Below are 57,295 nucleotides of genomic sequence, written 5' to 3'. Positions count from 1 at the left end.
ATGAATGTCATCTCTCTCAAAATATCTTTGTATATATATATATCTCTCCAAGGTTTCACTGTCCATGATTTTAAGTCATATATATGTATAAAGAGATATATATATAACATATATATAAAGATATATATATAACTTTATATATATATATCTCCAAGGTTTCACTGTCCATGATTTTAAGTTATATATATATATAAAACAGGTTTCACTGTCCATGTATAACTTAAAATCATGGACAGTGAAACCTTGGATAAAGGGGAATTATGATATAACTTAATCAGCTACAAATTTAACTATTTCAGTTATTATAATCCCAGATGGGCTCACAAATTTGCTTTGTTCATTCATACATTTATTCAATAAATATAATGGAATAATAGGTCGTTGTCTAGCTTCAGGAAATTGTGGCAATAAAGAAAATGAGGAGCTTACTTTCTAGTGGAAGAGAATGTATGCTCTAGTAATCCTGTTACTCTCTGTGGTAGGAATTAACAAATTTTCAATATTTATGTATTGAAATATATGTGTGTATATATGTATATATAAATATACATATATTTACAATCTCTAGCTGATAATAAGTGCTTGGCAAAACATAATTAAGTAAAGGATCTCCCTGGTGGTGCAAGGGGTTAAGCATAGCACTATGAAGCTATCGCAGCCTCTACAAGCATGAGTTCAATCCCCAGGCAGCCAGGGAGATACCCGCATGGCGCAGAAGACCTCTCCTGTCTCGCCTGCTGCTCCTCTGAGCAGTGTTTTCAGTCAATCTGCCTGTTCTACTCCCAACTTTGTCTCTAGTGAATCCTCTCACCCTCCACACCTCTGGCCTGTACTCCAGCTCTTGTATGCATAAATAAATAAATCTTAAAATAAAAAAAAAACATAGTTAAGTAAGGAATAGTGTGGGAAGTCATGACAGAGGGTTAGAGAATCAGCATGTTTTGGCTATAATTTATAAAATGTTCATAATTCAAAACCAAATGCTTTAGTCACAGACTTTTCAGTGTGTCTCCTTTAAAACTGGCAGCTATTTCTATTCTAGAGAAAAAGGGAAGGAAATGCAGAGCACCAGGATCCCCAAAAAATGTACAAATTGTGCTGAACACCCAGTTTCTGTTCTCATTAGATTATATTCTAATTTCCTGCTTTATTTGATCTATTAACTTCTTCTAGGTCATATTGAGTATGACCTACAAAATGTAATCTTGCTCCGGAGCAGCATTTTAGTTTACCCTTGCTTTGGGATTACCACTTCTTGAACCACACTGGTTTTCTTGGTTTTAAAAACTCACTAGAGAATATAGTGGGGACCAATATACTTAGATTTCTCTAGTTATTAGGCATTGAATTTTTAGCAAGGAAATGAGCAATGCTCATTTGACTTCTGTGTAACTAGATATGATTTACATACTAGATATAGTTTACCCTTCTTACTTCTCTTACTAGCCTGTGACCTGCCTTCCTCCTCCCACTCTACCCCCAACCTTTATCTTTATCCAGGCTAATTCCCCCTTTTCTTTGGGCTATAGCATAATTGTAGCCACTTTAAGAAAGAATTTACTTAAAACTTAAATTAAGTTCCTATTTATGCTCTTGTAAATCCTGTGCTCTCCTTGATAGCAATTACAACAATTTCAGCACTTATTTCTAATAGCTTGATTAAAGTTGTTTAATCCCTCAGTGAACTGTATGCTCTATGGCAGGGGCCATACTGGTCTTACTCCAGTGTATATCTTGTTGCATAGCAGTGTTGGACACACACACAGTGTTTTAATAATATTTAGTGAATTAATAAATGTCTTTAGTTTCAAATGACTAGCACAATGTCTCTGAGGGCTAGGTAGTATGGTAGGCACTAATTACAAAGCTCTATCTAGACCCTCCTTCATTTAGAAGCCATAATACCATCCGCTCCCTACTGTAAAGAGTATTGCTTGTAGAACCCCTCAGCTGTTAGCACTCTTTGGAGAATGCCTCAGCTAAAGAAATGGTCCGCCCCAAATCATGTCCCCTTCTTGGGGTGTTTTGCATCCAATGACTAATCAATGCTGGTACTTGAAGAACCAGTCATTCGTTCCAATTCAAGACACCTCTAAACTGCCATCTTGGCTCCAGAGCGTGGCCAAAGCCTTTGTTAGTGTGGCTTCACAGATAAACTTCTCCCACTGCTCTATCCTGCTTCTTCTACTTGCTTTCCACAGTGGTCAGTCCAAAAAGCATACAGGAACTTGTCATGCATGCTAATCTTCCATTCAGTCTGTTCATGGATAACCCAACCTGTGATGGCCACTGCAAAACATTTACTAAACTGAAGTGCATATTATGTCCTATCTCACTCCATAACCCCCTATAAAGGCAGAGAATAAATTTTTCCCCGTCCCTCTGGGGTCTTCCTGGGCTGGCTGATTGAACAATCAAATTAACATCAAATAGATTAGTAGTAGGGAAAAATAAATGCATCACTTATGTAGAGGGAAACCATATAAAAGTGAGTTTGAAGGTCAGTGAAGAGAATCAGGGGTATATACCCTGAGCTAAGGAATGTGATAGGGGCCTGGAGTTCCAGAAGAGAGGAGACGGACTCACATGATGAGGAGAGAGCAATTCAAATGAGAAAGACCAGATCCTCTGTAATTAGGTATTTGTCTTGTCACACAGAAAAATTTATCCAATAGAAAGGCTATTTCTGATAGATTATAATTCTAGGTAATACCTCTAGGTAGTCAAGGTTGTGGTAAAGTTTTTTTTTTAATATTCTGAGTAGTGAAGAAAATGGTAAATTTTATTTTTCTAGGCGGTTAAAACAATAACAAAACCATCTCCAGAGACTGAGCAATGGATGTGGTCAGAAAGGAAAGAGGACAGATCTCAAAATGATTATTAAGTTACTATACAACATTTAATGGCTGAAAAAGTAATGTAAGTTGTTTTTCCCCCTAGAATAAAATACAGCTGAGCCTTGAAAAACTTAGGTTTGAACTACAAAGCTCCACCTACACGCTGCTTTTTCTATATCAGAAATTACGCATCAGGGTTCAATCCCCTCTCCCACAACCAAACTCAGAATTCACTCTATTTCACCTACATGGAGGATGGACTATACCAATTATACCCTGATTTTCCACTATGACCACGCCCCCTCACCACCACCCAACTCCTCAACCTCTGCACTATGTAAGGGTTAACTGTAGTTATTGGTTAAGCAAATTAGGACTGGTTTCTGGTTCCTCGAATATAAATGCAGTGATTAGAGAAGGCATAGCATTTAAGGGTTCTTTTTGCTGTCGAGTCTCAGAGGCCCAGATGGCGACATCCAATGGGGTAAAATACTCATTGTTCTGGGTTGTAGGATTGTGCTGGGTTGTAGCCTAGGGTAAACTTTTTTTCCCCCTTAATTTATTTATTTTACACAAGAACTAGAGTACAGGCCAGAGGCACAGGAGGGTGAAAGAATTCATCAGAGACTGAGTAGGGAGCAGGACAGGTAGACAGACCAAAGACAATGCTGAGGAGAGCAGCGGGCGAGGCAAGAGAGATCTGCCGCGCCATGTGGGTATCTCACTGGCCGGCTGGGAATCGAACTCGCTGCGCCACTGGGGAGGCCCGTAGTGTAAACTGTTATAACCCCAGAACACTGCAGAAACAGAGTCGTAGAAGATGTTGCAATCCACAGAAAGTCCCAGGACGTGACCATAATCTCGTGCCGACAGAGGGGCCTGCCGACGGCGCTGAGCAACCACGCAGAGGCCCCCGGGCCCCGCCTTTCGGCCCCGCCCCTTCACTCTGACCACGCCTCCACACCTAGCCCCGCCTTCCAGCCCGTTCTCAGTACCCGGGCCTTAGAGCCGCGGGCCACGCCGCGGACCTCACCGTGGCCACGCCTCCCGGCTCTGGCCACGCCCCCCTCTACGCCCCGCCTCCAGGAGCCCTGCGGCCCGCCGGTCCGGGTCGCCTCTTCCTTGGCCACGCCCCTATCCCCGCCCACGCCCCGCCTCCGGTGCGTGGACGCGGAAGTGACGCGCGAGGCCCCGGCCGGCTGGGACGCCCGCCGCGGCTCAGGGCTTCACCCCGCGGAGGCGCGGACCGGCATGGCGCTCCTTCTTCTCGTCGTGGTGGCGCTGGCCGGGAGCGAGGCTGAGACGAGCGCCGTGGGCCCGGCGCCGTCCTCGGGTACTGTGGTTTGCGGCGACAGCCCGGCGGGGTGGGAACGGGAGGGGACGGGAAGGGACGGGGGCGCCGCCCCGGCCTGGAAGCCCCGCCTCGGCCGGGCCGCGCCGGCGTCCGCCCCGCGCTGCTCCCTGCTCCCGAGGCCCGGCGCTGGGGCCGGCGCGGGCGGCCGCCGGGAAGGCGCCGCGGGGTCTCCGCGGCTGCGCGGCTCAGTTCCTGCCCTTTTTCGCTGTTGGCAGAACGACAGGACGCCCCTCTTGAGTCTTTTATTCCTGAAATAAGGGAGCGTCCTGGACGGCGATAGTGCCTTGTGTCCGCAGCTCGCGGCTTCAGTGCCCTGATCTTAGGGTGGACCCCAAATCCTTGCGGTGGACGTTCCGTCGCCTGCTGAAAATTATTAAGTGGCAGTCACTTTGCCGTCTTCCATCCAAGTCTGGAATTGATGCCGTCAAGAGCCCATTTGTCCGGCTGGCCGAGTCTTCACGTAGCTTAGTTCACTTAGACATGTTATTTCCTCCTGTTTATTGAGATTTCCCAGGAAAGAAATGCTAAGATGCTTTTGGGTTTGTTTGTTTGTTTTTCCTTACGTTATTGTTAATTTTTGGACTTATTCGTTGAGATGCTTTTGTAAACTCTGGTGTAAAGGTGATTAGGAGCTCCAATGACATCAGCACCTTTTCTGCAAGAAGGGTAAAACCTAATTTATCCGAAACCCCGTCAGCCTTGAATGCCTCCTCATTGTCCACAGTTAACTGCCTGGAAAAGGTGAAAGGAGGCCCAACCTCCCCATCCTTTGGAGCTCACCTTGCTCTGAATATCTGGGAACCCTTGTTAGGGATGCTGCTTTCATAGCCAGGTTTGCCTTGGGACTTGTTCTTTAAAAGTCAAACAAAGATGTAGTTATTATTTGGGGACAGGTATGCCAGTGCCAGGTGTTGGGAATACAAAAGGGAAATTATTCAAGATTCTGCTTTCAAGGACCATGATTGTATAATTCACAGTTTTTGAGTGCTAGGCACTGACTGTTCAAAACACTTATCATATCTCATTTCACACCTAGCCCCATTAGGTTTGGGTTTATGATCTCCATTTTTGGGTGAGAAATTGAACCACAGTGAGATCTACTCAACTTGTAGAGAGGTACTACCACTAGCTGGGTTGCAGACTCCAAGTTTTGAGTAGCTCTCTGCAAACTGCTATTATCTCGGGCAAATTAGTTATCTGCCAGGGCTGTTGCATTCACTGTGTTAAGTTGCAGAGGCTTGTGGTCTAGCACAGGCTCTGGAAAGCAAGGTACTGAGTGCCAGGCTCTGATCAGAGGAGTCAGGAAAGACTTCACAGAGATGACGACCCCAGAGTTGGAACTGAGGGTGCAGAAAGAAGTATGCAGAGGACACAGTGTGAAAGAGCAGCTTTATTAGTATGAGATCAGCAGTTTTATTGTAGAATTATTTGTGTGAGGATACAAGGGGAGATAGTACAGTGGAGAGGAAGGAATCCATTAACAAAGTGCCTTGTCATGTTTAATAGCAAAAGATAGAGCTGCAGCTTTGGCTAACTTATGGTAAAAAGAGGAGTGGTTCAGAGAATTTGTTCCCAGATCCAGTCATGCTGCTTGCCATCGAAAGCCAAAACTCAAGAGACAAGGGTTGATGGGAATTAATCAGGTTTCTTCAGGACCTGGCCACTTGAGATGGCAGACTTTTGTGTCAAGTCCACCTTTTCAGATTGCCAACCCCTGAGTAAACCTGATTTCCTCCCACCAAATTATGTCTCAATTTCTGCTTTCAAATGGCAAACAACCAGACTCTGTCTCCATAACAAATCCAAGGAAGAATTTAAACAGAAAGGTCGAGATGCCAGGTGGGCCTCAGGAAGCCAAACCATGAATTCAAACTGCAAAAGACTTGCCATTGCCTATTACTAACTCTAGGTGTGAACAACTTTCCCTACCTGGCAGGAGTAAGTGGATGTTGACAATTTTTGGGTTTTGACATCTTGCAGCTTTCTCCAATCTAATAAAATTTCAGGGAAGACTCCTATTTGTCCAGCTTGGCTTGGCCAGAACATTGTTGCATGGGGTGGCAGCAGGGGAATCCCAGAAGAAATAATGTGCCTTCAAGTACAAGAACTGAGTCAACGAAAAAATATGTTTACTGTTCCTTGCTCAAGTTATTGGTCAGACGTTGGATAATTTCCAAAAGAGAAATGCAGTATTATCAGATAGGCTATTTAGAAAGATCGTTTATCTTGCAAAATAGTTTGGGGGTAGACTCAAAGGAGAGAGGTGACTTAGGAAGCTGTGGCTTAAGTTTGGGAAGAATCAGTGAGAAATGGCAGTTTTATTTAAATGGAAAGGAGAGGACCATTTGAAGAAAGCAGTTAGAGGGACTGGATTCTGAAAGAGAGGAAGAGGATGACCCGGCTTCCTGGCTTAGGCAGAGATTTAAGCCAAGTGCCAGGCCTTGTTCTGAGCCAGGGCCCTGCTAAGTGCGGCGCCCCGTTGAGAATGCACATTCTTTTTTTTTTTTTAAAGATTTATATTTTTATTTATACAAGAACCAGGGTACAGGCCAGAGGCGCGAGAGGGTGAGAGGATCCACCAGAGACAGAGTGGGGAACAGAACAGGCAGACTGATGAAATACACTGCTGAGGGGAGCAGCGGACAAGACAGGAGAGGTCTGCTGCGCCATGTGGGACCCTCACTGGCTGGCCAGGAACGAACCCGCACTGCAGAGGCTGCAGATAGCTTCACAGCGCGGTGCTCAACTGCCTGAGCCACCAGGGGAGGCCCAAGAGAATGCACATTCTTGAAGCTACCCTGGAAGTAGAGTTACCTGCATGCCTGCTCCCCGGAGAAACATCTACGGCTTTTTTTCTTCAAGTATTTTGTAAACATAGATGTCAGTGAACCCCCAACCCCATTTTCTTCAGTGCATTTCTCTACTTTGTGTTGTGTTCCCTATGCTTTTAAAATTAATTTAAAATGCAGACTCTACTCCCTTCTCCCCCTACGTTGAGTAAAAAAATAATCAAAAAATAAAATAAAAAGCAGAATCTCCCAAGTGGGTGGAAAATCTACAAGGACAATCTGCATCTGGCTTTTGGTTAACTTCCCTGTCTTGACAGCTTGCCAGGCCCTTAATACATACTCATTGTGTTAACTCTATTATTGCTGGGTTGGACTGTATGGGGTGTTCATTTTAGATGACAGCACCTGATAGAAACAGGGAAGCAAGCAAGACAATATAAAAGTTCAGCACATTGCTTGTCCTGTAGCAAATGTTTAGTATATGTTGATGATTATCATTCAACAGTGTCATTATTTTGACAGATATATTTTTAAATATTAAATTGTTTTAGTTATATATGAGAAATTGTTGCCTTTAAAAATAAATTTATCCAAATCACTATGAGAAATCTAAAAATGAACTCAGCCAACTCATTCTTTCACCTTTTTCTTCTTTCTTATAGGCTGAAAAGACCTCTTCAGTGTTTTCAATTCCTAGTCTAAAAGGGAATTAGTCTTGAGAAATGACTACTCTCAGGACCTAGAGGGGTCTAATTCAGTTAGCATTCATTGGCAAGCTAAGTAAACCTAACAAGATTAAATTGGAGAAACAGGAGCAAGAATAAACCCTACATTTAGGTCAGAAAACTGAGCAGAATTTTGTTGGATAATCACCAACTTGGTAGGGGTTTGAGTGAAATATCTGGAATATTTTAGCTTATTAGAAATTTCAGTATTGGCTACTATATGATAGGCCCAACCCTGAATAAAAAAAAGAGGAAGAAAAATATTTCTTTCATACTTGCATCACTCGGAGATGAGGAAGAAACGGAGAGATTAAATGATAAAAGAGGGAGTGAAAGATAAGACCAGAGTAGGTCCTGAAGACAGATAGGAAGGTGTTACAGGGCAGCCCCAGATATAAAACGGGTTGCCTGGCTGTGGGTCCTCACCAGCGCACTTTAAAGGGACTTATTAATACTCCACTGAAGGCACACACAAAAGGTTAATAAAAGGTTTAATTACAAGGGAAGGGGAAATGAGGAAATGTACAACTCAGGGAGAAAATAGGGAAATAAAGTCTTAAATGCGTCCTACCGGATCTGCCAACCTGGAAACCCAATGGCACTCTGAGAGGGGGCGGAGAGCCGAGAGCTGGCCGAGAGCCAAAAGGAAACCCCCCAAGGCCCACGTGTCTGGTTTTATACCAAACCTGGCTGCCTAACTCCACCCTCAGGTCCCAGCAACCTTCCCTTTGGTGGTGATGGGATTTGTCTTTCCCAATGTCCTGATGGCTTTGGTCTGGAGTGGCGGTGGAGTCCACAAAGCCTGTATGGAATTAGCTCAGGACAGCCTTTCCCCTAACAAAGGGAGAAGACTGCAGGGCTGCTGGGTGTCTGGACCCAGCTGAGGAGCAATGCTGTAGAAGGTAAAATAGACCTGAAATATTTTAAATGTCCTCATTAAGTTTTGAATCTTACCTTTTTATGAAGATGCAAGAAAGTAATAAAGGAAGTAGAAAATGGATTGTTTCCCATTAGTTTCACAATGTAATGGGTCTATATTTCCTTTCAGAGCCCCCAAATACTGAAATAGTTCATTAAAAACTTTTAGAAGCCCTTGAAACATCACATGTAAGAATTCCCGAAATGCCTTTATTCATCTGAAATCTGAAATCTAGGGAATACTTCAACTTGCTAGAAAAGTTGAAAGAGTTAGAAAGCATGAAAGAAAATAGCCATTTTATCAACACTATGAAACCATTTTGGAGATGAGTGTGATCATAAATTTTATTCTGAAAAATGGCCAGTTTTAATTTGATTTTTTTTCACTTATTCCCCCTGTATTTCTTTTTGTAGTGCAAAAACAAACCTCTGTGATAATACCCACAGCCCTGCAGCTTTAACCTGGGGAAGGTGTTAGATCTCTTCTCTGAGTTTATTCAGAAAAGGATCTGGATGCTTTGGAACATTTGTTTGTGAGTTGTAGTGTCAGATGATTTAGAAGAGCCCCCCAAACCAATTAATTACTAACCCCTGTAGCCTTACTTCTTTATGCATCTCAGTTTGTCCTTCCCAGAAGAAAGGTTGGTAAACCAGATAGTTAGAATGATGTCTGCAGGGTCTGGAGCTCTGTTCTGAGTGAACTGCATATCTTTTATATCCTTTCTATGCAATCAGTGAAGAAATCCTTGGCAGTCTCTCTTTCAGTAGAGGCCCAGATGCATTTTTGGCAGTTAAGGCACAGAGCACAGGTGGCAGCTGCTGCTCCTGTCCTTGTCCATGCAGAGGAAATCTGGAGACATCCAGAGAGTTTTCTCCCTCCATCAGTAATTACAGAGCAGTCCTGCCTGCTGTGTTTTTGTCTTTGGTGAATCCCCATTGTTCTTCCAGCAGCACTGCTTCATCACTAAGCTTTACCATCTTTTCTGCCCTCTCTTCAGTGGGTTTTCATACCCCGTCTCTTCTAGCTTATCACAAAAAAAAGTTGGTTTTATTTCCTGTATCAAATAGAGTGCTCCAAAGTAATGCTGCTTCTCTCCTGTGTTTGGTTTTGTTAAATCCTCAACTGCTAGTTTTCTAGAACTAGAATTCTGGGAAGCAGATCTGAACATAACGTTCACTCTAGGTGCAGATGTTATGCACCAAATAGCTAAAAACGACACGAGTGGACATGGTTAGATTTGCTAAGGGACTTAGATGATCGCTTTCAAAGCAATCAAAATAGGCAGGTGGTGGTAAGAGAAAGAAGTTTTTTTTTTATTCTTAATATTTTATTTTTATAAGGTTTTTTTTAAAATAAATTTTATTTTTATATTCCCCATACAATTGCAACCCCCTTATTTTGACCCCAATCCCTCCCCTCCCCGCCCACCACCTCCCATAGAGAGTCTCTGGTTCATAGTTTTTTGTTGATTTTGATTTTCACTTTCTTATAGTTATTTATTTTCCTGGTCCCTTATTTAAGTTTTCTAGATTCCTGCTATGAGTGAGACCATCCGGTATTCTTCTTTTTCTTTCTGGCTTATTTCGCTGAGCATGATCCCTTCCAGTGCCATCCATGTTGCTGCAAATTGCATGTGTTTATCTTTTTTGAATGCTGAGTAATATTCCATGGTGTATATGTACCACATCTTCTTGATCCAGTCATCTATTTTTGGGCATTTGGGTTGTTTCCAAAGCTTAGCTATTGTAAACAGTGCTGCTATAAACATAGGGGTTCAGGTGCTCTTTGGAATTGATGTTTCTGTGTCCTTTGGGTAAATACCTAGGAGTGGAATTGCTGGATCATATGGAAGCTCTATGTTTAGTAGGTCCAGATCTCCACACAGCTCTCCATAGTGGTTGGACCAGTTTGCACTCCCACCAAGAGTGCAGGAGAGTTCCTTTTTCTCCACATCCTCGCCAACATTTGTTGTTGATAGTTTTTTTAATATGTGCCATTCTCACTGGTGTAAGATGGTATTTCATTGTCGTTTTGATTTGCATTTCCCTGATGACAAGTGATGTTGAACATTTTTTCATATGTCTGTTGGCCATTTGCATTTCCGTAAGAGGAAGACATTTTAATGGGTTATAGCCAACAGAAATAACTTACAGATTAAAGGAGAATTTTAGTATTTAAGAACTTTAAATATTTAAATACATGTTTTAAATTTCTAGGCATTTTTGAGAGATGGAAAAATCTGTAAGATTGTTTTATCTCATGAGATAATCTAGTAGGAACTTTCCTTAAATTCCATAGATAATGGTGTTGTGATATTTCTACATATTTTTATTAATATAAGGTGAATTTATTAGGAATAGAAGTTTGCTGTAATCTTGAATGATTTTCATTTGAATGTATAACAGTTTAAACTTAAGGGTTCATAATTCTGAAACTTAACAAGGAGACTTCTCACGTCTATCATGTGATTTTTGACAAAGTGACAAAAACAGATGTCTAATAACCACACAGTTTTTCATCCGTGGCATTAAAACCACAGGTAACATCCTTTGGTGTAAATATTCAAGTTTCTCCTTTAATCTGGTAGAAATTTCTGTCTACTCTCAAGTTTCTCCTTTAATCTGGTAGAAATTTCTGTCTACTCTAATTCATTGAAACTTTTCTCCTGCTGCCTGTCTGTGTTGGATGCTATCATTTTAGTCCTTTTCTTATTCTGACCTTGTCAAGGTTGGAACAAGGAAACATTGTTTGATTCACATTAAAAATAATCTAAAGCTGCACAAATCTACTGTTTGTGGTTTTATAATAGTCAATATATGATTTTGTAACTTCTCAAATATAAATGCATTTTATATGATGTTCTAGCATATAGATTGACTTCTATATGCCTTTCCCACAAATATCAGAATTGTAGATTGAATATATACTGTTAAGTCATTTTGATTGGGAATAATTTTTTAAAGAAGGTTTAAAAGGAACTGAAGAGCTTGTCATTATTGCAAACTGTGGGAAGGAGAATCCTTGCTACCAAGTGGCAGAAAGTTTAGCAACACTGTTGTTTTGGGTAACAGGAGAGTAGGAAATGTGTCTGTTAGTTGCTTGACCTGGCTGAAGAGGTTTCCAAGCAGTGTTGAAAGGGGCATGCGGTTTCTTCTTGCTTCTTGCAGCATACTGCAAGACTCTTTTTGAAAAAACGGCAGGGGAAGGACTTTCAAACAAAAAGAAGCCAAAATTCTCTGTATCTGAAGAGGCAAAAGATACTAAAATTAAGAACTGGATTCTCAGAGAAGTTCGGATTCATTAGGAGTTCTTAGCATTAGTTATCTCTTACTTATCTGGTTGCAAAATTATGTTTACATGTGTGATTTTTTTTTTATACTAATGTTCAATGGAAGCCTGAGGGAAGGGTACATTTTACTTCCTCCTCAACCATAGAATATGAGCTATTTGAGACGAGATTACTTAAGGAAATTGAGGTGCAGACATGCCACAGAAACAGGAACCCTGCTAAGGCAGTCTGGGTATACCCAGCTTTGTATGGTCTTGGGAACTCTCAAAACCAAAATCAGGGCTAACTCAGGGCAAGACCAGTGCTTTCTGGCTCACCCACAAGCCTTCAGCAGTATTTCAGGAAGAATAAGTAGGAAACTTACAGATATGTGGTCACTGACTGCAGGAAGGGCATTTTAGTATTAAGGAGTATTTGGATCTGTGAGACACCTTCTCAACTTGATTATCTCACCCTTTTGACCTAAGTCTTGAGCCTTCTTTGGTAAATAATATGGCAGTCAGACATGTGGGCAGTAGTGAGAGCTATTCATTAAAGGGAAAACTATGAAATTTACTGGCTTATTAACAATTATTTTTTAAATTAGATTTTCTTCCTAAATAGAAAAAAATCCTAAAATTATTAATTTGTAAAGCAGTGTTTCTCAACTATCTCCTCACTTGACAGATAAAGAAATCTGAATTAACTGTTTAGTAGGGTAGCCAGGAAAGAACCCAGACCTCTTTATGTCCATCCCAGGACATATTTTTTCTTGTTTTAGACCCAATCTTCTTGGTAAAAACCCAAGTGATCATTATTATCATCTGGGAAACTTAAAAAATATCTAAATTTTTGACTCTCAAAATTTTTGAAAATAAGTTTTATTTGGAAGCCACTATACCTGACCACATTGCCATTCATTTATTTTAACTGCATAGGTATATCATTTTTAAAGGAATTTTCTAGGATTGAATAACCTTAAATTTTGAGTTTCATCAAGGGAAAGAAAGGAGGGAAAGGGAAAGGAAGTTTTCTAAGAGGTGATGAGCAGAGGAATAAAATGACTAAATAAGGTTTTGGTATTATCCAACTACAAGATATGGAAGTGACTTATTTTTATTCTCTCATATGATCACATTTTATCAACAAATATTTTCTGAAATGGTTTAAAAGAACAAAGGCAAGAAGAAATATTGTATATGTTTTGTTAAAAGCCATGTGTGCCCCAGAGAGCAAAATGTTGATGTCACTGGAAAGGTCCATGCCTTTCAATCATTAGGCTATAGACAGGGCGTTGAAAGTATGTAATGGTACTGGGTATAGAACGGAGAGTCTACATGGTATTTTAAAAGGATAATGACCATCTCTGGGTTACCAGTTGTCCTCTAGCCATCGAATGCAATCTGTGGCACCAAAGATAGAAAATAGAATGTAATGAAATAAATTGAGGATAATTATTACAAAAGACAATGCATTTATTTATAAAATTTCCTAAAATGTAGGAACCAGCTGTCTCATACTATATTTGATATCCTTATATCACAGTGTTGTTTCAGTGATTTAAAATGAATCAGAACTCTCCTATACATTTTAAAATAAAATTAATTTTTAGAAATCTCTCAAATTATGCCAGTGAGTTCTGCTCTTCTTCACAATGCATATTTGCCCAACATGGCTTCTTATAACAAGGTTTTCTAATGTTAGTGTTAGTGTCTTACTATTGTCCATTTTCTATTTTTAATCTCTTACAGTACCAGTACCAACCAATCTTAGAATTGAGGCCTTTAACTTGAATACTAGTGTTAATTGGGAGTATCCAATTATGTCTCAAACCCCTGTCTTTACTGTACAGGTAAAGACCTACAGGTGAGTGTTATTCTTTTATCTTTTTAGCCTGTTTTTGTCTAGGTCCTTGCACGTTTCATAATTCTGTTTCCTATGTCACCCTTCCTTCTCCTGTGCTAAAACTTCCTGAACTGGTTATAGTCTTCCAGAAGTGTTGGGATGTAAATCACTTCTTTTCTGAATACCTCCTACCTCTTAGTTCTTCTTGTCAGTATTGAGGTAGAAAAATACCACTACTTCTGATACTTTCTGAGATTTGACAAATAAAGCTTACAGTTTATTAAAGGAATGATGTCATCTTACTGTTAAGTAGAAACATAAAATTTCAAAATTTTTCGTTTGTTAGAGTGGACTCTGTAAGTAATATATTAATGGACTCAAGTTGTCCAAAAAGCAGAGTCTTCACAATTACATGTGGAATGTGATTTGTACAGATGTGATATTTTTAATTGGACCCTATCATACAGGAATTATAGTATTCCTAACCATAGAGTAAGGGCTTCCTACCTTGTCTTATCTCCTGTATCCTATTTTTTTTTAATGTTTAATGTATTTTATATAATTCTTACATTGTTTTTTCATTTTTGTACAATGTATGCATTTTCATTTTGGTTATATTCTTAGCTCTTTCTACCCTATCAGCTCCATGATGTGAATGAAAAGCAAGATGGTTCAATTTTACAGGTTAGCAGTAAAAATTACCATTGTGATTCTTCTTTCTCATTTTAGTAGTGCACAATGGATTGATACCTGCAATACTTCTCATCATTACTGTTATATTTCTTCCCATATTGATGATCCAGAAGTTCCGCTCTGGGCCAGAGTTAAAGCTAGGCTCGGACAAAATGAATCAGACTATGTAGAGTCAAAAGAATTTATTTTGTGCAGACAAGGTGAGTAAACATTAGATCTAAATATTAATTTTGAAAATACACATATCTTCTGTATATATTTGCTATTTTATTAGCAGTTGCTAAAAATTACAAGAATGCACAAGAAACGTTCAGAAAAATTTAGGGAGTCAATGCTTTCCTCTTAGCTCCCCCCAGAATAGGCTGACGAGGCAGCCACCACGCTGGGCCTTCTAAACTGTCACTGCATGCACACAAGCAGGCCTGCTTTCCAGAGGTGTCCCCTCCCTTCCCTCTCTTCTGTGACATTCCTTTCTGGGTTGCATTCACTGAGGGCTTGGGCAGCTGCTCTCGTTTTCCCTCTTTTCCTTAAATTCTCAAGACTCATGGGAATTTTAATACCCACATTTACACATTAAAAATTTTTAGAGTTCTGTGATCTCTTCAAACCCAGTGATTTTCAGCTCTTTGCTCTTTCTAGCATCTCATTCACCCATCACCGTAGAATCTTCAGAGGTGCTGCTTACTGTGTGGCTCTCACATCCTCACTGCTGAATGAAAGAAGCCCTAGTCTCTTCATTCCTCCCTAGGAGGAGGTCCTTCAGTACCTTGTCTTGTAAATTTACTTCCTTTTTTGGTTCCATTTCTTTTCTTTTTTTGGGGGGGGGGGGAAGATTTATTTATTTGTGCATACAAGAGCTGGGGTACAGGTCAGAGATATGGGGGGTGAGAGGATTCACCAGAGACAGAGTGGGGAACAGAACAGGCAGACTGGCTGAAATACACTGCCGAGGGGAGCAGCAGCCGAGACAGGAGAGGTCTGCTGCGCCACGTGGTTTCTCCCTGGCCAGCTGGGGATCGAACTCGGGCTGCAGAGGTTGCAGATTGCTTCATAGTGCTATGCTTAACCCCTTGCACCATCAAGGAGGCCCATTTTTTTTGGTTCCATTTCCACGCTTCCTTACTTCAGCTGCAGCACCTTGGTTCTGTACCAGGTTTTCAGATTATGCTTATTTGGTCTCTTCCACCAGCCCTTCCTCCACTTACCTTGAAATGCTTTTATTCCCCAAAGTCCCTGCCTTTGACATCTATGTAAAAAAGTATGCTAGGCCCTGAGGATACATTGGTGCGTGAAAATAAACCTGTCTGACATACAGTAGATGTGCAATAAATATGTGACAAATCAGTAAATGGTTCACCAACAAAGTCCCAAACATCAAAAATACCTAGTATTTGTTGCATGGATGAATATTTAATTCTGATTTTCACAAAAAATTGGACATTATTTAGCAAGACATTTATAAACCCTTCTTGCCAGGTGTCCATATGTGTTTCAAATAGAGTTTTGATGAAGGTTCAAAGATTTTAAATCACTAAACTGGCACTTCTGAAACATTCTTTTTTTCTATATAAATAGTATATGTAGGGCCTCCCCGGTGGCGCAGTGGTTGAGCGCTGGGTTGCGAAGCTGCCCGCGGCCTCTGCAGCGCTGGTTCGATCCCCAGCTGCTCCCCGGCCACCAGAGGAGGGTCCCACATGGCGCGCAGACCTCTCCTGCCGCCCGCTGCTCCCCTCAGCAGTGTACTTCGGTCCTTCTGCCTGCTCTGCTCCCTGCTCTGGCTCTGGTGAATCCTCTCACCCTCCCGCGCTTCTGACTACCCAGTGCTTGTATAAATAAATAAACAAATAAATAAATAAATAAAAATACATGCCTCTTTAAAAAAAAAAAAAAACATTCCTCTCAGTGGGATGTCTTCTTAATCTACTTATATATTATTTCACTGTGTAAAAGCTTTTTAATTTGAGGTAATCCCAATTGTTTATTTTTGTTTAGTTTCCCTTGTCATGTCAAATCTTCTAAAACGTCTTTATCATTGATTTCATAAATATTGTCAATATTTTCTTCTGTATGTTTTACCATTTCAGGTCTTCTAACTCTTTTATCCATTTAGAATTTATTTTTGTGCATGGAGTTAGAGAATGTCCAACTTTATTCTTTCACATGTTGCCATCCAGTTTTCTCAGCACCATTTTTCCAAGAGACTACTTTCGCCTTTTGTTGGGTTTTGACTGTTTTAACCTGAATTAAGTATTGATATATGTATGTGTGTGTGTGTGTGTGTATGGTTAGGGATTTATTTTTGGACTTTTGATTCTGTTCCAATTGATTCATGTGACTATTTACATGCCAGTACATACTGTTTCAACTGTTGTTGCTTTATAGTATAAAATCAGATATCATGATGCCTCCATTTCTCTTTTTAAGATTACTTTTGCTATTCAGGTCCAAACATTCCATATAAATCTGAATGTTTGTTCAAATTCTTTGAAGAATACTGTTGGTGTTTTGATGAAGATTGTGTTAGATTTATATATTGCTTTTGGTAGAAGAGTAATACTTCTACTCTGAATGAAATTATTTTTTTAATTGCTTTTTCTTTTTCATTGTACATAAAAATGCAATCATTTTGATTTTTTTAACTTGCCACTTTGCTATGTTTATTGTTTCTAATCATTTTTTAATGGAGTGTGTAGGATTTTCTAAATACAGTTTCTAAATATATTTGCAAATAATATCTTCATTTCTTCTTTTCCAGCCTGAATTGCTTATATTTCCTATTACCTGATTAGTCTAGCTAAAGTTTCTAATACTAAATGAAGTAGAAGTAGTAACAGGCTTGTCTTGTTCCTTATCTTAAAGGAAAGCTCTTTTTTTCTTCTCCGTTAAGTATTACATTGGCTATAGTTTTGTGATGTGTAGTTCTTCTTAAGATGAGGTAGATTCCATCTGTTCCCATCTTGCTTAAAATTTTTGTCATAAATAACGTGCCGACTGTTGGTGGGAATGCAAACTGGTCCAACCACTATGGAGAGCTGTGTGGAGATTTCTGGACCTACTAAACATAGAGCTTCCATATGATCCAGCAATTCCACTCCTAGGTATTTACCCAAAGGACACAGAAACATCAATTCCAAAGAACACCTGTACCCCTATGTTTATAGCAGCACTGTTTACAATACCTAAGCTTTGGAAACAGCCCAAATGCCCAAAAATAGATGACTGGATCAAGAAGATGTGGTACATATATACCATGGAATATTACTCAGCATTCAAAAAAGATAAACACATGCAATTTGCAGCAACATGGATGGCACTGGAAGGGATCATGTTCAGCGAAATAAGCCAAAAAGAAAAAGAAAAATACCGGATGGTCTCACTCATAGCAGGAATCTAGAAAACTTAAATAAGGGATCAGGAAAATGAATAACTATAAGAAAGTGAAAATCAAAATCAACAAAAAACTATGAACCAGAGACACTTTTTGGGGGGTGGGGGCCGGGAGGGGAGGGATTGGGGTCAGAATGGGGCATGTGCAGTTGTATGGGGGAATATAAAAATAAAATTTATTATTTAAAAAAAAAAAATGGAAAAAAAAAATAAATAACGTGCCGAATGTTATCTATGCTTTCTCTGCAATTGTTGATATCACATGATTTTTATCTTTACTTTTGTTGACTTAATGTGTTACATTGACTGATTTATGTATAGTAAACCATCCTTCTGTAGCATACATCCTGCTGGTCCTGATGTATAGTTCTTACAATGTATTGTTGTTAAATTCTGTTTGTTCATATTTTGCTGAAGATTTTGCATCAGTATTCATCATGGATATTGGTCTGTTGTTTTCTTGTGCTATCTTTATTTGGTTTTGATATTAGGATAATGTTGGCATTATAAAATGTATTAGGAAACATTCCCTTTTCTTGGATTTTTAGACACAAACTTGAGCAAGATAGGCAGAAATTCTTTTTTAAAGGTTTAACATAAAAGAAATGAATTGAACTGTTAAAGAAGAATTTAGATAAGATAAGAAATCTTGCCTGAGTTAACATTCATTATTAAGGACACAGAACATATGTTCTAGATATTTATGGAATGGTTTAAATCTAGTCTGCTTTAAAACAACAACAGAAATACTTATTGATTGTGGTAATTTTATGTAATGTACTGTAAAATTCCAGGGCCACTATCAATTCTACTTCTTTTTTGTCTCCCCAGGAAAAATTGGGCCACCTACATTAGCTTTAAGAGAGAAGGAAGACCAAATCATTGTTGACATACATCATCCTTTAAGTATGATAAGTGGAAACGTGTCAGAATTCATGTATGATGAAGAAACCTCTTGTTTCTCTTATATATACAATGTATTTGTGACGATGCATGGCAATGAGGTATGTTTCTGTTTTATCTTTCTCAAAATGGAAATTTTTTTTATCACTAGTGTAAGATTTTTTTATAGGTAGTATAATGAAAGTATAGGATGCACATGATATTCAGGCAAGAATCATGAGTATTGGATTCTTATAAGAAAAAATAAATATTTGAATGCTGATAAAGGAAATTGGTGTTGCAGTTAATCACTGACACTGGCCAGGTGAACACATTTAAGTGTTGTTGTTTTGTTGGGTTTTTTTTTTTTTTTGACTAGTTTAGCAGCATGACCCTAATCTAGAATTTTAACCAATACACAGCTATCTTCTATTATCCAAAAGTAGAACATTTAAATCTATTCAGTATGATTTGGTAGGTTATTTTTGGGTCTGGAAAAACTGTTTGTATTCATTTACATGAAAATATTTGAGTGTCACCAGTCCCAAAAAATAACCTACCAAAGCATACAAAATGGGAACATTTCTATTTTTGGAGAGCAAGGAAAACCTGTATATCTCCATTTTCCAATAGTAAGATAAGGGTAATTTTAATCTTTCTGTCCTCATTGGTAGTGATATAAAATAATGTGAGGCTGTCATTGGAACCACTGTTTTGAAAGTAAAAGCTAACAGTACTACTATAGGGAAATAATTACATTCCCACAGTGTTGTGCAGACCACACTTTAATTAGAACCATTCCATTTCATCCATCTCTGCCATTCCTTTATTTAACAATATTTGTCAAGTATGTAGTTTATGATTCTAGGAGCCAAGAGATACTAGTGCGTAGTATAGACAAAACTTCATTGGTAAGTACTGTAGAGAAAAACAAAGCAGGAAAGGGGGGAATGGACTGTGTGCTGGGATGCAGGCATTCAGTAGGGAGGGGACATCGGGCTTCACGGGGATGGTGTTACTGGAACCAAGAATGAAGGATGTTAGGATATATAGGGCGAGTGTTTGAGGTAGAAAACCTGGCAAAAGCACGCTGGGCATTTGAAGGGAACAGCTGAGTTCAGACAGGTCACAGAGGGCCACACCTCTTAGGGTATTGGAGGGTTTTGACTTTCATTCTGAGTGAAATATTATGCCTCTGAAAAAATTTAAGCAGAAGAGTCACATCCACTTTAGGTTTTAAAATATCACTTTGGTTGCTAGCAGAGTTGTGTTTCTGAATCTGACCATATTATCTCATTACTTAAAACCCTTTAACAAAGCCCCATCAACTTTAAAGTGATATTTAATTCTCTTTCATGGCCTGACTTGCAAGACTTCCATAGTTTGGTCTCTTGAATCTTTTCTAGCTGTCTGTCTCCCTGCCCTTCCAACTTTTTGCATTTGTGCTTTGGTGAACCACTTCCCTATGATTTACCATGATATTTCCCAAAAGTACCTTTTCTCCTTTGGCAAATTTCTGCCTATTTTTGAGTATTCAACTGGTGTTCATTTCCCCTTTGAATTCTTTTCTGTCATGATAGATTATTTCCTCTTTTTTGGTCTGATTATTTCCAGTTTCATATAGTAGGCCTCTTGTCATTACTCTCCTATTTCTTGTCTCTGTTTTACATTTTATCATGTTATTTGAGGTCAGCCATCACTGTCCTATCTTTATGTCTTTAGACCCTAGCACACACTTTGGCTGGTTGAATAAATGGTAAACAACAAGCGACTGCTTCAATCCTGTCTATCTATTACTGTGAAGAGATCCTACAGTCTTTGCATAATACTTGTATTATTCATCCTATGAAATGCTAATATCACATTAGCTAAGTTCCTAGCACTGTAGCAAAAGGCTAATGAACATTTGTGGGTTTAATAATTAACAGTAAGCATTTATGCTATTTGAGTTTTAAACTTTATAATCTCTATAAAGAACATTTTCATGGATCCATAACATCATGATATGTTGTAGTAACAAGTTGACTTATTACCTGATATCAGCTATTTTCAGACACGTTCACTGATTATCACATGTATGTTTTCTTCAAGTATTTGACCAGGATAGATATGGTGATTTTTTTTTTTTTAACAAATAAAAAGGGGCATTTTCATTTTTTTTTCCCATACAGACCATAGATAAAATTCTGAAGTATATTGACGATGATTGCTATGAAACCCAGTGCCAAATCCAGATTCCACTGCGCGCTCTGCGTCATAAATACTGTGCTTCAGCAATGTCCCCACTGAGTGCTAACTACTGTGTTTCAACAGAAGGAGTCTCAGACGTCTGGTCAGTTACAACTGAAATGTCCCCAGAATCTTGTATTGCCATTTGCAGTGCTAATGGTAACAGCGTTGAAAGTAAGTTCTTGCCATTTTTTCCTAAATTTAGGGAGTAACAACTAAAATAGGGTAATATGAAAAGAGACAGTTTGTCATTTCAATAAATTTCTACTTTTAAAAAAATATTTAGTGGTTCCATTCCTCAGAGAAGTTCAAGATTAAAAATGGCCATTTCCTTAAAAAAAAAAAAAAGGCCATTTCTTAAACATTAAAAGATACAAAACAATGAATTTATAAAGCTGCACAGTGACCCTTTGACCCATAGAAGAAAGAAAACAAACATGTAAAAAAGCTGTGTGCATAAATGTCCACATTTCAGGATTATACAGAATAGTAAAAGTCAAATGTAAGTTTAAAAGCTAAATAACAGGAATGTTCATTAATTAAACTTACGTGAAATGTAAATGGGACAAGGACTGGAAATTATTTCTCAAAAATAATTGTAGATTAGCAATTAATGAATTATGGGTCATTTTTATAACGTTGCAAATTATTTTTACTTCAGGGCCTCCCCTATGGCTTATGGGCTAAATCTCAATGCTGTCACCATGACAGCCAACATTCAAACCCTGGCCAGGGAGCAACCCACATGGCCCAGCAGACCTCTCCTCTCACGCCCGCTGCTCCCCTCAGCAGTGTATTTCAGTAGATCCACCTGCTCTGCTCCCCGCTCTGTCTCTGGTGAATCCTCTCACCAGAGGATTCTCTCACCACCTCTGGCCTACACCCCAGTTTTTCTACATAAAAATAAACAAAATCTTAAAAAAGAGAGAGATGTGTATTTGATCATCTTTTCTTTGAGTAGGGAGATAATAGAACTTTAAAACTGGCATTCCCCAGGGGTAGGTACCCTAACAAAAATTTGGACCTTTCTTTATAGTTATGAAATTTAAATACTCATTATAGATAATTTATAAAATAAAGCAAAAGAAGGCTAAATTATATATAGTGTGTCTAAGTACAAATACTCCAGATAGTTATTCTTTAGCATTTTCCCCCCATCCTATGTTTCTCTGTGTCTACATAGCCATGATAATATTTGTATAGCGTATGTAATTTTGTGTTCAGATTTAAGTGTATATTATATTGTCTGCATTTTATTTTACATACGTTCTCAATATTTTTCAGTATCTGCAGTGTTTTGTCATGTAGCTGTATTCTATTTGGTGAATTTTTTTACTTTTAAATTATTTTCAGATTTTCTCAACAGATGCTTTGATGACTGTGTTTGTGAATGTGTGTGAGAGTGTGTGTGTGTGTGTTCCAATTGCTAGGATATTTTTAGAATATATTTCCTAGGTTACAAAAAATACATGAAACTTATATGATACAAATATCTTTTTGAAGAATAAAAATCTAGGTTGAAGAATCAGACCAAACACCTAAAATTTAATACTAGTAGTAGCTTTTAGGCCATTACAGCGGGGTTTCAAATAGGTGACTTAAAACAATGCAGTGTGTCTTATGTCAATTTGCAATATGCTGTTTTGAAAAATAAAACCCCAGGTAATGTACAATAATTGAAAAAATGCCAGTGCTCCAGATTCTTTCTTTTTGAGTGCCTGAATTATAAATTGGGCTGATACTGTGGCCACTCGGTGGCACTGCTGCGATTGATAAGCAGCATTCCCTGCCTCCCTGTACCGTGATTTCTAACACAGTGCTGGGTTTAGTTATGTGATTATTTTATATTTGACTATTACAATAATTTAACTTGTTTCATATCCTGTAGCAGGTGTGAAGCAAACATTCATTTAGTTAGTAGTGTCAAGGGTGGAAAAGATTCCCATACCCACAGAGGAGCATAGTATGTCTGCTAGCCCACATTCCAGCTGGGTTGTCACCTTATTTCCTGGACCAAATAAAGTCTGGCAAGTCTGGAAGTCTTGGGAAGAGTCTTAACCACAGTTTCCTGGACTGGAAAAGAGGGAGGGAGAAGTTCTAACTAGCCCTGGGAAGAGTGATGGGAACAAGGTATACATAATGAAGAGGGACCCGCCCCACCCAAAAAGGAAAAATTCTTAAAAACCCCACTGTTATTGCTGCTCAGGGCAGCAATCCTGCTTTCCTGAGACTGCCCCCTCCCACAGTGTGCAGTCCTGTGGCTTCCCAACAAACACTTCATTCTGGTGCTTCGTGACATTCTTTTCTTGAGAGACACCAAAGACCTTCAGGTATCACAGTCCTCAACAGAAGCTTCCAGAATTACTCTTCCAAAGAAATAACTTTACAACAGAAGTAAAGATAATAGAATGCCTTGAAAGAGTACTATTAATTCGGAAGAAAGGACTATGGGAAAAGATACCGAAGACTGTGCACTGAAAATAAAAGGCAGCATTACCCCAAAATACACAAAATTCTTCTACCTTTTTAACAGAAAAAGGTGAAACTGGGAAAATTAGCCCCCTATATTGGGACTATAATTGTCAGGAAAAGGCCGTTTTAGCCACATCTTGTCATGGCAGTGTAGTTACAGAAAACTTAGAATTGCAAAACTGAAGAATCATACTGATGTCTAAATTTTTACTCATCTTGCCTAAATTCTGTGTTAGTGTTCTTTAAAACTGACCATGTTAATTACCCAGTGTGTAACTATGATAAAGAATAGTGCTAAAACTTCTTATTTACTTAATGGGTATAGCAATAGTTATTATCTTAATTCTGATTTGCATTTTTTTTTACCTTTGTAGATACTATTTGGATTCCAATTTGTGCTGTTATCCTCTTCTTTTTAATACTTATCCTGGTATGTGGATGTTATCGCCTTAAGAAGAGTCATTCATTAAGGAGAGAAAGCGTCAGTTTACCCAAATCCTTGGTAATGTATCTAAATATTTTTCTTTAGTTATACATGCTAAAATAGTTTGAACCTTTTTGATAGTCCCTTAAGTTTTATTGTTAAAGTAGAATGATGTTCAGCAGCGTGTCAGCTACCATAATCTCTTAATCTACCACCCATAAAAAAAAAAAAAACACAAATTTTTTTACTACCCGCTACTTTTTTATGCATGAAGCAAAACATACAAATCTATCAAGGAGCGCAGACAAGTCTGACGGGATAAAAAATAAGTATTCAATGGGTGTACAGTGTGATCAATTCAAAGATAGACGTTTACACACATGCTGGTGATGTCTATGTCTACCTTTGGGGGTTGGGAGTTAGTCATGTCTTTTCCAGAAGCACTGATGCCCGGGCACTCTGAAGGGACAGAAAGCAGTTTATCCAGATACTGAGGGACAGTATGTACTAAGGCCCAGTGACAGGAAAACATAACTTTTAAAGATTACAAATACAGAGACTCTTCATTCTGGTTGGCTGTAAAGGAGAGATGACCAATGATGAGACTAAGCTACAAGTTTGCCATTTTAGTGTCTGACATTTAAATGCCTTTCTATGATGAAAGGAACATTTAAAGGTAACAGATAACTATTTGATTCAAATATGATACGAATAATATCTGATATGCAAAGGGCACGTGTAAGTTTTTTATAAAAACACTATCGTGAAGTAGGTAACAGCTATCAACAGTAGACAATTCACACATGTAATATAATATCCTTACTTGTAATTAAGCATAAAGCAACTTTACAGTATGCCATTTCACATCTCTAAGAGAAGTAAAAAACCTGAACAAAAAATAGACCTGAATATCCAGCAATACCAGTAGTAGTAAAATTAGTATGTGCTAGTAAAAAGTAATGTGGCCCTGGTGGCATGACAGGCATGTCATGATATATACAGTGTAGCAGTGCCACAGACATATCACAACCTTTGGCTTTGTATTATTATTAAGAATGCTAAAAAAATTTCCATTAACAGGTGTATAGAAATACTCATTTTAACATGTCCTATAAATAGTAAAAATCAAAAATATCTTAACATCTATTGAGAAATTATTTAATCACAAGGATTAAAAACTACATGAGCCAATGAAAATTACAATTATGAAGACAAATATTGAAAATACTGTATAAAATAAATAGATGTACTCCCATCACAAATGTAATAACATAAGGACACATGGAAGGTAGTGCACAGAAAGCAATGAGGGTTGCTTAAATGGTGGGTGACTTTTTTAAAATTCTAAAAACTGGGCCTCCCTGGTGGTACAGGCAGTTGAGCACAGTGCTGTGAAGCTGTCTGCAGCCTCTGCAGTGCCTGTTCAATCCCCGCCAGACGCGGAGCAACCCAAATGGGACGGCAGATCTCTCCTGTCTCGCCCACTGCTCCCCTCAGCAGTGTATTTCAGTCATTCTGCCTGTTGTTTTCCCTGCTGTGTCTCTGGTGAATCTTCTCACCCTCCCGAGCATCTGGCCTGTCCCCTGGTATAAATATTTATTGTATAAATAAAATAAATCTTTTAAAAAAAAGTCAATTAAAAAAAATCCTAAAAACTTATTTTTAATCTTAACATAGTACATTGTCATTAAAAAGAAAGAAAAGGCAACCACCAGGTTCTATTATATGCTGTTATTTTAAATATGCTATTCGTGGTATATTTAGGTTACACCTTTCTTTTTTGAGGATAGTTTAATAATTTTTTTTTATCATTGATTTCTCTTCCCTTAGATGTCTGTGGTTAAAATGGCCTCTTCAGAAGCAAAACCTGAGTCGAAGTATATATCACCCATTACCTACCAGCCAGTTGACATAGAAAATGAGAAGGTGATCTCGGAAGAGCCGTTGTCTTCTCTGTCAGCAACTTCAGGTCATACGGAAGATAATCTCGGCAAAGTAGAAGACAGAGAGCTTTTTGATGTAAAAGAAGTGGTGGCGTCAGAAATACATGTGTCTGACACGGCGCCTGATAGCCCTCTGACCGCAGTGAAGAGAGAGAATTCTTCGCATTCAGGAAGCAATCAGTCTGAACTCTGTAGCGTCACTTTAAATTCTTACCACTCCAGAAATGGTTCTGATAGTGGCCTCGTGGAATCAGACAGCTTCTTATCTGACTCAGAATTTCCTCCAAATAATAAAAGTGAAATAAAGACAGAAGGACAAGAGTCCACGATGCTGAGAAACACTACCACTTCCTTTGGTTATGATAAACCGCACGTGCTGGTGGATCTGATTGTGGATGATGATGGTGGGAAAGAGTCCCTGATTGGTTATAGACTCACGGCAGATTCCAGAGAGTTCTCGTAAGATCAACCAAGATGCACCAACTTGGAAGCATCCTGAGCAGTTTTTCTGCCTTGATTTCATGAAATCTTGTGATTTCAGAAACTGTATCATTGATATTAGCCAAATGCAGTATCTTGGTTTAGTTAAAATTCAGAAGAGCCTGTTTGACACTGTCATATTTCATCGGCAAACTGCAGACTATTTGAAAAAACAAACCAAGCATTGTCGCACATGAGTCCTATGCAGATGGCTTAGCATTAAAGGTGAACACCCTCTCATAACCTGCTTCATGTGATAGGTGGTGATACCTTGGTCTCCCGTCTAACCACTTCAGGATTTTCTTCTTTTTCTGTGCCTTAGTTGTTGGGTTTTGTTTTTTCTTTTCGGAAGTTTACATATTAGTATTTTAAATGCTTTCAGGCAAAATCTGAAATCAAATTTAAACTAATAGAATTAATAGACTTTCTACCTGTATATTTTTATGGAACATTATGGTTAAGTTTTTTAAAATAAATCATTTTTTAAAACTCATCTTTGTGTTAAGTTTTTCAAGCATTTAGGTATACTAGAATATTTTTATACATTTGCTGTTTCTATGCATTTGTGAGGCAGTTATTTTCAGATTATTCATATTTAATCTTTAAAACATCTTTCCCTCTACATTCTGGGTACTTTCTACTAGTGTCTGTTAGCCACTTGCTACTACTACTACCAATTGGAAATGAATCAATCAAAAAAACAAGTGTTTAATTATTAAACTCTTTAAATTTGTGTCTCATTTCTTCTTTACAACACTCTGGAAGGAGGAATTGCTACCCCTACTTAAAATGAACAAACCATGATTCAGCAAGTTTAGTAACTTACCCAGTAAGTGATGAGTGAGGAGTCTCCCATGCTCTTTCCAGTAAATCTCAGCTGTCTGCTAGTGGCTATTAACATGTTTGGTGGTAGAACTATCTTAAGAGTGTAGAATGTTTTCTGGGATGTTTAAACTGTTAAATTATCTCCATAGAAATATTTTAAAGGTAGATAAAACTAAAAAGTGGAGGGATTAAGTAGGAAGGGGATGGTAAAGCCAAGGAGAGCTATCTGGTAATGGTCTATGCCAACAAGATTGCTGGGTTGTGTTGAGTTCATTAAAGATGAATGCTTAGGTTTGGAGGATACCTTGAGAGTCTCTGGAAAGCCCTATAAACTGGGTACCAAGGAGTATATAAAAACTAACATTGGGTCCTTCTTACATCACCAGGCACTAAGCTGAGGGCCTCCTTTGTTCTCCGTCATTACCTAAACCCCATATTACCTGTATTTTATAAGTGAAGGAACTGAGGCTTGGATAGAGTGACTTCCATCTTGTCACAGAGCTGGTCAGTGCAAAACCATTGTTTTCAAAATGAAAGTGGCCAGGAGATTGCCAGACCAGAACTCTAGGATGGAGAGGGCCTGATAGCACCATTGGGTGGAGGGTTAACTTGGCTCTCTGCTGCACTGGTAAGAGATTAAGAATGCCATGTTGCTCACAATGGATAGGATGAAGTGAGCCTGAGCAACAGGAGTCACTGACATTAATCCAACCTGAATTACCGATCGTGGCTAGAAAAGGGACTCTACAGTCAAAATCAAAAAGATGAATCAATTTCAAATGACAATGTGATCTGAGAAATGTCTTCTTTCAATCGGCATTTATTCAGCACCCACTAATAGCCAAGCACACATTTTTGGTTCCTCATCCTAAGTATGTTTAGGGTAGTGGTTAATTCAGAGTAGAATTTTGGAGGTAGACCTTTGAGTTAGAATCTCCAACTCTGCTAATCACCAAGTGATTTGGAGCAAGTTATTTCACTTGTCTGCCTCAGCTTACTATGAAGAAGGCATAATAGTACAGTTGACCTTTGAACAATGCAAGGGTAAGGGCACCAGGCCCCATGTAATTGAAAATCTATGTTTTGACTCCCCAAAACCTAATAGCCAGCTGTTGACCAGAAGCCTTCTGGGACAACATAAGCAGTCCATTAACATAGTTTGCATGCTATATGTATTATATGCTATTCAATAAAGTTAGAAGATGTTACAAACTTTTTTTTTTTTTTATAGAGGCATGCTTTATTTATTTGTTTGCTGGTTTGTTTGTTTTTTTGTTTATACATGCACTGGGTACAGTCAGAAGCGCGGGAGGGTGAGAGAATTCACCAGAGCCAGAGCGGGGAGCAGAGCAGGCAGAAGGACCGAAGTACACTGCTGAGGGGAGCAGCGGGCGGCAGGAGAAGTCTGCACGCCATGTGGGACCCTCCTCCGGTGGCCGGGGAGCAGCCGGGGATCGAACCGGCGCCGCAGAGGCCGCGGGCAGCTTCGCAACCCAGCGCTCAACCGCTGCGCCACCGGGGAGGCCCTGTTACAAACATTTTAAGGAGAAAAGTACATTTACACAACTACACTGTATCAGTACCCTACGTTCACAAGAAAGTCTACTTCTAAGTGAACCTACAAAGGTGAAGTCCATACAGTTCAAGGGTCACTATACTTAGAACACAGTGTGGCTATAAGATAATCTCACAGTGCCTTAGCGCAGCACTTAACCTAGGGCATGCATTTAAAAATTAGTACCATAAGTATGGGAAGGAAACTACAATTACATAATCAAATTCTTAATTACCCAGTGACAATTGTAACAGGAAAAGCACAGGGTGTAACCTGAGCATAAGACGGGAGCTAGCCGAGATCAAGTTAGCCTCTTGAGAAATTAGCACTTCAAGATAAATCAGGTGGTAGGTGCAATGAATTGGAAACTTACAAAACTAAGGGTCAATAAATAAAGGATCTTGAGCTGCAAAACTGCCTTAATGTATATGAAGATATTATTTTTGTTTCAGCTACTTCCTCTTCCATTTCAACCTGTTCTTCCATCCTCACAGTTCAGCAGTACCATGGCATAGAGTCAAGATTCATTCCAGTAAGTGTTGCCTCTTCTAGGCAGGCTTTTTTTTTTTTTTTAAGATTATTTATGCATACAAGAGCGGGGGTACAGGCCAGAGATGCAAGGGGTGAGAGGATTCACCAGAGACAGAGTGGAACAGAACAGGCAGACTGACTGAAATACACAGCTGAGGTGAGCAGTGGGCGAGACAGGGGAGGTCTTTCTCGCCATGTGTGTTGCTCCCTGGCTGGCCAGGGGATCGAACTCGTGCTGCAGTGGCTGCAGACAGCTTCATAGGTTGTGTCTTAACCCCTTGCACCACCAGGGAAGCCCCTAGACAGGCTTTTAAACAGACTTGTTTTACATTGACCCAGACAAGAAACGGTTGAAATAGAGGGCTTATAACTCACACATCCTCTGTTCCCAGCCCAGTGACCTCAATCTTGATATTTAATTATTACTCATTTTAGATTTTCTCTATTTAAAACAGAATGATAATGTATCTTTCTGTGATTCCAGAAAATTTGAAAACTTTTGCAGAATTGCAGAAATTCTTGCAAGCCAGAACTGAGTCAATAAAAATTATGGAATGAAGGTATATGGGATTATACTCAGATGATAAGAATCTAGACAGCTAGAAAACAAATAAAGCCAGTTTTTATTTTTAAGGTCCTGTTCTACATCCCTGTTACACCCTCCTAAATTCAGTGAATTGATTTTACCTCAACAATTCTACCTGTATCACACCATCTACAGAACTGCTCATTCCCGTCATTTCCATGGTTCTCAAGTAGGGTTAGCATGGAGCCATATATAACTCACTCTTTAGAGCTGCAGTGTTCCTCCCCTTCCTCACAGCAGGATTCCTGCCAGATTTCTGCTTGAATGTTTGGGAAACAATGACAGCTATCACAGCTCACCAAACCTGGAGGGAGAGCTAATATATCAATACTGCTACAAGCCAACGTTTGCTCAGTGTCTCTTATTGCACCTGCTTTCTACCTAGTAAGACAGACATTCTATATTATTTTCTAGTGAGGAAGCCAAGGCACAGGAAGCTTTTTAAGTAAACTAGGTACATCTTGCGAGTACCAAATAGAGCTCAGAATGCACCTAAAAGAAGGAGGCTGGAAGGGCGGGGCCTTGTGGGGCGGGGGAAGGGAAGGCAGCATCTCAGTGCTAAGGAGTCAGCTAGGAGCTGAGACATGGGACCTGGAACCCACATGGCCAAGGGCAGGGACCTTGACCAAAGTCTGTCTTTTTGGCTGAAGGAAGGACATGAATAAAAAAAAGTTAGGCACCCTCTATAGTATTAATGTGCAGCCCCTGCTTTGGGGATTATGGCATGGGTTAGCAGGTTTTGGTAGAGCATAGAGACTCCCAAAATCAAATGAACTTAGCAGGTGCTCTGGGTTTGGGCATTTGAGAAGGAGAAGAAATGGCATCCTGTGGGCATTTAAGTATCAGAATGGGGTCCTCACTGCAAATGGGTGAAGTTCAGTGAAGTGTGTTTTGAGGCATTTGAATTCAGGTTTCGCCTCTCCCCAAAGTTCAGACTTTTGCGTTGTGGTCTCATGTCTGTAGCTTCCTGTATACCAAGGAGACAATAAACCTTCCACTTGTTTTTGAATAGAAATCATGCTTAACATTGACAACCTGACAGCCACACCCAGAAATAACCTTGTGAAGCCAGAAATACCCTTTAATAAGTTACTTGTGGTAGTTACTCATCATGCTAGCGTAAAAGAGTAATTTAAAATATAAAAATTACTCTAAAATATAAAAATCATCTTCCTTACTCTGAGGTTCATGAGAATTTTTAAGTTTTGTTAGGAAGTTCAGTGTGCATCTTGTAGGACTGATACTATACAAGCAATTTTCAGGTCGTGTTTTATCTTTGTTCATGAATAATAAATTAACCGTAATCTATCTCTGCCCTTCCACTGCCAGAAAGAAAAGCAATAATAGAGGGGATTTCCAAATTGAGATGCTTGTATATGTCAGCATCTTTTTTCTTCTCTTAAATCTTAAAAAAAACAACAGTGAGAATTTAAATTACAAAGCCTTCTACTTAGAGATTTTGTTTTTAATTCTTTCTTTAAAAAAACTTTGGGTTAAACTACCATGAGATACCATCTTACACCAGTGAGAATGGCACATATTAAAAAACTAGCAACAACAAATGTTGGTGAGGGTGTGGAGAAAAAGGAACTCTTCTGCACTGCTGGTGGGAGTGCAAACTGGTCCAAACACTATGGAGAGCTGTGTGGAGATTTCTGGACCTACTAAACATAGAGCTTCCATATGACCCAGCAATTCCACTCCTAGGTATTTACCCAAAGGACACAGAAACATCAATTCCAAAGAACACCTGCACCCTTATGTTTATAGCAGCACTATTTACAATAGCCAAGCTTTGGAAACAGCCCAAATGCCCAAAAATAGATGACTGGATCAAGAAGATGTGGTACATATATACCATGGAATATTACTCAGCATTCAAAAAAGATAAACACATGCCATTTGCAGCAACATGGATGGCGCTGGAAGGGATCATGCTCAGCGAAATAAGCCAAAAAGAAAAAGAAAAATACCGGATGGTCTCACTCATAGCAGGAATCTAGAAAACTTAAATAAGGGACCAGGAAAATGAATAACTATAAGAAAGTGAAAATCAAAATCAACAAAAAACTATGAAACAGAGACACTTTTTGGGGGGTGGGGGGTGGGAGGGGAGGGATTGGGGTCAGAATGGGGGGTTGCAGTTGTATGGGGCATATAAAAATAAAATTTATTATTAAAAAAAAACTTTGGGTTAGATAAAGAAGTCTACATTAAAGAATAGTTAAAGGAAAAAATATAATGAAAATATTCCATTTCAGAGCCAAAGGAGAATCTAAGGAATTGATGACAGCATTTTATTGTTCAAAGAGTCATATTATTTAATGAGCTATAAATGAAGTAATATACGTGAAATATAAAATGGGGGGGCTCAATGGTGGTGCAAAGGTTTAAGTCTCAGCACTTTGAAGCTATCAGCATGAGTTCGATCCGCGACCAGCACAGCAGACCTCTCCTGACCGGCCCAAGTTTCCCCTCAACAGTGTATTTCAGTCAATCCGCCTGTTCTGCTCCCCACTCTGTCTCTGGTGAATCTTCTCACCCCGCCTCCCACCCCCATGGCACCTCCGGCCTACACCCCAGCTCTTGTATGCATAAATAAATAAAATAAATCTTTTTAAAAAATGAACTCACCAATGGCAAAGCACAAGCCCATTTGGGGAGGGAAATAGATTAGGCAGCACCCAGTGGACTTACTGGACACAGTGATAAGGGTGGTATCCCGGGGGAAGGCCTGAAGAGGGCTTTCCAGAACTGAACAACCAGACAATCTGACCTTGGGTAGAAAGACTCTTTAAAAGCATTAAAAAGGCATCTGGACACCAAGCAAGTCACAGATGCATCTCCATACTAATTCATTCTTTGAAGCGCTGCCACTCAATTCAGGCATAGCAGGAAGCGCCCTGCAACTCTGAGGAGGTGGAATCTGAGGCCCTTTACTACCTAGACCTGACTGAGGACAGATGGTGGCTCCATGAGGACCAGTGCTGCCATCTTGGTCCTTCCTGCTTCCCTAGTATGGTGTCTGGCTTACAAAACATGCCCAATAAACATTTGTTTGAGTTGATATACAAATAAGCAGATGAACCACCAAATCTGACATCATTCTATCCTTTTATGGAATAAATATTATAAGTGAAGAACAACACTGAGTGACTTTTATAAATGACCTCAGAGCCTGAGTTCAACCAGATCTGATTTTATCTCTTGCTTTTTCACTACACATTTAAGACCCTGCCATGTTCTCTTAGCCTCTCTCTGACTCAGTTTCTTCAGCTGTAATATCAGGATAATAATACTGATGCTTGAGGCTTGTTGTTAGGGTTAACAAAAGCAATGCACAAAAAGAGCTGAATTCATGCTCCAAAATGATTAGATCTTACTATCAACACAAAAATGGTATTAAAAGTTACCAGAACGAGTTTTATAAGGATGACATCTTTTTTTGTGTGTGTGTGGGACCCTCGCCGGCTGCCGGGGAACCAACCGGCTCTGCAGAGGCTGCGGGCAGCCTCACAACCCAGCGCTCAACCGCTGCACCACCAGGGGAGGCCCAAGGATGAGATTTTATAGATAAAATTTTTAAATCTTCTTTTTGTTATGAAAAATTTTAAATATATATCAAAGTAAAGTGTAATGAACTTCCATATACTCAATACTGTTTCAACAATTATCAGTTTAAGAAAATTAACAAAGAATCATGGTAATGACCTGATTATCTAGTTTGATCAGATTTCAAGGACTGTGTGAAAAAAAATCTCAGATAGCTTAAAATGATTGTTTTCCATTGTTTATCCTTTTAATGAAGTATTTGGTTGTACAGGCTCAAAATTGTTATCAGGTCCTGGAAACTAAAAATGGGAATGGAAAACCCTTTTCACGAAGATGGCTCCGAAAGCAAAGAAGGAAGCCCCCGCCCCTCCCAAAGCCGAGGCCAAGGCAAAAGCTTTGAAGGCCAAGAAAGCAGTGCTGAAAGGCGTCCACAGCCATAAGATAAAGCAGATCCGCACTTCACCCACTTTTCGGAGGCCCAAGACATTACGACTCCAAAGGCAACCCAAATATCCACGGAAGAGCGCTCCCAGGAGAAACAAGCTTGACCACTATGCCATCATCAAGTTCCCTCTTACCACTGAGTCAGCCATGAAGAAAACAGAAGACAACAACACACTTGTGTTCATTGTGGATGTCAAGGCCATCAAGCACCAGATCAAACTGGCTGTGAAGAAGCTCTATGACATTGATGTGACAAAGGTCAATACCCTGATCAGACCTGATGGAGAAAAGAAGGCCTATGTTCGACTGGCTCCTGACTATGATGCTTCGGATGTTGCCAACAAAATTGGGATCATCTAAACTGATTCCAGCTGGCTAATTCTAAATACAATTTTTCACCATAAAAAAAAAAAATGGGAATGGAAAAAAAGAGGCATTAATTGAACAGGACCCGTGACCCAAGAGTATGACGGGGAGCCCTGTGGAGAGCTGGGGGGCATGGAAGGTGTGAGGGACACCAGCAAGGTGAGACAGAGAGCTTCCAAGAAGAGAGGAAGAAACAACAGAGACACCCCCCCCCCAACCTCAACTCTCCTCCCCTCTTGCTTGAACCACCACCAGGGGCCCTGATAGTTGCAAGTGTCTAGCACATCACTCAGAATCATCTGCCAGCTAAGTCCTTGTGGCTGGCAGCCGCTCTACCTCCTGGGGCCAGATTCACTTAAGTTGTTTCATTCACTCTCTTGCCAAGCCCGCCTTGCCCTCCAGTCTCTCAATCTGGGTGTTTTGCCTTTTCATAGCTAACAAACTCTTGGGTTCAGCGAAAATCAAACACCACAGCAACACACCTCTTTTAACTCCTCAAAAACAACAAAACAGGGACCTTCCTAGTGGTGCCCTTGCACAACCTATGAAGCTATCCACAGCCATTGCAGCACGAGTTCAATCCACAGCCAGGGAGCTGCCCACATGGTGCAGCAGACCTCTCCTGACTTGCCTGCTGCTCCCCTCAGCAGTGTGTTTCTGTCAGTCTGCCTGTTCTGTTCCCCACTCTGTCTCTGGTGGATCCTCTTAACCCCCCCCACACACACCTCTTCCCTGTACCCTAGTTCTTGTATGCACAAATAAATAAATCTTAAAAAAAAAAAAAAAACCCAATGTGTTGACAAGTAAAAACCACTGTCACGCAGAGAGGGGATTTCTTCTATTTCCCTGCCAGCCCACACTGAGCTCTCTCTGAAGGATCACAGGTCGAGCAGGCGCGCGCAGCCATGGTGCCCTCTCGTCGCTTGCTAGTCTTCCTCATCACTCTCAACCTGACTGGCGTTCTAGGTAAGTGCTTCGTTTCTTTTAAACTGTTGACAGCTTTGCCAGCTTAATCCGCTGAAGGGATCTTCAGAAATAACACTAGTGCTTTTCTGGCTTTGTAAAAGTTTCAGCTTTCTTCTCTCACTAAAGAATCATAAAAGACTCATATTTCCTATGTGCAGCATGAATACCTCCTTGGGGGATTTAAAGAGTAACTACTAAATAAGGTGCAAGAAACTTCATACAAGACCAACACATCCATCTGTCTGTCTTAGTGTTTCTTTTGCCTTCAAAGCATACTTGACATCGTCGGAGCACCCTTCAAGGCCTGGATTTCAGCTCTGCCATTTACTATCTAGGCAGCTTGTACAATTGACTTAACCCCCTCCCTCCCCGTGTCTCAATTGCTTTATCTGTAAGATGGAGATTGTAGGTCATGGTAAGGATTAAATGAGTTAATTATATGCAACTGCTTAGAGCAGTGTCTGAGACAGAATTGAGACCATAAAATGTGAGAATTTGCTATTGGTGTTCCCAAATAACTCTTCAAAAGCACAGTGTATCTTATTGCACCAACAAATCTCCGGGCAAGGCCATTAGAATCCCCATTTAATAGATGGACACCTCACAGTGTAAGTGGCTCAAGTAGTGTTTCCAAGATTATCAGTTGCCAATTGACTGATAACATATACATTCAAGACTCTGTCTCCCAGAAATGTGAGTTTGAGTAGACTGTGCCTTTGGTCCTTGGTGGCACCAAGGGCTCAATTAGCAAAATGTGGCAGGAATTCAAGTGTTACAAAAATGATCTTGGCTTTGCCTTTTGTTAGGTCTGTAACTTTGGGTAAAATCTGCAACTTCTTGAAGCTTTAGTTTCCTCACCTGTACGTAATAATAAAAATACCCACCTTATTTGGTGGTTGTAAGAATGAAATAAGATATAACTATTTGAGGGCCTCCCTGGGGGCGCAGCAGGTGGAACATAGTGCTGTGAGGCTGTCTGCTGCCTCTGCAGCACTGGTTCAATTCCCAGCTTGCCCAGGAGATAACCTCATGGCACAACAGACCTCTCCTGTTTCTCCTGCTGCTCTCCTCAGCAGTGTTTTCGGTCCGTCTGCCTACTCTGTTCCCTGCTCTGTCTCTGGTGAGTCCTATCACCCTAATGCACCTCTGGCCTGTACCCCAGTTCTTTTTTTTTTAAGATTTATTTATTTATTTATACAAGAACCAGGGTACAGGCCTTATTCAAGGGAGGGTGAGAGGATTCACCAGAGACAGAGCGGGGAACAGAACAGGCAGACTGATGAAGTACACTGCTGAGGGAGCAGCAGGCGTGACAGGAGAGGTCTGCCACGCCATGTGGGACCCTTGCTGGCCGCGGGGGATAGACCTGGTGCTGCAGAGGCTTCGGACAGCTTCACAAAGCTGCACTCAACCACCTGCACCACCAGGGAAGGCCCACCCCAGTTCTTATATAAACAAATGAAAATAAATCTTAAAAAAAAGATGTAACAGGCCTCCCCTGGTGGCGCAGGCGATTGAGTGCAGCTCTATGAAGCTGTCCACAGACTCTGCAGTGCTGGGTCAATCCCTGCCTGCCGGCGAGGGTCCCACATGGCACGGCAGACCTCTCCTCTCTGGCCCGCTGCTCCCCTCAGCAGTGTATTTCATCAGTCTGCCTGTTCTGCTCCCCACTGTCTCTGGTGAATCCTTTCACCCTCCGGCACATCTGGCCTGTACCCCGGTTCTTGTACAAATAAATAAATAAATAAACAAACAAATAAACAAACAACTAAATCTTTTTTAAAAAGGTAAATAAAACACCAAAATATTTTTTTTAAAAAAATGTAACTATTTGAGCACAGTGCCTGATACATGTTTAATGTTCAGATATGATCAGTGTTCAATGAATAGCAGCCGGAGACAGGAGGAGGGAGAGAAGGAGAAGGAATAGCCTTAACCTCTAATTGTTTTGTTTTGTCTATTGGCTCCTCTGTGGTAGGTGAGAGGCAGGTTCTGGAATCAGACTGCCTGAGTACAAAATCCGCTTCACCATTCGCTATTGAGCAAATTCCTTCATTTCTCCAAGATTTAGGTTTTTTTAGCCTGAAAGAGAAAGAGAGCGGTGGTATCATTTTTTCATAAACGAACAGGCAGATTAAATGAATTCAAGGTGATGAAACTGCTCAGGATTTGGTAGAGAGTGATTTGCAATTGTATTTGATGGAGATAGCAGTGGTGGTGTTAAAATAAATAAATAAATAAAATCTATAGACATAAGGAGAATTTAGTCATGTAGTTTCAGGGTAGCAAATCACTGCCAGGCAGGGTCTTCAGGAAATTGCCTGTCTTCTCCTGGAATTTTTATATACTAAATACGATTGGTTAGGATAGCCAAATCGAAGGCAGAATAGACTTTTTCAAAGTCCACACCATACCACCATTGGATGCGCTGAAAGAGGTCCATAAAATTTTTAAAATATTCCAATAGCATTAGCACTAGAACATATACCTCGAATCTTTAGAGCTGAGATTGTGGTCTTAGGAGAATTTGCTTTCATCTCAATGATTTTCAAGCAAAAAATTTTAGTAGGTGGAGAAATCAGATGTGGTAATCCAGGGGACAATATCGAGAGACAAGGAAGGCAGTCAGAGACCTTGGGGTGGAACCACACCCAGGATGGTGGAGCAGGGGAAAGGAGACTCTGCTAAAGAGGGTGGGATGGTAGAAGATGAGGTCAAGGAAATGCAAAGGCTATGTCTCCTGACTCCTTCTGCCTAACTTCCTACTCCTTCTCAGAAACTTTGGACCTGCCAGAGAGGCAAAGTTTTATATCTGCTAGTCTTAAATTTTCATCTGGGACTTAAGCAAAGGGCAGATTAACAAGAGAGAAGCCTTTTATTAATACATGCAGTGCATATCACCGGAGAAAGCTAATCAAAGAACAACTCAAAGTGGTGGCTTAGATTTCTAACTTCTATAGCATCTTGAACAAAGAAAAATAAATTTCTAAAAAACTTGACAGGAGAAAGGAAAGCAATTTAGGTTCCCAAGGGCAGATAACTGTGGGAGGTTAATATATGGGAGGAAACAAATGGAGATGCCTCTGGTGCCATCTCTGGACTGAGCAGAGTCCTTCTCCAGTAAAAGGAGAGTTTATATCTTGCCTTTAGGCAGAAAGGGAGGTGGGAGGGAGAGTTTTCCCTGCATTTATTCCTCTTAATTGGCTTCAGCTCAAAATGATTTTTATGTCAAAGAGGCAAATTTTGGTGTGACATATTCTGGTTCTTTCTGGCTCTAGCATAACATTTTGTCAAACATATCTTGCCCCCATGGGATTAAATCCACGTGGGAATGGGCCACCCATGTTGCAGGGCTTGAGGAATCATAAGCTATGCCAATGTGAAAATAGCACCTTTCCTGCCAAGATTGTTCATGAATCCTTCTCAGGAATATTAGGCCCACTAGGTAGGAACTTGAGCAGTTTCCTCAGTAACATGGACCAGTTTATCCAGGCAAGGATGCTGGGGTTCTGAGCACCAGGATTCAGTCATTCAGCAGAGGGACAGCAAAGGGCTACCTCTGTGCAATAAAGCTAGGTTAGCTGAGAGAGCTGGAGGACCCTGAAGCAGGACCCAAAGATTGAGAAAGGAGGAGCCAACTGCCAGACTGAGCTCCTAGAGCCAATACTGACCTCAGGCAAAAGTCAGCCTCAGAGTAGTGGTCATGTAGGCTGCTTAGGAAGGTGGGCCAGTGGCCTTGGTGTGGGCCTTCACCTCAGTCATTACACGCCATCACCATCACCATCAGGGAAGGAAGGAAGAACAATATTTTATCAGTGGTATTTACCTTCTCTAGCTTGGGAATGGGGTGGGAGTTTATTACGTGTGTTCTTATCTGGAACACAATTGTATCAAAATCATCACAGAGAAGATCCAAAATGTTGGTTTCTGGGCTTCCCTTCCACATTCTGCACTTACAGCAACTACTTCAGGGAATCCCAAGACAGGTTTACATTGAAAACTCTTGCTAACAACAGTGTGCTCCTATTCCGTGTTTTTCCTTTTCTTATTTTAGACATGCAGCCAGCCCATGAGTCTCTGAAGCCACAGAGAGTGCATTTTCAGTCCCGAAATTTTTACAACATTTTGCACTGGCAGCCTGGGCAGGCCTGCTCCAGCAACGGCAGCCTCTATTTTGTGCAGTATAAAACGTAAGTAATTTGAACTAGAAAAAGCTGGAAGAGATGTTTACGGGATGTTTATGGGATTAACAGACCCGAGCTATTTTCATTTTCAGAAGGGTTGAGAAAATGCAGAAGTAGGGACAGTAGAGTCTGGCCCCCAACCCCAGCCTCCTCCCAAGGCTGCTTGGTAACACAAAATGCATGATGATGTGCAGTCTGTGGGGGAGATACATCACCCCTGGGAGACCCAGCACCTAGGTTTCTTAACAGAGCCTGGCGCATGTGGGCTTTTAATACCTGTGTCAAGAAAGCACTGGAAACAACTTGTTTAACAGTTAGTAGTATTGTAGAAATAAATTCTAGCCTTTTACCCAGGCAGGGGAAGAACAGGTGGTACTTTAGGAATGGTGATGTCAGGAGAAACTTTTTACTCATGCATGAGGTCCCAGACCTGAGTAGCTCTGTAAGTTCTGAGAATCGGTTTACAGACCAAGGGTTCCTTTTATACACAACGGTGTCTATATCTGTTACATTGATAGCATCGTTTTTTCATCAGGCACAACCATTTGCAGCAAAGTCCCCAGACAAGGGAGGCAAGGCAAAGAGGGAAAGATGCAGGCATTCGGGGATGGCCTTGGAAAGATAGACCAACTGGCTGGCTGCCGGACTTTGTAGATAAGAGTGCTGAGGCCCTGGCCATGAATCTTGAAAGGGGATAAAGCTGTAAATTATGTTAATTTAAATTATTGTTAATTATGCCTGCATTGGAGTGTTCATTGCACCTGGGCTGGAAGTTCTGCTGGAATCTTTATTATATTCATTTGCCCAATAATATATTTTCGCTTCAGTAGGTAGTCAAATAAGTTGACATCATTGATAGTTGACAAAGAAGTTGTGAAACACAAGAAGTGAGTGTATAAAATATATTTTCCACTTAAGATCATTATTTAGAGAGGGTTTCCTATTTCAAAAATTATTTTGAAAAATTAATGACTCCTGTAAGCCAGGACACACATTGCAACGCGTTGGTGCACGTCCCTCTCGTGCGAGCCTCACGCTGGTCCTGGTGGATTGTTGCCAGTACTCAGACATATTCGACTTTTTTCTGGATCAAGGCCTCCGGCCATAAGCTCTTGATTTGCAAATCACAGGCTTTCCCACTCATACATTTCCTGGTTTGTTTTTTTTCCAAATTATTTTTATTGAGGTAAAGTTGGTTTACATTGTTTCATCTACTTTGGGGGTTGTAAGTTGAAACCTCTGTAAATATAGGAGGCATTTCCTTCTTTTACATAGATTCAGAAGCAGCTTGAGCGTGAGACAGGAGATACTAGCTTAGCTTAATGGCTTATTAGAAATTCAGAAAATCAGATGATGCAATGGGCCAGAATAGCGATTTATTTTACTGATATATAACTGGTGAGGAAGTAAGGTATCAGTCTTCCTTTTGCTGTGTCACCTTCCCATTGTTTTAAGCTGAATCAACTTATATTGCCTCCTTGCCTCACTACCTTTTTTCCATGGATTTTTCTCACTCTCTCCCAACCTCTAATTGTAAAATTATACACTGCTGAGGGGAGCAGCAGGTGAAACAGGAGAGGTCTACTGTGCTATGTGGGTTAGCAGCCTGGCCAGAGTGCTGCAGTGGTTGGTGATAGCTTGATAGGGCTGTCTTTAATCCCTACACCATCAGGGAGGCCGGAAACCTCAGAAGCTTAAGAATGTCCCTGGTCTTACAAGGGGTTAAGACGCAAACTATGAAGCTATCCACAACCAGGGAGCTACCCACATGGCACAGCAGACCTCTCCTCACTCTCCCGCTTCTCCCCTCAGCAGTGTGTGTCAGTCAACTGCCTGTTCTGTTCTCCATTCTGTGTCTGGTGAATCCCCTCACCACCAACCCCCCCATGCCTCTGGCCTGTACCCCAGTTCTTGTATGCATAAATAAATAAATGTTAAAAATAAAAAAAGAATGTGAAGGGTTAGTACTCAAGAATGGAAATTGATCCAAATACCAGAAGACGAACTTCTCTGAGTGTTAAAAACCAAAAACACTTATGTTAGTGATACAGAAGGGGTCAAGCTTGAGGCTGTCTTTCAGCAAAATAGCACTTGGTTAACAAGAAGGAATTCTTTTAAAAGATAATTAAGAGCAAGGCCTCCCTGTTGAAGCAAGGGTTAAGTCTCAGCACTATAAAGCTATCAGCAGCCAACCTGCCTATTGTGCTCCCCACTCTATCTCTGCTGAATCCTCTCACCCTCCCCATACCTCTGGCCTACACCCCAGCTCTTGTACACATCAATTAGTAAATCTTTTTTAAAAAAAGATAATTAAGAGCAGCCATAAGCTTTTTCACTGGTGCTGATATTGGAAGAAAAATTCCAGTCTAAAAATTAAAAAAACTGAAGACTTCTTTGATGAAAAAAGAAACTGAGATCTTTGTCTTTTTTCTGTAGGTATGGAGAAGCAAAATGGAAAAATAAAGAGAATTGTTGGGCTACTCAAGACTTATTTTGTGACTTTACCAATGAAATGTCAAATATACAGGATGCTTATTATGCAAGGGTGATGACGAACTCAACTGGGATCAACTCAAGCTGGGCCATGACCAAGAGGTTCATCCCTTGGTGGGAAAGTGAGTTCCATTGAGTTTCTTCGTATTTGCTCTCCCTGTCCTTGAATAACCCTCATGGAACTTGGCCAACTCCCAGGTCCTATGATTTGTTGAGGTCTACACCATCATCTCATTTCATTTAATTCTTAGAACAACTGTTGGAAATGACTTTTCTACCCTCATTTTACAGTCAGGAAATCAAGGCACAGAGGTTTCATGTAACTTTGTCAATATTAAAAGCTAAGGTTTGCTCAGATCTGTATGAAACCTCTATATATGCCTTTTAGATTTTTAATTGTCATTTTTTTAAATGGATAATTAAATATTGGTTCATAATAGTCTGTAAGCCAACTTAAATATTTTGATATTGAAAAATTTCCCAAAATAAAATCCTAAGTAATGTCTTTTTGATTTAGTTCCTATGAGATTTTTTTTTCCCCCCAGAGAATCCTTAGAACACATTCATAAGATCTGTTCACCCTGTTAATAAAAAAGGGACATGACAATCTAGGCTAATTAAGCATATTGATTGCATGGAAGAGTCAAATAAGATATGATGCTAAACCTTACCATTTATGTATAGAAATATGTGATGTTAATGAGGGTATCCTAAAATTATATGAAATCCCTAAAAAAGTCTGATATGTGCTGTCATAATATTATTACTTGTTATTGTGGTTATCATTTTAAAATAGTTTATGCAGCAAAATTAAGTAAATTTTGTTTTTCAATTGCATTATAATCAGATCAGTAACTATGGCGCAGATTTAGCTATTTTCTAGCTTTAAGAAAAACTTGTTCTTTTTCTAAAGCTATTACCTGCTACAATTTGTAAATTATATCTTTGTGAACATAACTGAAACACTTTTCTTCCTATCTGAGGGCTTCAGAATTTGGATTTTATTAGTATGCTTATTTTATTGTAATATATTTATTTGCATAAATTCCATAAAAATCTTTTTTCTCGCTTTAATAGGACATTATTGGAAACATGATTACGTTGTCAAAGCTTTGACAAATGTGTTATATTTGAGAATGAGGAACATAAACTTAGATGTAATCAATAAAGATAGATCAGCCTAATGCCTTGCTTACAGAATTGCAGACAACCTAGCCATTGATGCTGAAATTTCAGGTTTTTAGGCCTGGTCTCCCAGCCAGGAATGGGTCCCAGGCTGCAGTGCAGCACTGAGTCTCAGCCACTAAATCACCATGGGCTGGTGTCTCACAAACCCAAACAGAAACTTCCAGTAACTTCTCTGGCGCTTAGGCAAGCAAGCGAGAAGAGGCAAATTTGTTTAGAGAAAGAAAAAGTTTATTGAGGAGAAAAGGAACATAAATAAAGTGGGACTCCCCGGCCTCCCAGGCCGGTGGAAACAGGCCAGGGAAGGGCAAAGGAACCAAAGTGGAGTTGTGCCTTAGGGAATATACACCTTCTTTCCCTAATTATGTAAAGCTCCACCAGTCTCTTTGTGATTGGTTAGATCTCGGTGGTCTCACTCACTGTCGAAAAGTCTCTGCCCAGCACTAAATCTCTGTGTCCCAGCCCTTATCTTTTTTCTTTATCGTGCTTGTCCAGGAATGTCCTGTTGCCCCTAGTCTTGGGGTGTTTAATTAGTTCCTTTTGGAATTTGTTCTCCTTATCTCTCCCTGACGCTCCTGAAGTCCCTACACTGCCCTTGAAGCTGCCTAATTATCCCTAACTTGCCCTAGGACTCACCAGGAGGGTAATAAACGTCACCTTATCAGGACTAGAACCCCAGGATATTTTGGGGACTGCAGGAGAAGGGAGATTTACACAAATCTACATGTGTTGCTGGGGAAGTCTAATGGTGGGATTTTAGCATGACTTCCAAACTTCGAGAAGCTATTAAAAGTTCAATCTGAGATGCCTTGTGAAAAGTTCCAGCAAAACAGATTTACAAGAGTCTATATGATTAATATTTATTTTTGCTGCACTTATGAAAATAGCTGGTGAAGTTTATTGAAACTGGACTTAATTCACAAGAAATTAATTTTACTGTGGTTATCTTTGGCAAAATTGGGGGTGATGGTGTTATAGGGCAGGAGGGCAACCCCGCTCTAAAATGGGTTGCCTGACTGGGTCCTCACCCATGTGCTTAAAAGGCACTTACACTGCAGACACACACAAAAGGTTAACAAAAGGTTTATTTACAAGGGAAGGGAATGAGGAAATGTACAACTCAGGGACAAAAGAGGGAGGTAAAGTCTTAAATGTGTCCTACCTATTCCACGGAACTGGAATCCCAATGGCACCCTGAGAGCTGGCGAAGACCCAAGAGTTGTGAAGCCAGGAGAGAGCCCCAAGGCTGCTGCTTAACAACACCCTCAGTTCCCAGCAACCCTCCCTTTGGTGATAATGGTATTTGTCATTTCCAGTGTCTTCATAGCTTTGGTCTGGAGTGGGGGTGGAGTCTACAAAGCCTGTTTGGAATTAGCTCAGGGCATCCTTCCCCCTAACAGTAGAAAATTATCTTCAAGGGGAGAAAAAATGTGAACTCAAGTTAGCTTTGCTGGAAAAAAATACAACATTGCTGCAGATCCTGGTCACTCAAAACAAGGAAATTTTGTGGGTTCAGAACAAAATGCAAAAAAAAAAAAAAAATTACCAGTATTATGTCAAAGAAAACAGTAAAAATCAGAGGTATTTCCAGGTCTGTTCAGTTCTGTGTAGGAAATTTTTACTCCCAACAGTTCCATCAATAGGAATCTGCTGAGGCCTTTTCTCTCTATTTTCTTCGGAAACAATTTCTGTACTATACAATATTGCAAGGCAACAATCACCATTGACAATTTACATACTATATATCAGGTGTTGAGAGTTTGTATATGTTTTAGAAAATCAATATGAACATTTCTGTACATGTCAAAGTGTTAATAATGGTAGTAATTTTTTTACTACTTATCTCAGAGTCTATTTTTGCATAACTTCCATAGGGATTTTGTCTGCTTAAACTAAAACAATTGGACATGAGTTTCATTGTGTGGCTTTAATAGGAGTTCTTCCAGGAAGATGAAACAGAGCTGAATCAAGGAGAGGAGAACCAGGCCTCCCCGGTGGCGCGGCGGGTTGAGTGTAGCACTGTGAAGCTGTCTGCAGCCGCTGTAGCGCAGGTTCAATCCCAGCTGGCCAGGGAGATTTCCACATGGCACGGCAGATCTCTCCTGTCTCACCAGCTGCTCCCCTCAGCAGTGTTTTCCATCTATAGCCTTGTTCTGCTCTCCGCTCTGTCTCTGTTGAATTCTCTCACTCTCCTGCGCCTCTGGTCTGTACCCCAGCTCTTGTATAAAAATAAATAAAACTTAAAAAAAAAAAAGAAAAAGAGGAGAAACTGTTGCTTTGTTGTAGGCTCCAGAGACCCCCAAGGGAGGTGAGTGAGCTGCCTCCATGGGCAGGACTGGACAATCTGGAAAAAGAAAAAGCCCTGGTACCCTCGAGAAGAGGAAGCCCAGGTGGAGTCTGGTGAGACCAACTTTGTTCTTGAAGTCAACGTGGACCAGATGTCAAGAGTTTGCTCTGATCCTATATGGAGGATCAAAAAAAACCAGCTAAAATTGCTGTTTAGTTATTCTGCCCTGTGATTTTACGCAAAAATAGGTAGTGTGGTTTAAAAGTAGATTTGGTTTTCAAACTTTTGCTACGCTGTTGAAACAATTTTGTATCAAGGTTGAGAGAAACTGTTTTTGCATAAGTTGAATCCATTTTAATATTTTTCCTGTGATTTAATATCTTTGCTGTTTTGTTTTGGTTAATGCCTCCAGATGATTTTTCTTCTTTTTTTTTTTTTTTTTTTTGGCTTGGACTGATAAACTATTTTCCAGGAATGGAGGAATTTTGCTTTCCACTGGTTTGCTTTCCAATGAGAACCCTGAGAAAAATTTTCGTCTGAGACTGTACCCCAGCATCCATACATTTGATCTTCAACATCATGGAAATGGTGGCAAAAAGTGAAAGGGGGGAATTGCTAGGGGGAAAGGATGTTCTGAGCTAATTCCATACAGGCTTTGTGGATGCCACCCCTACTCCATCAAACCTCTGGGAAGTACAAATCCCTGGATCCCCAAAGGGAAGTTGCGAGGACCTAAGGGCAGAGTTAAGCAGCCATTTTCTCTCTTTGTAAGTAAACATCAGCCATGTTAGTAGGGCCGGGCACACTTGGCTCATGCTCTTGGCCAGGCAGCTTTGGTCTCTGCATGTTATTTTGTTAGGGGGAAAGGATGTCTGAGCTAATACCATACAGGCTTTGTGGACCACACTCCCACTCCAGACTAAAGCCATCAAGACATTGGGAAAGACAAATCTCATAACCACCAAAGGGAGAGTGGCTGGGACCTGAGGGTGGAGTTAAGCAGCCAGGTTGGGTATAAAAACCAAACACGTGGGCCTTGGGGGGCTCGCTGTCACTCGCCTCCTGGCTTCATGGTTCCTGGCTTGTGGCCAGTTCTCAGAGTGCCATTTTGGGATTCCTGATCAGCGGATCAGGTAGGACTCATTTAAAATTTTATCTCCCACTTTTCTCCCTGAGCTGTACATTTCCTCATTTCCCCTTCCCTTGTAAATAAACCTTTTATGAACCTTTCATGTGCGCCTGCAGTAGAGCATTGATAAGTCCTTTTAAGCACGCGGGTGAGGACCCACAGTCAGGCACCCCGTTTTGTATCGGGGTTGCTCTACAACAGTTTGGGAATCCAGGTCGGCAGAACAGGTAGGACACATTTAAGAATTTATCTCCCTCTTTTCTCCCTGAGTTGTGCATTTCCTCATTCCCCTTCCCTTGTAAATAAACCTTTTGTTAACCTTTAAAAAATTAAATAAATTAAATGAAATTAAAAAAATAAATAGATGATCGCTTCTCGGCCTTTTGGCTAAGATCAAGTGTAAAAAAATAAATAGATGTTACCATAAAGTTTCAAAAAAAATTATCTTCAAAGAGATTTCTTAAAAATTTACATTTTAGATATCAGCAGTATCTCTCTATAGTGATTTTTGCCAGGTCTCTGAGTTTAATAACAACTTGGTATTGTGCATAATGTATCCATGTGAAGTGTCACAGTTTTGAATGATTTGTCAAAGTTTTCTATTCTTTTTCCAGCCAAAATAGATCCTCCAGTCATAAATATAACCCAAGTTAACAGATCTTTGTTGGTGATTCTCCGTGCTCCAAATTCACCATATAGAGACCCAAAAGGGGAAACTGTAAGCATGGAAAATTACTATGAGCTAGTATACCGAATCTTTATAATGAAGAACTCACTACAAAAGGTAAGTTCAGATGAATACCTACCACTCATATTTTTTTCTTTTGTTCATTTAACTACCGTTTTAGCTACACAGTACATCTTTTCTTTGCTACTCTATCTCCTCTTATTTTTCCTTATCCAAATAATGTACCGCATCACCAACAGAGTGTATATATATATGTGTGTGTATATATATATTTGTGTGTATATATATGTATACAGAATATATATCTACATATATATTCTGTATACATTCACACTTTATAGGGGTAAGATCACAGCATTATCTATTTGTGCCAATTTTGTTACAGTATTCTATTGATAATCCACCAACAGTGCCTTTATCTTAGTTGGGTAGTTAATTAAATGTTCTTTTTTTGTGTCTACCTAAGACAGGTTTCCTTTAGTTGAAAGGAACAGAAACCCATTCAGACTCTTCAAATACAAAAGTTGAGGTGTTGTAGAGCAACCCCGATACAAAACGGGGTGCCTGACTGTGGGTCTTCACCCGCGCGCTTAAAAGGACTTATCAATGCTTTACTGCAGGCACACGTGAAAGGTTAATAAAAGGTTTATTTACAACGGAAAGGGAAATGAGGAAATGTACAGCTCTGGGAGAAAAGTGGGAGACAAAGTTTTAAATGCGTCCTACCCGATCCGCCGATCAGGAATCCCAAAATGGCGCTCTCAGTTGGCCGCCAGCCAGGAGCGGTGAAGCCAGGAGGCGAGCGATCGCGAGCCAGAGAGCGAGCAAGGCCCACGTGTTTGGTTTTTATATCCAACCTGGCTGCCCAACTCCACCCTCAGGTCCCAGCCACCCTCCCCTTGGTGGTGATGGGATTTGTCTTTTCCAATGTCCTGATGGCTTTAGTCTGGAGTGGGGGTGGAGTCCACAAAGCCTGTATGAGATTATCTCAGGACATCCTTTCCCCCTAACAATCCCCCCTTTCACTTTTTGCTTTCCACAATGGACACTACCTGGAGGGATTCGTTTTCTTTCAGACTGGAACCCTGGAAAATTTTCATCTCAGACTGTATCCCAGAATCCATATGTTTCATCTTCATCACCATGGAAATGGTGGCAAAAAGTGAAAGGGGGGAATTGTTAGGGGGAAAGGATGTCCTGAGATAATCTCATACAGGCTTTGTGGACTCCACCCCCACTCCAGACTAAAGCCATCAGGACATTGGGAAAGACAAATCCCATCACCACCAAGGGGAGGGTGGCTGGGACCTGAGGGTGGAGTTGGGCAGCCAGGTTGGATATAAAAACCAAACACGTGGGCCTTGCTCTCGCTCTGGCTCGCGATCGCTCGCCTCCTGGCTTCACCGCTCCTGGCTGGCGGCCAACTGAGAGCGCCATTTTGGGATTCCTGATCGGCGAATCGGGTAGGACGCATTTAAAACTTTGTCTCCCACTTTTCTCCCAGAGCTGTACATTTCCTCATTTCCCTTTCCGTTGTAAATAAACCTTTTATTAACCTTTCACGTGTGCCTGCAGTAGAGCAGTGATAAGTCCTTTTAAGCGCGCGGGTGAGGACCCACAGTCAGGAACCCCGTTTTGTATCGGGGTTGCTCTACAACAGTTATGGTGACCAACGCAAGGGATGTTACTTTGGGCTGGTCAACCGCAGGTGTAACTTGGAAACCACGTTGGGCGCCAAACTGTTGTAGAGCAACCCCGATACAAAACGGGGTGCCTGACTGTGGGTCTTCACCCGCGCGCTTAAAAGGACTTATCAATGCTTTACTGCAGGCACACGTGAAAGGTTAATAAAAGGTTTATTTACAACGGAAAGGGAAATGAGGAAATGTACAGCTCTGGGAGAAAAGTGGGAGACAAAGTTTTAAATGCGTCCTACCCGATCCGCCGATCAGGAATCCCAAAATGGCGCTCTCAGTTGGCCGCCAGCCAGGAGCGGTGAAGCCAGGAGGCGAGCGATCGCGAGCCAGAGAGCGAGCAAGGCCCACGTGTTTGGTTTTTATATCCAACCTGGCTGCCCAACTCCACCCTCAGGTCCCAGCCACCCTCCCCTTGGTGGTGATGGGATTTGTCTTTTCCAATGTCCTGATGGCTTTAGTCTGGAGTGGGGGTGGAGTCCACAAAGCCTGTATGAGATTATCTCAGGACATCCTTTCCCCCTAACAGAGGGAAGGGGAGGAGTTTTTTATCAGGAGGTAACAAGCAATCTCATGGACAGTCAGAGGAAGAAAATAATGTGCTGTCAGGAAGGAAAAATGCAGAAGCGTGTCAATAATTGTCCTGAAGTCCATTCCACTCTCTTAGCTGCACAGTTTAATTTTTTTGAAAAAGAGACTCCAACTACTGGATTAACAACTTTGAAAGGAACCATTTCTACACAAACATGACCATCCTTCTATCTGCTGTGTATAGGACTCTAGAAATCTAGGATGTGTCTGGGAAGAAACCCTACAAACCATCCACTACTGTGACTATGTAATTTTATCAAAAATAGAGCAGATCAATGACTTACAGAAAACTATTTCTCTTCCTTTTTCCCCTGGTGTATAGGAACAAAAGGTATATGAAGGTGCTCACAGAGTTGTTAAAATTGAAGCTCTAACACCTGGCGCTGGCTACTGTGTAAGGGCTGAAATATACCAGCCCTTGTTTGACAGAGGAAGTCAGAGAAGTGAAGAGAGATGTGTGCAGATCCCTTGAAGTGGTACGCAGTGTTCCAGGAAATCAAGGTCTTTGAGAACAGGACTGCTGGTCTTTGAAAGATTTCATTAAAATTTACTATATTTTCTTAACGCTTTGTTCACCACTATGCTTCAGGGGCTTCTTTGCTTATTCATTCTTCTTTCGCCTTTCTATTTTGTTTGTAATCAAAATTTAAGCATCTCTTCCTCCCCCCAAATTAGAATTTAAAAAGGCAGAAAATAAACATCTCTATGAAACACAGAACTTCTCTTCTGAATGTAATATCAGTAACAACCTTGACGCTTCTCAGACAGATAAAGGAACATTTAAGATTCAAGGAAAAGGGTCCTCCTTGGTGGCGTAGGGGTTAAGTCTCAACCAGCGTTCTCATTTAATCATCACTGTGGCCTCAGTTAGATCCCAGGCTAACCCACATGGCGCAGCAGACCTCTCCTGTCTGGGCTACTGCTCCCCTTAGCAGTGTATTTCAGTATATCTGTTTGTTCTACTCCCCCTTTGTCTCTGCACCTCTGCCTACACCCCCCTGCACCTCTGCCTACACCCCAGTTCTTCTATGCATAAAAAAATAAATATTTTTAGAAATCCAAGGAAAAATAGACATTTAATAAATGTTATTAAATTAATTATTCAAAACCAGCATTAGGTTAAGCATTTTCTGTTGGGCCAGTTAAGTTGATACAGTTTCGCCAACTTGTACATGAATGAATATTTTCCCATATAGTTCTATTTTGTATGAACTCTTTCATAAATTTATTTTCTATTATAAAATGTTTCTACTTAATTAACCAATATTTCATTTTAAGTTCTATTCTATGTAAATAAGAACTGTATTTGAAAAAAACTTCTCATGATCTTCAGATTAATATCTAGATTAAAATGATCAACAATAACAACTAAATACCAAAATGCTTACTTGGTATGATTTCCTTCATTAAAATTTTAAAAAACTCCTTTTTAAAAAATATTGCCTTAGAAAAATTTGTCTATATTCTCAAAATTGGGTATAATATTTTTCAGCAACAAATTACAAATGAAACTTACCTCCAACTCAATCTTCTTGACAGAAGAAGATTGGAAAGCTCATGATTTGCATACTTAGGCCTTATGAATGACAGTGTGGTTGGGAGCATAGGAGCTGGTGGGGTACCCCGTGGAGAAGTTAATTTGAAGATGAAAGCTTACATTGGATGGTAGGTTTATTAGGCAGAGGGACTGGCAAGATTATATCCCAGAGACCTTCTAGAGACTCCACTGTTTCTCCCAAGTAAAGTTCTCCGGCCTTCAGGCTGGGGGTAGGTAACATAAAGTTGCCTTCTCCTCTTTGCCCTGACCCTTGCTTATGGCCTATGGATGTCTTCTTTTGTGAAGAGCTATATGTTGGGGAATACTTGTACAATTCCTCATGAAAATTGCTCCAAATGTGATTTAAAATATAGGCAGTGCTACTGGTTATATACAATTACATATGATAATAAAGGGATTAGAAAATATTAAAAAATACTTAGGGTGAGAGAATAAGGAAGAGCAAGAGCTAGAGAATTAGTTTTATTTTTCCTATATTTTCAGAAAAAAATGAATATAAGCATAGATCTAGAGACAAAAATTACTTTCATATATATTTTTGAATTATGCAGAGTGTTTTGCTTACTATCTTTTTTGTCTTTTGTCCTTTTTTGCAGGGGACGGGATTTAGAGAAATGGGGTGGGTAGGGTATAAGTTTTGTGTGCTATAAACAGCATTTAATAGTCTTGAAAAGAAAAGTTCTGGTTGCTTCATGAAAGTTGTTAGGTGTCATCAAATTTTGTTTTTATGTTTGCTTTGCTTTATTTTCATTTACACGTTTAGACAAGTCACCTAGGAATACTTAGGCAAGAATAAAATACTTTGTTACAAAATAATTAATTTTCACTTTCTTGATTGTGTTAGGAACATATTGTCATACCATTTCAATAAATCTTTTCATATTTTTGCTTTGCATTTTGAAATAGTTACTTGAATTTTTTAAATGAAGGATATAATTTTTGTCTGTTAGATGAATATTTATGTTAATTTTTTTAATTGTTAGCTTTTTTATTTCTTAGGGTTTTTTTAATTGTTAGTTTTTCCCTTCTTTTTCCCCTTTTTATTGTCATTCAATAAATTCATGGAAAGTGTTGACATTTAGGACAAGAACATAGGCATAGGAGAAATGTGACAGGACAGTGGGGCAGCTGGCGGGTAGTTATTTGCTTTCAGGGACAAATAGAAGCAACTTGAACATTACCTGTTTGGAAGCTTTGAATACATTGAAGAAATCTCTGAAGTCCATAACTGGTAGGCAAACATTCACTAGTTGGTAAGTTCCTACTCCAAGTTGCTTTGAAGGCTAGTACCAATAATCTCTGTGGTGTCTTGATTTTCAAGCAACAATTGAAAATTTTCTTTGTATTGAAGTTTCAATACTTTCTTCTTTTTTTAAAAAAAAGATTTATTTATTTATGTGTACAAGAGCTGGGGTATAGGCCAGAGGTGCGGGGGATGAGAGGATTCACCAGAGACAGAGTGGGGAGCAGAACAGGCAGATCCACTGAAATACACTGCTGAGGGGAGCAGTGGGTGAGTCAGAGAGGTCTGCTGCGCCATGTGGGTTGCTCCCTGGCCAGGAATCAAACTCGTGCTGCAGTAGCTGCAGATAGCTTCATAGGTTGCATCTCCAGGAAGGCCCCTGAAGTTTCAGTATTTTCAAGGCAAAACAGAAACAACAAAATAGCCCGACGTGTTAAAATCTGATGTAGAGTGAATTTTGGACAAGTCTTTTAAAATTATAACTATTTAATAATTCTATCACCAAACTATGTTTTTCTTTAATATATGCCACTTACCCAGGGCATTTAAGTATATAAGTGAACTTGGAGAATTCAACCTCTCATTGTTGCAGTGGATTTTCTTTTGTTTATTTTACCCTTTTGGTTGAGAACATGTTACTTGGAAAGGAAAGTAGGCCTTTGTGTTTAAACAATGATAAAACTCATTATATAACCAACTATTTGATTTGTCTAACCTACACCACAAAAACTAACATCTACAGAGGTGTGATCCAAAGAGGTGTGGTCCAAAGAGAGGGACTTTGACCCCTTTACTCAAATATATAAAATATTTTTAACTGAGACCTCAATTTCTTTCAGCACTTCTTCAACAATAGCTAGTTTTACCCTCAGCCCCCAGGCCTGATGTGGGTAGGGACTAATCCATTCACTGTCAGACCCCTCAGCCTTCCTCCTTTCTAGCCCCAGAGGGTTATAGAGGTCAACTGGTTGTGTTTGACTATACTCACATGAATGAGCCAGTTCTGTCAAATATTTGAATTTGGGACTTCTTATCTGTCAAAGATTACTGGAATGAATGCTTTGCTTAGAGTAAAACAGATTGCACACTGTGCTACTGGAAATACATGTTTTAGAGAGAAAGGCCCTTCCTCCACCCTTACCCCCTGAAACTACCCCCTGAAGTTCTAAGGAGCGGGTACACAGCAGGTGGGTCTGTTTAATCTTTCCAGAGGTCAGAGTTAAGCAGGAGATGTGTGTGCCTGGCCTAGCCACAGCCTGTCCATCACATTCACCCCTCATTCCATCCTCCAATGCCAAGATTCTCACGAGATAACCCTGAGGCTTCTAATAACTGTCACCCTTCACTGTCCCTGTTTGTTACCTGTCCCAGCTCCCCCGTGTACATGCACAGCTTGAACACCTGGTGGGATTTGCTCAGACCAACTGGAGTTCTTTTCAAATATTGACATTGAGAGGAGAGGAGAGGGGTCTGCTCTCTTTGGGGATCATGTGCTATAAGGAGCAGCCAAACTTGGAGCTGCTACAAAGGCCACTTTTCCACCCAATGGAAAACCCCATTGAAGACTGAAGTCAAAACAAAGAAAAGCAGAAATGGAAAGACACAGATTTCTGGTGGTGTTCAAGTAAGTTCAGCTATGCTAAAAACTAGTCTACCTTCTGAACTTTAAGTGAGCAAACGAGCTGTATTCTACCCTTATTTTATTTTGACTATAATGTGTATTATTACTTTCAACCAAATGATCCTTGGCTAATAGAATAAAACAAATGTGGGTGGCATAAATTATGTGTGGTATTAACAAAAGCAAAATTTTCCTTGCCAACTATAACCTTTAAATATTGAGACGAACATTGCTAGAAAGTGTAAATCTCTACAGATAACATAATTAATGCAGCTTTACCTCAGGAAAGCCTACAGAATGTACCAGTTATAGTCAGGGCTCTCTCTCTGCTGAGCTTTCAGCAAATTCTTGTCTCAGTTATATCACTTATCTCAGTTCTAAATGAAAGTGGAATTTTATTTCTACTTGTTTTTATAAAAGCAAATTAAGGTCCCATCCAATGTTCTTCATGTGGATAAATAATTATCATACCGAAGGACCAATATTGTTCTCTTCCTCTATGAAAGCAATTTTCAAGGTCAAAATTTTTAAAATCCTCCAAGTTTAAGAAAGAAATTCTTACTGACATCCTAATATACATCCATTGCAGTGCTAGTGAGCAAAACTATTCCACACATTAAACCTATAAATGTTATGGCTCTCCTTCTCCTCTCTCCCCACCCCCCATACTCCCATACACACACACACACACACACACACACACACACATCCTCTTGGCATCTGCCATTGCAGGCTGCTGGCACATCATCTCTACTGTTTCGAGGACAGGGCTTTGAAACAAAGACATGAGTGATTCTCAATTTAGTTATATGGGAGATTGGATCTTTGAATGACTCCTTAATCCTAATCTCCACCGGGAATGAGCTTTCTTGTTTCTCCAAATTCCAGCCGATAGTTCACTTAGCCACTATGCTTCATATTTGTGTAAAGAGCAATATTTTGCATTGTTTAAAATTAATTTGCTATTTTTTGTTTTCTCAACATAACGTGAGCAAAGAGGGAATATAGTTTCAGATATTATTGCTTATCAACTCCCCATCAGAACAACAGCCTAAAATTTATATTTTGTTCTTGTTTATGATGTTGTAGCTACACCCAGGGCACAGATCCTGGGCCATCACTAGTTATGCAACGACAACAAGAATGCAGTTGTCGAGGCAAGACACTGACAGGCTTCCACAAGCTGGGACTGTTGCCATTAATTAGTATTCTGGTGGTTCGATTTAATTATTCAAAGCAAGAGAACGTGAACCCACATTGGCCTAAAAGGCAAGGAATCTAATACTCAGCTGTGAACCTCTCAGCATCTGCACCTTGAATGAACACAAATTCCTTAGGCTTTTTGCCTCTAAGTGAGGAAAAACAAAGAATTGAATAGGAAAGCAGTCCAGGAATTTCCTTTACTAGGGCAGTGACTAGGGCAATTTCCTTTACTATGCCAAGTACAACATGGGCATACTTCAGGTATGATTGTAATTGAATTCATATCTCTGTGCAGACATTTGTTACTTTTGGGAGGGTGCTTCCTAGGCAAACCCACATGTTATGGTTAAGGAATCTTCCCAAGTGATGAGATAGTAGCAAATGTTCTTTCTCTCCAAGACCCCCTGAAATAAGGGGCAAGCATGGCAGCTCTGCCCAATCTGATACCCTTACCCCAAACTTTGAATTCTAAGCTCTGTCACGATGAGCAGTTGTGCAAATCCATCTGGGCTAAGTGAGAGAGTGTCACAGAGACAGCTGTGGTTGCAGGACTTGAAATGTAGAAAATAAGACAAATGTACAAGATGAGACAACTCTATTTGCCAGTTATTCCTGCCACACACCGTATTAAACTGATAAATGTTTGCATCCAAAACATCATTTCCCAAAAGCATCCATTTTCTTGCCTGTTTTCATGTTATAAAACTTGTTTCCAGAAATACTCACAAGTTAGTATAAGACACATAACAGTTGCACAGAGTAGTAGCGAAGAAACATTATTGTGAGACTAAACACTTCATTTTCTCCCCCTTACTATTATGTCATAGACAAAGGGCTTTAAAGCTGACAATAATAGCAGTAGCCAGAGTATCATCATTTTTCATTGATTCACTGGTCAATAGATCTGAAATAAGACCCAAATATAATTAACACAAATTTAATTGTGGTTTTCTGGTTGGGACCTGGAAACAGAGAAAAGGACAAGAATAAAGCTAAATGTAGATCAAAACTAAAGGAAACTGAATAAAGTATGGACTTCTCTTAGGGAGAATGTATCAATATTAGGTCATCAATTGTGAAAAGTATATCCTAGTCGTGTAAGATGTTATAATAGGTGAAACTAGGTTTGGGGTATGTGGGAAATATCTGTATTATCTTCACACATCTTTTTGAAAATTTAAAACTGTTCTAAAATAGTTTATTTTTTAAAGTTGAATAAGCAAAAAATGATAAATGATAGTACTCTTCCACTCTGATATTGAAAATATTGTGAAAATTGCTGTCAAGGACTATAGTTCGAGAACACTGGTTTTAAGTATCTGAGAGATCTCTGAACAACTTGCTGAGGACACATTCTTTCCTACCAGTGTGAAAGAGGAAGATATGTGGTCAAACCACATTAATATCCACCCATGGGTTACAATTTCAGATCATTCTTCTGCAGTACTAATTAGAAGTGTCTTTCATCAACCCTGCTGTGAATGAGACCAACCACAGAAAGTAGAGTTGACCCTTCTGCAAGAGTGAAACATGTCTTTTTCTGGAAGGAACTGGGGCTTCTTTGTGTCTGGGTTCTCAGGGGATTTCTTAGGTGGGGAGTCACTCTATATACCCAGACTCAGTCTACCACAGAAGCACGCCTCTTCACAAGCTTATGCCTTTTCAAAGTCCCCTTGGCAAAATTGAATCCTTGTCCACACGGACCAGACCCTTCACGCTGGGGGTAGAGAGACGGAGATAAGTCCAGATCCACGGATGCCCCACCTCACCCTCTGTCTTTGCAGCCTTTCATATCATCCAGAAATATTCAGTTCTTTTCTCTCCCTAACCGCAACACCCGTAGTCCCAATATGAGAGAAGAGGGTGCCAAGATTCCTTAAGATTTTTTTTTTTAAGATTTATTTATTCATGCACACAACAGCTGGGGTACAGGCCAGAAGTGTGGGGGATGAGAGGATTCACCAGAGACAGAGTTGGGAACAGAACGGGCAGACTGAGTGAAATACACTGCTGAGGGGAGCAGGGGGCGAGACAGGAGCGGTCTGCCTCGCCATGTGGGTTTCTCCCTGGCCGGCAACCAAACTCGTGATGCAGAGGCTGTGGATTGCTTCATAGTGCAGTGTTTAACCCCTTGCACCACCAGGGAGGCCCAGTAGTCTGGAGTTTTAAGTGCCAAGGGAATCATCTTTAGGGCTTGTTAACAACGCAGACTGTTGGATTCCACCTCTGGAGTTTCTGTTCAATGTAAGGCCAATAGTTTGCACGTCTATCAAATCCCCAGGTGATGATGATGATGCTGTTTGGAGAGTCACACTTTGTGAGCTACTGGTTTAAATGTTCAGGAGGA

The 57,295-nt window shown here is 40.1% G+C and overlaps 3 protein-coding genes and 1 pseudogene across 3 annotated transcripts; all 4 read left to right on the top strand.

Moving 5' to 3' along the window:
* The first annotated feature begins 4,043 nt into the window (after positions 1–4,043).
* On the top strand, positions 4,044–26,728 carry IFNGR1 (interferon gamma receptor 1). The gene is made up of 7 exons (XM_037520468.2): positions 4,044–4,170; positions 13,644–13,758; positions 14,467–14,630; positions 18,649–18,821; positions 20,871–21,102; positions 23,775–23,902; positions 25,655–26,728. The coding sequence occupies exons 1-7, from the start codon at positions 4,089–4,091 to the stop codon at positions 26,228–26,230; spliced, it is 1,470 nt and encodes a 489-aa protein (XP_037376365.1). The 5' UTR covers positions 4,044–4,088; the 3' UTR covers positions 26,231–26,728.
* A 6,901-nt stretch (positions 26,729–33,629) lies between these two features.
* Positions 33,630–34,133, top strand: LOC119253462 (60S ribosomal protein L23a-like). The gene has a single exon (XM_037520995.2). The coding sequence runs from the start codon at positions 33,630–33,632 to the stop codon at positions 34,098–34,100; it is 471 nt and encodes a 156-aa protein (XP_037376892.1). The 3' UTR covers positions 34,101–34,133.
* Positions 34,134–35,011: 878 nt separating this feature from the next.
* IL22RA2 (interleukin 22 receptor subunit alpha 2) lies at positions 35,012–49,795 on the top strand. Its single transcript, XM_037518783.2, has 5 exons — positions 35,012–35,072; positions 39,127–39,262; positions 41,693–41,871; positions 46,965–47,134; positions 49,646–49,795. The coding sequence occupies exons 1-5, from the start codon at positions 35,012–35,014 to the stop codon at positions 49,793–49,795; spliced, it is 696 nt and encodes a 231-aa protein (XP_037374680.1).
* On the top strand, positions 46,718–46,861 carry LOC119253664 (U2 spliceosomal RNA; annotated as a pseudogene).
* Positions 49,796–57,295: the final 7,500 nt, after the last annotated feature.

This window comes from Talpa occidentalis, unplaced genomic scaffold (genome assembly GCF_014898055.3).
Source record: "Talpa occidentalis isolate TD23 unplaced genomic scaffold, MPIMG_talOcc4v2.1 talOcc4.2, whole genome shotgun sequence".
Lineage (NCBI taxonomy): Eukaryota > Metazoa > Chordata > Mammalia > Eulipotyphla > Talpidae > Talpa > Talpa occidentalis.
The sequence above is the reverse complement of the archived record's forward strand: the minus strand, read 5'-3'. Positions and strand labels throughout refer to the sequence as shown.

Coding starts and splice junctions, on each gene's coding strand:
- LOC119253462 (XM_037520995.2), top strand. CDS start 33,630: ATGGCTCCGAAAGCAAAGAAGGAAGCCCCCGCCCCTCCCAAAGCCGAG.
- IFNGR1 (XM_037520468.2), top strand. CDS start 4,089: ATGGCGCTCCTTCTTCTCGTCGTGGTGGCGCTGGCCGGGAGCGAGGCT. Junction 21,103..23,774: donor TAATGGTAACAGCGTTGAAA/GTAAGTTCTTGC, acceptor TTACCTTTGTAG/ATACTATTTGGATTCCAATT. Junction 23,903..25,654: donor TCAGTTTACCCAAATCCTTG/GTAATGTATCTA, acceptor CTCTTCCCTTAG/ATGTCTGTGGTTAAAATGGC.
- IL22RA2 (XM_037518783.2), top strand. CDS start 35,012: ATGGTGCCCTCTCGTCGCTTGCTAGTCTTCCTCATCACTCTCAACCTG. Junction 35,073..39,126: donor CAACCTGACTGGCGTTCTAG/GTAAGTGCTTCG, acceptor TTCTTATTTTAG/ACATGCAGCCAGCCCATGAG. Junction 41,872..46,964: donor GTTCATCCCTTGGTGGGAAA/GTGAGTTCCATT, acceptor TTCTTTTTCCAG/CCAAAATAGATCCTCCAGTC.